At 37.1% G+C, this 72089-nt stretch overlaps 2 pseudogenes; both read left to right on the forward strand.

The window, feature by feature from the left end:
- Positions 1–7633: 7633 nt before the first annotated feature.
- Positions 7634–7687, forward strand: LOC123633734 (annotated as a pseudogene).
- A 38659-nt stretch (positions 7688–46346) lies between these two features.
- Positions 46347–47275, forward strand: LOC123633207 (annotated as a pseudogene).
- Positions 47276–72089: the final 24814 nt, after the last annotated feature.

The raw sequence follows: 72089 nt of genomic DNA on the forward strand, positions 1-72089 counted from the left end.
ATGTTACTTCAATAATTTCAAAATTCACAAAAGAAATAGGACATTCTGTTGTGCAAAATAGTGCAGCTCAAGGCAACTCATCAATTGCTCCTTGTTTGCATTTTTATCGCAATTTGCATTTTACAGTGATTGCGTGTACACCAGCTCATTTATTCTTGGAATTACCCTGCGAGCAAGTGCCTACTGTGTACTGAGTCCTGTGCTGGGTATTAGAGGGCATGTAAAAGAAGTTGAAGAAGGCCTTTGTCTTTTTAAAAACTGTTCTTGCTTTTTATGAAGTGTTAGAGGTCTGAGGTTTGAATAGATGAGAGGCTGTATGGAGAGGTGAGAGAAGGCCCAGACCAAGCTGGGGTAGCTGGTGTCTCTGTATAAGCTGCAATCGGATGTCAGCCCCATCCACCAGTCTGTCTCTGGTTTTGCTGTCTTCATAAATGGCCAGGACTTGATGAGATTTGATCAACTTGTGGGGAATGATGATATTGTCCCCCAACTATCAAATATCAAATATATGAGTGTGAATTTATAAAGTAAGTGGTGGTTCTTAAGTGTTTTCTGATAAGAAAACTAAGTGGACATTCTGATTGCAGAAAATATTGAAAATGCAGGAAAATATAAAGAAGCAGCTAAGAATCGTTTGTAACCAGGACTAGATCATGACACTCAAAGGCATTATGCAATGAATAGAACATAGCACCCTCAAACCACATTTGTATTTCAAAATGAAAACAACGCTAAAGCTGTACAGCAAATGTAAAGAAGTACAACTATATTCGGATTTTGCACATGGTGAGTAATTCACTGCTCTTTGTGTTTTTAATCATGAAGTTCTTTCAGAAAAAAAAAAAAAAAACTTTTGCGTTTGCTCTGCTGGTGCCCTGGCCACCTGCTGAGTAATCTAGTACTACCTTCCCTCCCACAACCCGAAGACAATTGCTGTTCCTATTTTGGTGTATATGCTTGTAGAGTTTTCTTATATAGATAAAAATAAATTTTATAACCAAATTTGGATACTGCACATGAAATTTTTTTCATCTTAATTTTTCACTTACCATATCATAAAAATATTCTCTTACCATTAAGAAATCTTTGAAGACATTATCAGTAGCTCAGCCATGGTTATAGTTAACCAGTCTCTGAGTGTTTCTAGTTTCGTATGCTTAAATAAGGTTCTGTGAACAGCCTGCTGCATACGTCTTTTAATCCATTTCTGATTTTTATTTGTGTTCATTACTTGGATCTGGTTTGTATGCCTGCCAGCAAGTCTGTCTTGTGGTGCCTTTGACAATCCATAGTGGTGTTATTTTAAAAAGGAATAAAAAACAACTTTTCTCATTTGATAGAAAAATAGTATTTTGGTTTATTTTATACTTGTTTAGTAGTAGGATAAGTTTTTTTATATATTCACTGATCATTTTAAAATTTCTCTGTTTATGTCCACTGAACCTTTTTCTGTCATATCAGGATTTTTGCAAGCTCTAAATCCTTAATCTATATTAAGGATATCAAATAATTTCTTTTACATTGTTTGAAATATTTCCTCTCCATTTTTCTTTGCTTTTTAATTTTTTGGCATATTTGATATAGAAAGATTTAAGTTAATATTACCAAACTCATCAATATATTCTTTTGAATTTGTTCATTACTTAAAAAGCCTTTTGTGATCCTGAGATCTGATATTCAAGTAAATTTTCTTCTAGGTTTTTTTTTAAAACAATTTTTTCTTTTCTTTCTTTCTTTTTTTAACTTCTTGTATACCCTGTGACTAATGTCTTGTTTTACACGAGGTATTGTTTATTTTCATTTGTGAATGCTTGGCATCATTGTATTTGTTCAGTTCTTGAGTTTGGCAAATAAGAAAGGATGGTCTAAGGAGTCTACCAAAAGGAGCATCATCCTATGGCTTCTCTTAATATTCTGAAATCTTCTCCTATACATTGGAGTAGGTGTGAACTTTCCAACCACTCTTTTAATACTTCCTCTTCTTAATTCTTTCCTTTGCTTCCATGTCTGTCTTCACCTGTCATCTTCCCCAAATTATCATTTGACAAATCTGAAACATACCCATTGCCTCCCCAGCTAGGCAGGTTTGAAGATCTTGGTCACAAGCAAATTAAATTAGGAAATTTGATTACTCTGTACATGATATGCCTTTCTGGCTGACAGAAATCACTGACTTTTGTAGACATTAGAAATACTTTCTAGTTAGCTTCATATATTTTTCCATGAGAGAGGTTTTTAATGGAATGGCTAATGGTTGTTTTTTAAATGCCATGAAGAGCCATACAACGTAAGAGATTTCTAAAGCTAGCATGATACAGAGAGAAATTCGATTTCTTATTTTAAAATAATTGATAGTCTTTCCAGGAGTCATCAGTATCTCTGAAGAGTATTTTAGTTTCATTAGCTTCACCCCTCTACAATCTGTATCTGAAAGATAGGAATTTTGCAGATGGCATTGGGCCATGCTTCATTTCTGGTCAAATCACACCATAATGATGCCACTTATTCATCCATAAAAGCTTATGGAAGTGCATTGAACATCTGCACATAAAGCAGCCATTCATGCAAAGAAAGCCGAGGACCTTGTTTATCACAAGGGATCTGCGAGCTCTCTTTTCCCGCTCAGTTGGCCTCAGAAGTTTCAACTGCCCTGGGAGAGAAGTGCCAACAGCTAGCCTGATGAGCCAGTCCACAGAAACATGCTCTCTCTGCCCTCGTGGATGTGTGGCCAGAGCTGGGGCAGAGCCAGCATGCATTTAGTTCTTCTGGAGGCTGAGAAGAAGCATCTTTCTTTAGCTCCACACTCCCAAACCACTGCTTGGACATATGGCTTCTTACAGTAATGTTTACCCTTAACTTCATGGTCTTTGTCATCTTTAGGCAAAGCATATTTGAATTTTTTGAAATTCTAGCGATTCCTTAAACAGTTGTTTTTACAGAAGTACCAGTTCAATGAAAAGCATAGTAATAGTTCCCTATTTCCAGTCATTGTAAATATTCTTTCATTTGCCTAGTTAATAGGTGTTTATTGAGCAGCTACTGTGTGCCAGGTACTATGGATATAGCACTGAGCAAGGACGAAGTCATTTTATATCCTCCAGTATAATTCAAGTATGACAAATGAATTTGGACTAATCCTTTGAGAACTTTATTATTTTTTCAAAAAGCACCTCAGCTTTCACTTCTTCATAATTATAGCATAATTTAGGTCCTAGCCTGAAGAAAAGTCTAGAAATCTGAGCAGTTTCACTTTTGATAGTTGTGCACACCTTCTTCACCTTTAATTGCTTTCTTGTTTCCTTAACAGAAATGTATTTTGCACTTACCCATCACACATGCCTCAATCCATGTTTGCTGTGAATAATAGTGATGCAAAGGGTAGCTAGTTCCAGTACAAATGCAAGGATATTAGCTTTTTATGTTGATGCCATAACAAGTTGTCACACACTTAGTGGCTTAAAACAACACAAATTTGTTATCTCACAGTTGTGTAGGTTAAAGTCTGAGTCGACTTGCATGGTCTTTCTGCACTGGGTTTCATGAGGCAGAACTCAACATGTCGGTTGGCCTGAGCTCTTACCTGGAGGCTCTGGGGGAGAATCCACTTCTAAACCTATTTAGGGTTTTGGCAAGATTCCATTCCTTGTGGTTGTAGAACTCAGGTCCCTGTTTCCTTGCTGCCTCTTGGGAACTTCTTTCAGCTCCCGAAGTTCACTTGCATTCCTGTATCTTCAAACCAGCAATACCACACTGCTGGGAACCCAACGCTTTGAATCTCCCTGACTTTCTCTTCTGCTGCATCTCTCTCTGACTCCAGCCAGAGAAAGTTCTCTTAAGAGCTCATGTGCTTAGCCTGGGTCCACCTGGATAATCCAGGATAAACTCCCAGTTTTAAGATCCATAACCTTCATTCCATCTGCAAAGTCCCTTTGCCATGTAATGTAGCATACTGGCAGGTTCCAGGGATTAGGATATGGACCTATTTGAGGAGCCATTTGGCCTTTTTCAAGGACCTCACAAGAACACTTTCTGACTAAATTCTTACCACATGAGATGGGTACTATCAGTAGCCCAATTTTGCAGGTGGAGAAATTGAAGCTCAGAGAGAGCAAGGTATATGCTCAAAGCCTTGCAGCTGATAAGGTCAGCATTGAAATTTGAACCCAATCTGTCTCAAAAGCTACTGTGTCATCTGCAAAAAAAAAAAAAAAGTATGAAATGTTGTTAACTGATGGAATGCCTGTCTGTTGAGATAATTAAATAATCTGCTAAAGTTAAATTTCATCAGAATGCTTTGGGATCCCCTAAAAGCTAAGAAAGATGAAAACACATAGGCATCTTCTTGAATCATTTCTGCATCAGAAATTTACATTCCTTACTTTCTTTCAATATTCAGGCGAGCCAATTACTAGAACTTCAAATGTTATTATGAAATAAATGCTAATGCCTTAGCATTTGTGTATTTGGCATCTGAATAAATATTCTACTCTGTAAGTAAAATTTTATAACAGTAGCATTTCTTGAAGTAGAATACCTCTGAGGGACCAACTCTCCTGATTTCTCGATGCAGGAATCTTCTATGTAATATTTCTGACTTTCCAATATTATTCAGCTTGAGTTTTCTCTCACTACTAGAACACTAACAGAGTCAGAGAGTTTTTACTATTTTGCAAGGTAGCTATTTTTAATCAGCAAATAGCTTTAATACTTATGTCTTCTTTTGTTAAATAAACATTTTGCTTCTGCCATTTTCCACCACTGATATTTATTATAAATCTGAGGAAAAATTCAAAATGTATTTTCCTATTAGAAAGGTAAATTGGACAAATATATCCAAATGTTTTGCTAAATACCAATTAGAGCTGTTAAGAGTTCCACTTCAACATAGTTAAGTTTAATGAAGGTAGGGATGTCGTCTTGTATACCCAGTGCCTAGGACCTAACACATGGCAAGTGCTAAATAAATGTTTATTGAGTGAATGAAGCAATGAATGAATTTCCATTTTCCATGTACACAAAGGGGAAAACATAATTCAAAGTTCTGCTTAAGAAATGGCTAAATACATTTGATTTGGACATTTTGATAGATTGGATGGATTGTACTGTATCATAAATCATCAGAGCATTCTTTATCTGAAGGTGTGCATGCTAGAAAAGCAAGTACATATTTCTGCTTTTCACAAAAGCAAATTTCTTTTGAATAATTCTCAATGAAAGAAAGTATCAAGGGATGGGAGGATTCATTCATGCCATTGCCTGTCTTTGTATAACAGAAACAAGTGCTCTCCATAGATGAGGGAACATTACAAAGACTATCGTGTGCATTTAATTTCTTCATATTTTCAGCATATAAATAATTGTCTACCAAATGTGACTATTTTGTCCTGAAGTACCCACATTTAAGAGAACATGAAAACTCCACATTTATAGTTTTTAATATAAAAATCTCAAAAAATTTTAGTGTTAAGAATTCCGCAATGATTTTAGCACAATCTTTTGAAATTAAAGGGTACTAGATTAGTGCAAAAGCAAAAAATCATACAGTTGCGCTAAATAGGAAGCATTTCTTTCTAGTTTAAATAATGGTTTTCCAAGGCCATATTAGACCCTTCTCAGGTGACCTTTTGCTATCAGAGACAATGTCCAGTGAACTGACACTGAGGCTGTCTTAAATTACATCCAAAGAGGTATATTGTTATTATTAGCAGTTTTTGTTGGTCCTGGATTTTGCAGATATAGCAAGCAATCCGGATAAATGTGCACCAGGTCACCTTCAGTTTGTTATATTTTCACTAAGCATTTATTTCTTTTTGAAAGTTGATGATTTAGGATAATTTAGGTAACTGGAGGGCACTATTTTGAAGTTTTTATTTTTGTTCATTTCAAATCCTGAAATTTAGTAATCTCTCTAAATGTTCTTGTGGAGATAATATCAGCAAAAACTTTTGGGGTGCCACTTAGCACCCAGTGTTTCTATTTTGTCACAGAGAGTTTTAGCAGTGTTTGAAAGTGCTAAGTTAAATTGTGGCTATTTTGCTTATTGTCTGAAACTGAAGTCCTCACATGGTATGCTAGCCATTGGTTTGGAAAACAAAGTCCTAATCATACCAGATTCTGTTCTACCATCACCTAAAATTCAGGTAAACTCAATTCAAAATTCATTCAACAAATATTTATTGAGTGCCTGTTATGTACCAGGGTAAATTCTAGTTGCTGGGCATACAAGATCGAATAAGGGAGTTTACAGGCTCAGGTGGAGAAACAAACAAGCACATAAAAATTAAGCAACCTGATGGATGTTGTGACAGGTATTTATTCACAGGTGCCAGGATATGACAAGAAGAAGGTATTTCAGTCAGACTGGTGGGTCTGAGAAGGGTCTCCCGAGGAGGTGACACGGAGAGACCACTTGACATATGACTAGAAGACAGAGAAGAGCAGGAAAGGCTTGGGGGAGTGGAACTGTCTGAGTGTTCAGAGGACTGCTGATAGCATGATCCTGATGTGTGTGTCTGCTCATGTACACACGGGTTGTGGAGAAGAGACAAACAGGAACAGGAGCCAGGTCACAAGGAAGCCTTCAGTGTACTATTTAGAAGCTTAACTGTTATTCTAGAAATTGGTGTGTGTGTTGGGGGCGGGGGGACAATGAACAGTGTCTTCCCTGTTTCTGTCAATGAAACCATTTTTCTCCCAGTCGCATAGATTTGAAATAACATAGTGTCTTCTCTATTTTTTTTTGTCTCCCCGATGTTACTGTTCAATAACTATCCTTTTAATTCACCCTACTCTTTCTGGTTCTACTATTTGCCCAATTTTAGGCTCATCTTCCTCATGCTGGGACCATGGCTGGGTCCCCTGAATGGTCTTCCTCCCCTACTCCCTCCCTCCATCCCTCTTTCCTCTTCTCCAGACAGTTCTATCTATCCCTGACAAGTTAACCTACTTAAACCGCTTTGGCTTTAGGAATCTTTAGCAGTTGAGAGGCTGCATCTGATGAAGGTTTTCTTGCTGGTAGGGACTCTGCGGAGTCCTGAGGCAGTGCAGGACGTCACATGGTGAGGGGGCTGAGTGTGCTACCTCGGGTCTCTCTCTTCTTATAAAGCCACCTATTCCATGCCTGTGATAACCCATTAATCCAGTGACCCAGGAATGGATTAACCTATTCATGAGTAGAGCCCTTATGACCCAATCACCTCTTAAAGACCCCACATTTCAAACTGCCACATTGGAAATTAAATTTCAACATGAGCTTTGAAGGGGACAAATATTTAAACCATAGCAACCACCTACTATGTGCCAGACTTTGTGTTAGGCAATGGAAAGTGTGTGCTCTGCCACATAACTGTAATCCTCATGGTTGCAGTGACTTTAAAGGAGCACCATTTATTACGTGATGGCTTGTGAAGTTCTCGTATCAATGATAACTCTGAGTATTAAAGGACAGTTCAATCATGGAAGGCTGGAGTCCATCCTTTCTCATAAGTTATACTAAATTTCACTTTCCTTATCACTCCACTCATCCAGAAAATTTCATAATGTGCTCATAATGTGCTCATGATTCATTATTGTGTTAGATTTCTATTGCTGTATAACACATGGCCGCAAACTTAATGACTTAAAATAAGTACCCTAGTGTTATAGCGCTTTTAGAATTTGTCTAGCAGGTTTTCACCACAAAACCTCCATGCCCCTCTCACCCCCCAAAAAAGAAAGAAAAAAAAACCCCAAGCACTCATTTGTTATCTCACATTTCTGTGGGTCAGCACTCCAGGTATGGGCTAGCTGGGTCCTCTGCTCCGGGTCTCACTAGGTTGGGCTGCAGTTCTTATGTGGAGCCCAAATTAAATTTCATGTTAACTCATGTTGGAGAATTCAGCTCCTTGTGGTTAAAGGACTAACATCCCATTTTCCTGCCGGCTGTTGGCTGCAGGCCACTTCCAGGATCCGGAGGCCGAGTCTAGTTCCTGTGGTCTCCATAGGCCCTTTCAGCACTTGGATATTTGCTTCTCTCAGGACAGCACTAGTGCATCTCTCTCACCACTAATCCTCTTCTGGTCAGCTGCGACAGAGGTTTCTATAATCATAACCTATATAAATGTTTGAAGTGATGGATATCCCAGTTACCCTGATTTGATCATTACACATTATATACATGTATCAAAATATTGCATGTGTCAAAATATTACATGTACCCCCCCAATATGTACAATTGTTATATAGCATTAAAAAGATTTTTAAAAAATAGGACCTAGTAAAAAAAATAAAAAGATAGTAGGTAGTGAGTATCCCATCATATTTACAGGCTCTGCCTACACTCTAGAGGATTATGCAAGGTGTGCACAGCAGGGGGCTAAAATTTGGGGGGGCATCTGAGAATTCTGCCTACTATGCCTTTGCATGACATTGGTATGTTGGGGTGGATATTTAAATTAATTACATGTTTGACATTTAAAAACAAAGCGGAGGCTGGGCCAGGAGGAGGTTCAGTACAAGAGGTGAAGCGTGTGGCTGCCGTCACTCTCACAGGGTGTTGGGCTGCTGGATGGCTCGTGGGCCTGACCTTATGGAGCCATTTAATGTGTTTGCTGAAATAGTCCAAGGATGAAAATTTAGCTCACAGTTCAGAAAAAGATGAGAAGCTTTTCTAGAATTTACTTAGAGGAACAAAATTTAAACTTATATTCAGTGCTAGTGACAGACCAGATTAGACCTAAGCAGATGGTCAGTGACAACTACAGATGGCAACAGCTTCAGTTTAAAAGTTTATCTATTGCTGCGGGGAATAACAACCTTTAATGTTTTGCTTCCACTGTCTAAACTCCCTCTGGAGTTGGTTTCTTTGTACTTTTCCTCAGAGTCTGGCTCTTCTGCTCATGTTTTCGTTTCTGTGTGTAGAAACTAAAGACCTATGTGAAGAATTTTAGATGGTACTAGTGTAATAATTGAACATACCACATTGGAGAACTTGAACTACTGATAGTCTTTAGAAATATTTGTTGTGTTGACAACTATATGCTGCCTGAAGTGCCATTTATCATTTTCTGTATGTGTGACCAGTTAACAACTAACAAATCAAGTGAAAGAGAGATGTGTTGGTTTTGGTGTGTAGGATTATTCATTTTTTCTACAGATATTTGCTGAGTGCCTGTCACATGCCAGGCACTGTGCTTGGGATACAACAGAGAATGCAACAGACCTGACTCCTGCCTTCAAGGATAGGGAACAGAGAGATTAGACAGATTCAGGAGATTCTAAAGATGGTCATATTCTTATGTTCTCTAAAATTAGACATTAGGTTTATTTTACAGATGGTTAAATGCTAGTGCATCAAGGAATCAAGGATACCTAAGACCAGGGTATAGACAGTGTCACGTTAGGAATGAAATACCAGAGTGCCAACTGGTCCAGCCTGTCATACCATCTCCCAGTTTTTAAGTCTAAGGACAGCTAAGTAGAGCCGTTTTGAGAGAATAAAATAAGTATAAAGAAAATAATCACTGATCTGCTTTTCTTCTTTGAGTTTCTGTGATTGGGCAATTTTGCTCATGGTTACAGAGCTAATTAGAGGCAAGACAGTGATTTCAATCCTACAAGTCCAATCATCTTTTGACTATAGCTCCATAAAATACTTTAACATCCTCTATTCTTTTGTCCTTCGTTGTCATTTTCTAGTGTGCTTATAATTACCCACTCAGTAAAACTGCTTTCAAAATGACAACCTTAGTTCCTTAGTGTGAATTTTATTCTCATTTTCTTAAAAGCATTTTAGTTCAAATTGGTCTAATCGTATTTTCAGATATTTTCTCTTAGATTTATGTTTAAAACTAACATATACTTGCATAGGTGGGAGTTGAGTAAAAAAATATATTTTTAACTAAATTTTATTTTGATAGCACATAGAGGAAGTTAGGGTTTAGAGTGCTAATTCCAGAATCTAATAGGGTGAATTTTCTTTGGGGTCCAAGAAGGTCTCTATATCCTGAACCTAAGTATGAATCCAGAATTTACTGAGGTTTCTATACAAATGTTCTATTTAAGGGCCTCTTATTAGTTTGTATTATTTTGGAACAGAAATGCCACTTGTTTTTATATCTGTTTCTTCAATGGGAGATGATAACTCCTTCAATATTAATGTACTGCAAGGATTAATTAATTGTTTGTGAAAGCTCTTGAACATATTTCCAGAGCTGACTAACACATCCTTGTGGTAAAGACAAACATGAGGGAAAATAAAAGTGGTTTATGATATTTCAGTAATGAACTCCTATTCTTAATAATTTCTTTTACCATCTTATTAGGCCATATCAATAAGCAGATGCCAAAAAATTGTTGGCTTGTTAACACATACAAAAGGTAGAAAATGCAAACTGGTTCTGTTAGGCACAGTCCACTTATGTTATATACGATGTATGTTGCTCTTTCATGCTTTTATTATTGTTTTGGGGTTTTATTTTTCCTCTAAGAAACTCAAAATGCTTTAACCAGTCTTCTGGTGTTCACAGCAATTCTCTCAAGACCAATGTCAGGTGAGTAGAAATTATTAAAGACAATAATCTGTCACCTCACTGATCCTCAGCTTCATCCCCACCTTGAGAATGACACACAAAACTCGAAATAATCTCCTCCCTTTTCCAGCTCACACAAACACACAGAAGACCAGGCAGTATGATCTAGACAAGTGTTTTTCAACTGAGAGTGATTTTGCCCTCCAGGGTACATTTGGCAATGTCTCTAGACATATTTTAGTTGTTAGAACCTGCGGGGAGGGGAGTGCTATTGGCATCTAGAGGGTAGAGGCCAGGGATGCACAGTCTGGCCCCGCACAGCTCAGAATTGTCCAGCCCAAAATGTCAGTGTTGCTGTCCTTGAAAACCCTGACACAGAGGCAGAAGCATTGGGTTGAGGGACAAGAAATATGAGATATCTTTATTTGTGTTTGCTATTTAGAAAAAAGAAAGAAGAAGTGTTTTGTATTCTCAGAATGAACACCTTGTTGGTATAAGGTTTTTTAAAAATGATGTTAATATTTTTAATGTTGTTAACAACAGGGTTAATAGCTTGCGTGGGCCCTTAAGAAAAAGAAACAACATGTAGGGACAATAAATGGGAGAAAGAAAACAAGAAAAACTAAACAGAAGGGGAAGACCCTCTGGACACATGACTGTGAGACTCTTCGCGGTGGCAGTAGCAGAAAGGAACAGCAAGCTGTTGCCCCCACCCCCTGTCTCCGGAGTGGAGTTCCATCCTGATAGGAAACCTGGCTGAGATGCCATGCTTGGTGTGTGGACCCAGTGTATTGATAGATCCTGCTGCTTCCGTCCTTATTTATACTTGCTAACTTGCTAAGTGGCTCCTGGCAAATCACTTAACCTCCCTGAAGTGAGAATACACTTCACTTTATTTGCTTTCTGTAATTCAATGAGAATGGTGAGATGCAGTGAGAACTCTGAATTCAGAGCTCTGTGCCATTTTACAGGTGTCATTACTTAACATCATCATTCATTAATAACATGTTCAACCACCAAAATGGAAATGAGGGCTACTATTTTGTATGATCCGTTAAGCACTCTGCTTAGATATAAAACCTTTTATATTATCCACAGCAGTAGCTGCAAATTTTGCAAGTAACATATTTTGCCAACATGAACCTTCTCTGGTGGTTACTTGGAATATGGATAGATGTGATTTTTTTTTCTTATTGAGCAATTTGTTCATTATGGCAGCAGTAATCATGAAAATAGGTCAGAGCCCTCTTAGAGTTGGATTCTTACCCTCCGCCCCAAGAACAGCACTTAAATATTAATAGCATCACTGGGAAAACACGACAGCTATTTCCCTGTTTTCTGTAGCTCAATGAAGAGTTGTTCAGTGTGGGCCCCAGTGCTCTTGCCTCATGAATGGACGTGATTGTGAGGAAATGATCTCCTACTAAGGCGAAACGTGACACTGAGAACAAAGGCTGGTTTCTAGCCTGATGTGATGAGCTCACCCCAATGCCCATGTGGGGACTTTGAAGCTCGTCCAGGTGCCAACTTTCTGTGTAGATGACATTCTTGGGGGAGCTTCGGAGACTGAGCAGCAGGTCTTTGAACATCGATCTGCAGCGTATGAATTACAAGGTCACATGGGGTGAAGTGTCATAATTTCTACTTAGCCTGAGTTTCCTCCAGAGAAGACATATTTCCCTTATCCTGAGCAAAGGGGAACCACAGTATTTTCAATTTAGCCAAACTAATAGGGGCTTTTAAAAAGTAAATTTATATAATTATTCTTTGGGTGAGTATGTCTATAAATAAGAAAGTACATTTCTCCTTTTCATTATCTACCACACCTTTTCTGAAGCTATGCTAATGCTTAGGAGGATTACAACCAGGAAACTAGCCTTAGACAGCCAGTTGAAAGGGGAATACCTCAAGGAATCATTTTTTGATTCAGGTGATGTCTTAAACCACTTTGAGTGTTGTTTTTTTCTCATTGAATTGACTGATCTGATTTTTTTATCATACTCTAATCATAGCTTATCACATTGGCTCTGTGGCAAATTCATCCAACTGTTTGTGGATCAAAGTGAAATAAATGGCATCAGCTTTTTTCTCCACTCATAGAGAATTTACAGTCACATGATATATTGTGTGCACAAATAGTTAATTAGAAATCTATTAATGCAATACACCTAACACTGTGTTGGTTGTTATGCAAATTCAGAACAAGAGTAATTTACAGTATGAACTTGTCGGAAAAAAATTATAAAATAACCTAAGTCTGCTTGCTACATAGTGGGGAAAAAGGACAGGCTTTGAGTCAGAATTGGGTTTGAATCAAGATTTATTAGCTAGATTATCGTAGGCAAGTTATCTTAGTTGACCTCTGAGTTTTATTTTTCTCACTTGCGAAATGAGTATAATAATACTTACCTTGTAGACAGGTACTTTATAATCAGGATAAAATAAGATATTTTATACAAAACACCCAGCATAAAGTGAACACTCAGTACATCTTACCTACTGTTATGAAGATCCGTACAGTTGGAGGGCTGTCAGGATACAGAGAAGTTTGTCCTCTTCATGGGTTGGAGGCATTTGAGAGGAATTGTTAATAAGAATTAGCAGGATGGACACCAGCCTAGAAAGTCCTGCTCTGAATCCAAAGGCCTTCTGCATCCTGGTAGATCTCCAGGCTTTTTTTGTTCTGTTTTGTTTTGTTTTTACCTCTTCCTTCTTCTTTCCATCCATTCTGAAAACAGCTGTTCTCTAAACATGATTTCTTAAATGCAAGTCTTTTCTTTATATCTGACCTCAACCTTCAAGGATCAGCCTAAATGAAAAGTCCTTGTTTCTCTAGCAGGAAATAATCACACCACATCTCTAAATTCTTTTAAGACACATTCCCCACTCCCACCACACCCCATAGTTCTCTGTTAGACTAAAACCTCCTTATAGACAAGGACTAGTACATCCTTATATTTGGCACAGTTTCTCAGAAATCACCGATGCCTCTCATAGTACCACAAATAGTTAAGAAACCCAGTTATTGGCTAAATATATCTATATGTACCCTCTTGGAAGATGATTTACAAAATTAATCTAATTCTCTGGGGATGATTGTATTTTAAAAACTCTATTAAGTATGAATGATCATGCCTGCTTTTTGAGAAATAACCGACTTCCCAAACATCCACCCATTCTGCAATTTTCCTACTCAGTGATTTCTACTTCTTGAGAATTCAACTCATTCCTTGCTGTTTCCCACACCTTATAGTCTTGGAATCAGTTTGCTGTATTTTATAGAAGTCCTTCTCTAACCCAAGCATTAATATGTTCTCCAGTGGAATGTTTCTAACTCAGCCTCAGGGAATCAGGTGGTCCCCAAAGTGGGTGTCAGTCCCCTGTGTCTTGAGTGAGTGTTTTTATAGCTACAGCCTGATATTACCACTCATGCCTCTTTTGTGTCATTTTGATCCTTGGGTTAAACGGCATGCTGAATATTTACTGTTTCATGCTGAATACAGAAAAAAAATCATTCTTTATGTAATATTGTTTCCTGCAGAAATACTAACTTAAGGAAATGCTAAGAAATCTGAATTCTTTAAGCACTTTATATATTTAAAAACATTTTGTCAAACCCAGTTTATTAACAAAGGTGGGAAGGAAAGTAGCATGATGTATGTCCTATTCCTTTTAAATTGCATAGAATTCATTTCTTAAATCAATATTTTAGGGTTGAACTGCAAATATTCTTTCTTTAAGAACTTCTATTTTTATAGATGACTTTGGTTCCAAGCTACTGTGTGAAAATGATTTTGTAGAATCAGTGCCTGTACCATGTCTGGTAGTTAATATTTGCTTAATGCTTGAATTAATCAGCATTGGATTCTTTGCTGGTGTCCTAGGTTCTTCTTATCAAAGATATTTTTTTAAGACTCATGGAAACAGTTTTGAGGTTAAAAGGCATGACTTCTAACGAATATTTTCAAAAGGAAGAGGCTCCAAGCTATCTTGTCTCCTTCCTGCAATATCCCTACCCTCCAAAAAAATTTCTACCACTTCCCACATAAACAACAAAAATATTCCCCAAACCCCAAACTCCTTTTGTGGTGAAATTGCAGGATTGCTTTCCTTTAATGCATGCCTGGCTCAAGATATCAGGATCATTGGTACCAACACGAGCCTGCCAGGTGAATAGGATCTGCAGAATCCTCTTTCTGTCTCTGGAATACTTCTGGAAAATTTATAGTTGCTTCAACGACCAGTCTAGGAGAGGAAAAATAGGGCCAATGTCTTGAACCAATTCTGGAAATGATGTACACTGGTGGTATTCTGAATGTTGCCTCATGTAGACCTGGACTACATCCAATAGCCACATTAGGAGTAATCCCTGGGGTCTTTTTGAACCTTTTTGATAGTGAAACTGCCAACGGGGTATGATCTAGAGTGTGGAAATAATGGGCAAGCACATCTATACCAGACTGGGTACCTTTGCACTGGGGTTAAATTTCCCAAGAAAGGAACAACTGTACTCCTTTGTCTTTTTTTTTTTTTTTCCCCCGCATTGCAGAGTCCTAGGCAAGCCTAGCTAGGACTGTGTCTTCTCATTAGGGACTTCTCAGCAATGTTTAGTATTGGCTCTGTTACCAGCTAGTGAAATTCCCTGGAATTCACAGCAGGAGCATCTGCTCTTGGGCCACTATTCTTCATTTTCTACTGACTGTGATATTCAGTGGGTAGCAAAAGCTCAACTTCAAGTAGAGAGTGCTCTTCTAAATAATAGCAACTTGGCAACTGCATGAGCTTGTACTAATTATGTTTCTGTCAGTCATCTGTGGTAGATCTTTTGTGGCTCTTGTATAAAATAGCTCCAGGGTATTATTTCTGCACACTTATATAAGCTCTGCTCATTAAATAAAGTGCTCTACGTTAAGTTCCCTTTTAATTTTGTTTTCTAAGATCATCGTAATAAGAGAGAGACTGGACTGTAGTGAGCCCTTTTTGTAGAATAGTTAATGGCAAGTTAATGTAAGAGCAAATTTTAAAAAATGCAAGAAGAAGTCAATGGGTCTTATCATTACTTTACACTTTGCTTTTAAAGTCCTCCAACATTAGCCCGAAGTGGCATAGTAACAGTTCATATGGTGCCTCATAAGTAGTCATTATCAGAATCTGGGTTCTTTAAGTGGAAGGAGTATTAGACTTGTAATCAGAGGATGAACTTTATCTCTAGCACTTAGAGATGCATGAGTCCCTCAGTTTCTCTGAACACATCTTTTATCATTTGAAAATGGGTATAATAATGGGTTATTATGGGATTAAATGATTGATTCCTTTATATATGTCCAAAGCCTTTTGTAGACTGGCCTATTATATATCTTTGTTATTGTTATTTTTGTTGTTGTTATTAATGTGAACTGCTTCAGATAGAGATATTTTAAACATGCTTTTCTACACAGGCTAAGCATTTTATGCTTGGAAGTCTAGAATAAGACTTTACTAGGTTCTTTGAATATTTCTTTTAATAAGAATAATGATAAGGAGCAACATTATGTAGGAAAATCTCGCCCCCAAACTCCATGCTCTGCTCCTGACGCCATGGAGCTAGCTGGTGACGTGCAGCTAATGGAACCAGTTGCCTCTCCACAGTGTCCAAATTTGTATTGTTAGGTCACACTGTGCCCATCCTGGATTGATTGACCTTTACTGACTCTTTCTCAACTTGAGAGCTTTGCCGCATTTTACCAGATCCAGAAAGAAGAGCTGGCACCTATCCTGTTGAAACTATTCCAAATGATTGGGAAGGGGGAATCCTTCCTAAATCATTCTATAATTCAAAGCAAGTATTATTCTGTACCAAAGCCAGGAAAGGACACAACAGAAAAAGAAAACTACAGACCAATATCTCTCATGAACATAGATGCAAAAATCCTCCACAAAATACTAGCAAACTGAATTTAAAAGTACTTCAAGAAAATAATTCACCATGATCATGTGGGTTTCGTCGTAGGGATGCAAGGATGAGTCCCCATACACAAATCAATAAATGTGATTCACCACATAAACGAATTAAAAACAAAAGTCATATGATCATTTCAATAGTTGCAGATGAAATCCAGCCCTGCTTTATGATAAAAACTCTTAACAAACAAGGCATAGAACAGACATACCTCAAAATAATAAAAGTCATAAATGACACACCCACAGCCAACATCATACTGAATGGGGTAAAGTTGAAGGTGGTGAAGAGGGTGTACACAAAGGAATACTGGGAAATAATTTTGGACAGGTTTGGAGGGAGGAATTATGGGAGTCCTTGAAAATAGAATGCAATGACTTGATGAAATGGGCAATAAGGAATTATTGCACACTTCTGTGTGGGGAAGAAAGTAAAGGAAGTTTGTTAAGATTAGTCTGAATGCTATACTTAAAATGTTTGGAGGGCACAAGCTAGAGCCTGGAGACTAGCCAAGAGATTGCTGCTGTAACTCAGTTGGGGGTCTGGACTCAGGGGAGGGGTGGCACTGGGGATTGAGATGAGAGGACAAATCAGAGACATCTTGAAATAAGCAGTAGTGGGATTTTTAGAGAAATTAGATATGGAGGACAGAGTAGAAAGGGTGAAAGATAACTCATAGTGTCCTAGTCCAGGGTGCTGTAGATGGAACATTAAAACAGGAGAACTATTTTGGGATTGGTGAGCAAGTAAAATCCTTCATCTAGTGCTTTGGTTATGCATGGAGGAATTTTTCCCATAACCAATACAGAGCATCTTGAGTGATGTTAGTAACCTGCATGTCCCTGTGGCCTTCTGTATTGGGAAAGGGTAATTGTAAGCACCACAGGCCTGTCTTTGGTGGACCTGGAAAAATGTTGTCATGGTACAAAACCACATGGCAGCAGAACTCAGGGCTTGTGTTGTTCTGATAGACTTGTAGTCTATTCAATATGCATAATTATACTGTACTTTCTAGGGATGGTTAGTGTATGGGGTAGCTTAATACAGAGATCATGCCTCCTTTTATGCCCGTGGAACTCTACACACACAGTTACCTATTGTTGCATAACAAACTACCCTAAGACATAATAGCTTAAAACAACAACAGTATTATTTGTGCATGATTTTGTGGGTCATCAATTTGGCTGGGATCAGCTGAGCAATTCTTCTGCTGGTCTTATGTGGGGACACTCACCTGGCTGAAGTCCTCTGGTCGCTCAGTTATGGCCGGATAATCTAATATAGTCTCTTTTCTGTGTCTGGAGTCTGGGCCTGGCTGGGGGAATTTGTCAAATCCCTGAAGGCTTGAGTTTAGAACTCCCACAGTGTCACACTTCTGCCACATTTTGTTAGTCAGAGCAAGTCAAAAGGCAACCCACAATCCAGGGGGAAAAGAAATGGTCTCCACCTCTTGAGGAGAGGATTGCCAAACTGCATTGCAAAAGAGCATACATACAGGAGTGGAAATAATTTGTGGCGATTTCTAAAAAAAAAAAAATTTGCAATGTATCACAGAGCATGATCAGATTTTTACTGTAAAATCTTCATAACTAGAGCATGAAAATGGATTAGGTGGTCGGGAACAAAATTTAGCCTGGAAACCTGGGGACTAATCAGGAAGTTATTGTAGAAAACCGAGAAGATAATTATGGATGTATTAATGACAGCAGTGACAAAGGAGATGGGCACATGTGAACAAACTCAAAATCAATATTAAGGTGGCAAAACTTGGAAATGAATTTGATATAGGAAAGGGTCAATGATGACTACCAAATGTCTGGGTTGGACAGGTGGGAGGAAAGTGATGACATTCACCAACACAGGGAAGACTGGATGAGCTGCAGGCTTGGATGTGAAGGTGAGCATGGCTGAGTAATGTCTGAGAAGCCTTAACTACATCCATGAAGAAAAAGGTAGGGCTCTCACCTAAGGAAGAAAAGGAAATTGATAGGATTTAAGCAAACTGGTGAAATAGCTGTCATTGGGAATGGAGACTACAGAAGACTGGGAAATATGGGATTATGGACAGTGTCCAAGCACTTGTCAGAGAATGGAAATCATCCATGTGAGTGACTCAAGGCTACAGGGCTGGCATTTTTACTTAGTAATTCTCAGCCACCCTTACACAGGCACAGAGAATGCAATGAATAGATGCTGACATTTAGTAAGTGCTCAGTAAAATTTCTATCCTCAATGTAAGGATAAATTTAGTCAGGGATTTCTGAAGGTCAGAATAAGATATCCTAAAAGGCAATGGATGGCACTGTCTGCCTAATTTGCTGGATACAATGCAAAATGAAAATGCTGATCCCCTTGTTAAAAAATTATGAAGAGCTTGAGATGGTGACAACACAGTGTTAAGCCAAGATTTGGGCCCCTCTGAGTGTGTGGTTGCATGGGTCACACCCCCGTGAAGCAGGTCCAGAAATGGGGACTCCATCTAGGGCCTGGCAGAACACAATCACTGAGTGAAAATTTGGATATTTCTCTTTGCACATCTTTTTCCTTCCTCCTCTTCGTTTGTCAAACCTATAAATAACTATGGTAATAAAAATGATGTATGCTAGGCAAGTGGTGGGCATGGAAAGGATTTAGTGGCATGATATATTTAAGGGTTGACCCTCCCCATTGATCTGTGCTTATTTAAATGGAAAAACTGATGTCTCTTACCTCAATTCCTATATTACAGTTTCTGCTCCATGACAGCTCGGTGAGATCCCAAGCAATGTTAATATTAAGGTTATCATCTTAAGCATGGTATTCCTAAAGCCCTCTGTTTTCTTACAAATACATGAAGCCTCCCTTTCCATCCTTTCCCTACTCTTTGAATCTGTCAGAATGCTGACTTATTTGTGCTGTGAAAAAGGAAGCTGTTCTCTAGCTCATTGAAGACCATTCCCACAGTCAAGGGAATAAGAAACAAATGAAATCAAAGTCAAGCTGGGTCTGCTGGCCCCAATGAGTCATGTCTTCTGTAGCACAATTTCTATTGCAGGGCCGTGAATGCTCATTCCTGTTTCCATTAATTTCGATGAGTCTACCTGAGAGGCTGTGGGGTTGCTGGGGAATCAGTCTCACTGTACTTATTATACTTGGACTTCAGATTTTGTAGCTAGAATAAATTTAGAGATAAGCGATTATGCATTATAATGTTTTCATTTTGTAAATGAGAAATCTGAGACCCAGTGTTGTGATTTGTTCCAGCTCAGTTGACTAGACAGGGATGAGTTGTGAGACTCTAGGGGACCACCCCCACAGCATCCCAACATCCTAAAAAACAACTAACTAAACAAACAGTCCTCTCCCAGTTCTTTCTACTACACTATCCTTAACATAGCTATAATGTATGCAAAGAAGCTCATTAAGATCAAAAGAAAAGCTTATTATTTTAGCAATGAAAAATGGCTAAGATCTTAGCAGTGTTGAATTTCTTTCCAATTTATTTTGGAAGGATAGTTGTGAAAATTAAAAATATAAAAGCCTTTTTTTCTTTAATAGTAAAATATAGTGTCTTTTTATTTGGAAGGAGGAAGAATGGAAGAGAAATTAGTCATTGTTTCAGGTCTGCAGTTGTATTTCATTTTCGATAAAGCTGACCACACAGTGAATTTCTATAAATAAAGTCATACATTTTTCAATAGCTTTCAGTATAAAATTGCGTTACCTCTTTGTGAACGTAATGTAAAGGAAATCACATGCAATAATAAAGCAATTATTTAAAGTTATACATTTAAAAGCAACAATCTTAGAAGAATTATTAAGAATACTAAGTTTAGGTCGGACGCAGTGGCTCATGCCTGTAATTCTAGCATTCTGGGAGGTAAAGGTGGGTGGATCGTTTGAGCTCAGGAGTTCGAGACCAGCCGAGACCCCATCTCTACTAAAAATAGAAAGAAATTATATGGACAACTAAAAAGATATATATAAAAAATTAGCCAGGCATGGTGGCACATGCCTGTAGTCCCAGCTACTCCAGAGGCTGAGGCAGGCGGATTGCTTGAGCCCAGGAGCTTGAGGTTGCTGTGAGCTAGGCTGACGCCACGACACTCTAGCCTGGACAACAGAGTGAGACTCTGTCTAAAAAAAAAAAAAGAAAGAAATACTAAGTTTACTTGTTCAGAACCTTAATCTGCAACTCTTATCGTGGACTAAAATATGTTCAGGGATGTCTTTCTCTCTAGAGTGAATCTCATAACTTAAATCTTGTATCACCTAGAAAAGTTTTGTGTTTTATGATAACTTTTTAACATATGAAATTTGTATATTTTTTAAATAAAATGTTTATATTAGATAGTTTGGGCCTTACAGAAAAATTGCAGAGATAGTACAGAGCTCCTATGTACTCCCTACCCAAGTTCTCCTATTGTTAACACACTACATGCATATGTTATAATTAATGAACCAATAATGATACATTATTATTAACTAAATTCCCTACTCTATTCTGATTTTCTTTATTTTCCCTAATGTCCTTTTTCTGTTCCAGAATCCTATCTAGGACAGCACATTACATGTGGTTGTCATATCTCCTTAGGCTCCTCTTGGCTGTGACAGTTTCTCAGACTTTACTTGTTGACAATCTTGACAGTTTTGAGGAGTACTGGTAAGGTGTTTTGTAGGTCTCTGAATGAAATTTTTCTGATTTTTTTTTCAGGATTAGATTGGGTTTATGTGTTTTGGGGGAGGAAAAGTGCCTTTCTGTCAATATGACTCATCATCGTTGATGTTAACCTTGATCACCTGGCTGACACGTAGTGTTTTCAAGTTTTTCACCGTAAAGTTAATCCTTCCATGATTTCCATACTGTACTCTTTGGAAGGAAGTCACTAGGCCTAGCCCACAATTGAGTGGGAAGTGATGTTCCACCTCCTTGAGGGTGGAATGTCTATGTGAATTATTTGGAATTCCTCTGCGTGAGAGATTTGTCTATTCTCCCCTGTTTATTTATTTATTTAATCATAGATCTGTGTCAGTGTGGACTCATGAAGATATTAATATATAGTGTGTATATGGACAGACATACACATTTATTTTTGGTTATAATTCCATACTACTTTATTTATTTTGGTGTTTAAAGTGTTTTTGTTTTGGCCTTTGGGAACTCTTTCAGTTGAATTTGTGTATTTTTACCTGATAGTTCTAAAACCAATATGATGCACTTCTAAAAGAAACCAGGATTTATCTTAAATTTAGAGTAAGTCTATTACATTGAAACAAAATAGAGGTCAGTAAGATTTTCGAATGGGCCAATTCTCTGTGATTGCACCAGGTTTTCTGTGGTTGCATTAAATAAAGTCTAAGTTTAACATTCAGACATTCAACAAATGTTTATTGAGTGCCTGTTACTTCTAGGCACTCAGCTAGGTGCTGTGGAAGGTTTGAGGATGACTCACGCTGTCTCCAGCCTCCCTCAGCCCACAGGTTAATTAAGATGTTACCCATACAACTGTAGTACAGAAATTTAGGAATCATAAGGGAGATGCAGGCAAAGGGCTATGAGAGTTCAGAAAAGGCAGAGACCACTTTCTTTCAGTCCTGAGGATGTGGGAAAGGATCCTGAACTTTTTGGTGTATGGGCCAGACTTTGAAGGACAGAAAAGATTCGGATGTGATGAGATGGGGAGGAGGGGTTGGCGAGACCTGCACTGAACACACTGAGCTGAACTTGGAGATGTGAGAAGAAAGGCCACTATGGGGACAGGCGCATAGATCGTTTTGATTGGAATTACTAGTTTCTTTTGGTGTGGATTTATAGATAGTATGTTTAGTTTATATGGGTGGCTAAACTTTTACAGCTGAAGTTCAATTTTAGCTTGTAACTGTTGGTTTGTTTTTAAATGGGAAAAATGTCATTCTGACTTTAGGATGTGTTAAGAATATTGACATCACTCTTTGTGCTCTGCTTGATTTCTTATTTTGTTAATACCCTCTTTGTGAATCCCAGAGTTGTTAAAATTTTGCCATGATAATTTTTACTCCCATTTTGTTTGCAGCAGGAAACTTTTAGATCCAATCTTAACTTTGTTTTTATTATTTAAAAGATTTGATATGTGTTGTTAAGCGGGTGCTGAGAAGTTATTTCCAGTATGAAGATGGTTGGGGACAGAAATTAACAAGGAGGTTGGGAAGAGAAAAATAAAAGATTTGCCTTCTTTTTTTCTGGGTTTTAAAGACAAGTCTTGATTTTTTTTAAAGTCAGGTTTATTTAGGAATAGTTTATATACAGTAAAATTCATCCCTTTAAAGTATGAAGTTCAATAAGTCTTGGCAAATGCACTCATTTGTGTGATCACCACCACAGCCACGGCAGATAGTACATTTCCTTATCTCCAAAAGGATTTTGATCCCTTTTGTAGTCAATGCCTTTTCCCACCACCAGTCCTTGTAATCACCGATCAGACTGATCGCCTTTTCTCTGCTGTATAAATAGATCAGACAGTATGTAGCCTTTTGTGACTGGCTTCTTTTACTTAGCCTAATACTTTGAGATTCATCCTTGTTGATGTATGTATTAGGAACCCATTCCTTTTTATCACTGAAATATTTCATTTTATTTGTTTATCCGTTCACTAGTTGATGGACATTTGGATTGTTTCCAGCTTTTGAAAGTTGTGTAAAAGCTGCTATAAACATTCATGTGCCTTTGCTTGGACATATGTTTTCTCTCTGGTAAATACCTAGGAGTGGGACTGCTGTCATATGGTGAATAAGAAACTGCCATACCCTTTTGTATTCCCACCAGCCATATAGGAGAGTTCCGCCACATTCTCACCTATACTTGGTAAGGTTAGTGTTTTTTATTTTAGCCCTTCTAATAGATGTGAAGTGCTATCTTATTGTAGTTTTACCTGCATTTCTCTAATGAGTTAATGATAATAAACATCTTTTTATGTCTTTATTGACCATCTTTATCTCTCCTTTGGAAAAGTTTCTGTCAAATCTTTTGTCCTCCCCCTTTTAAAAAAAGTGGGTTGTTGATCTTCTTATAATTGGATTGTAAGAATTCTTTATGTATTCTAGATATAAGCTCTTTCTCAGATACATGTTTTATAATTTTTTCTTCCCAGTCTGTGGCTTGTCTTTTTTATAGTCTCTTTATAGTGTCTTCCAAAGAGCAAAAGTTTTTGATTTAATAAAGTTCAATTTATATTATTTTTTCTTTTATGGTTCAGACTTTTTGTATTGTATCTAAGAATTCTTTGCCCAACCTGAGGAGGTCACTAATACTTTCTCCTTTTTTTTCCCCTCTAAAAGTTTTTTTTAGGTTTAGAAATTACATTTTATGTCTATGATCCATTTTGGATTAATTTTATTTAATATGGGAGGAAGTTATTGTTTATTTTTTAATTTTTTTGGATTCCCAGACTTTATATTCAAATGCAAAATCCAAAACATATATCTGAATTTTTTATTATCTTATGTACCTTGGCCTGCTCCATTCTGTTAATGTGTATAATAGACAGTTGACCATAGTATATTGACTGGGAGACAAATTCTTTATAAAATTTCTCTGTTTACTTGTCTCGTGTATTCTCTTCCCCTACTCTAATCAACATTAGTGAGACTTTCTTTGTAATTATGTTTCCAGTTTTTATCTTCATCATTTTACAAAAGACTTTGAGGCTCTGGAGAGGGTCAGAAGATCAGGGAAAATAAGAATGGAGGGATAACAGGGTATGTGGAAAACTAAAGGAAATAGAAATGATTAACAGAGAGGAGTAAGCAAGTAAGTGAGGGACTGAAGCTTATACTTGGAGAATTCTGGCTTAGATATACAGGACAAATTGGGAGGATGAATGACTGCTTCAGAGCCATCTTACTGAGGCAACAGTGCGTGGTGTTGCTTGGTATAGTTCACAGGTAGAAGAAACGAAGGTTAAGGGATGGAGAGGGACCCAAAGAATGAAGTATCATCTGAAAGAATGTGCAACTGATGAAATAACACTTAATCGGGGAGCATGTAGAGAAAGCAAATCAGATGTTGAAGATAATTCCAACATTTCAGGCCTTGTGGACAGGGAAAATGGTATGTCCAGGGAAATGGGGGAGTTTGGAATGAAAATCCATTTGAAGATGATGAAGGTGGTCGTTTTTAAAACTAAGTTTTTTGCAAAAAGTAGCAGTTGACCCTATCTAAGTTGCTCTTTTGAAATGTAATCCTGGGTTTGGGTTAGAGTCAGAAGAATCATTATGAAAGTTGAAAATACAAGGAGTCTGGGAGCAGTAAATGAAGAATGTAAAGATTTTTGGGGCTGGGGAGAACAGGGGAGAGGAGATGGAAAACACAATCACCCTCTATATTTATGGTTTCACACCAAATGATCAAACATGGATCTTTGGAGATCTTTCTGCCTCTCTTTTATTTATTAGAGATTCCCGGTGATTTATAACTATTGTCTATTTGAAGCTTTCTTCATATCTGTTTTTAAGAAATAGTCTATTGTCTTTAATAGCAGATTCATTCCACATTCTTGTCTCCTCATTCCTAGAAAGTGAATGTCCTTCAAATAGATCTTAATTTTTTCACAATAATATGTAAAGCATTCAAGTCCTTGGAATTTATTTATTTTTTGAATTAATACTTTATTTTTTAGAGCAATTTTTAGGTTCACAGCAACACTTAGAGGCAAGTACAGGTGTCTATACGCCTGCCCCACACAGGCACAGCTTCTCTCACTATCAACATCCCACACCAGAGTGGTACAGATTTTTACAATCAATGTGGAATTTATTTTTAGGTAAGATGGAATGAGAAGTGAAAAATCAGTATTTTTTTGAGGCAGGCATAATGTGGTTGTACCCGTTCACTCTTAGTATTTTTTTTAAAGCCTGGTTTCTTTATTCCTTACATCTGAAACTGAGTGGTAATTTTTAAGTAAATATGTCTTTAACTTATTTCTGCATAAAATATTACTTTCAAGGCCAAGTATGTGGTTTACTGTAATTTTAGTGAGTTTACAGATGATTGATTTTAGCAAAGGATTGATACAGCTCTGAGGTGAAGGGGATTTCAGATTCCCACTTGTAGACGTGGACCTGCTGGAGGTTCTGCTGGAACAAAGGATTATTGTATCAACCGGTGAGTCTCAGGCTGGTTCACATGGGCACATGAAATCCTAACATCATAAAGTATGGTTGAAGTTCTTATCCAGACAGCTATTTAGGAGGAAGTATTTGTGTGTGTGTGTATGTGTGTGTGTCTGTGTGTGTGTAAAATATTTCACAATGTATTAAAAATGATGCTTAATTTAGCCCAATAAACCCACACCTTGTCTCTCTTTGGTTAGTTATCTTTGTAATTCACCTGACATCAAGTTTTTTATTCGTATTCTAAGGTCTGATTTCTGTAATCTATTTTTTTTTACAGAAAAAATGAAAGAGGTAAGAAGGAGTGAGAACAGGGTCAGTTTACAGCTGTAAGAACACAAAGCAAAGTGGAGACTTGTCAATTTTTTATTAATTTGATCAATGTATTCATTCCGAAGACTTTGATTAATCTTCTATGTCAGACACTGTGTTTGGGGCTAGGCACATGAAGGGGAATGAGTCACAGTCTTTACCTTCAGGCAAGTGGAATGCACACAGATGCCTCAGCCTAAAACATCTGCCCCCCTTTCCTCCCCTCCGTCTTTCTTTCCTCCCCTCCATCTTTCTTTCCTCCCCTCCATCTTTCTTTCCTCTTCCCCTCTTTAGGGGTAGAGGTAATAATAGTTATCAAACCTTAAACAGTTTATGTACAATAGAGATTGTTTCTCTTCCAGTCTGATTTAGCTGTTACAAATGATTCCAGTGTTATAAAAATGATGTTAGAAAGGTTTTTGGAGTATTTTTTAAAAGCTATTTGATATTATTCAGTCTATTTCTTTTCCTTAGGCTGTAATTTGTCATCATGCTGTCCTATAACCGAGAAAGCTATTGGCTTTTAAGGTCTTTACTTATTAAATACCTTTCATGAGCCAACTCAGTTTCTTGACCTGAATTTCTTCTATGTATATTTTAGATAGTTTAAAATCCTTTCCCTTCAATTAAGTTCTTGAGTTTTATAATCACTCTTGTTTGTCTTTTCTCACCTTTTTCCAATTTGTCCACTTCTCTTGGGAACTGAGGCATGCAGGTGATGTGCCATTAGTCTTGTATCTTTTTTCTCTTTGCTGACATCTTTTCTTCAAGTCCAAGTCATTCTGATTATTTTGACCACTATGTTGCCTTGTAAGCATGGCTATCTTTTTTTTTTCTTTTTACGTTTTATTTATTTATTTATTTTTATTTCAGCATATTATGGGGGTACAAAAGTTTAGGTTATGTATGTTGCCCTTGCCCCCCCCACCCCAAGTCAGAGCTTCAAGTGTGTCCATCCCCTAGACGGTGCGCATCGCACTCATTAAAGCATGGTGATCTTATTCAGTATTCTCACGGATATGTTTCCTCTGACAGGTCTCCCCTCTGCCAAAATTTTCTATTTCATGAAATCAATAATTGATTCCAAGGACTTCATCCAGAAAAATATCCTCATTTGCATTTTGCTAAATGACATTTTATTGTCTACCAATATTAATATCGCCCTTGACTCCTTTTCATAATCTTTCTTATACCCTCTGGATTTAAAACCCAAATAATTGTCAGTGGCTAAGTAAATGTTAGCTAATAATTTTTAACACATTAAGATGCATATCCCTTGGATTTGGAGATTTTCACATTAACTTTAAAATGGGAAGTTATTTTTGGATGCATTAATAAACCTCCCAGGCATTATCTTTCCTAAATATTCAACCACATTGGTTTTGATTTTAAATATGAGATTTAAGAATAAACTTCACTTTGAGAGATGATTGACATTTTAAAACATCCAATTGAGGAAGCAACAAGGACGTAATTATATCTTATATTTGCATGTGTATACATTCACAACAGTTTTTCCTCTTTTATCTTGAAGTGTGTTATCACCTCTATATTATAATGAGGAGAAACCACAGGTCCAGGGAAGCCTGGCCTCTAGTAGAGAGGTCAGAGTCAGCCACAGCAGCTAGAAGGTGGGGCAGGTGTGCTAGGCCTACCTAATCAGTGTTACCCACTTGGCCCTGGTAAAACTGTGCTGGAGCGATTGATTTATTCTTTGAATAAACATTTAGATCTCTTCTGTGAACCTGTAGGCTCATTGAGGTCATCTTGCTCGTCATTATGTTTCAGACTTTATGGTGCAGTGACTGAAATATAATAGGGCCCTCCTACATACTTATTCAATCAATCAATAGGGGGTAGAAGCTAAGTGGAGGGAAGGAGACAGAAGGGCTGGCATGTGTCCTGGTCTCTGAGTATTTTGTGTACCCCCCCACCGCGATAATAGAACAATAAAATGGCTTATACTGTTATAAACTTGTTACTCTAACAAGGATATCAAACTTTTTGGTTCAAGACTTTGTTTAAGGAGTAAATAGTAATGAGGCTCTCTCCCTCTTTTTTTTTTTTTTTTACAGCTTTATTAAGATAATTTATAATGTTCTTACTCAGATTTTGGTGTTGGGTTATACTGGCCTTGTAAAATTAGAGCAGTGCTTCCTACTCTTCTGCTTTCTAATACGGTTGGTGTAAGACTGGTTTTCTTCCTTGAATGTTTGTTAGAATTTATTGGTAAAACCACCTGGGCCTGGAGTTCTCTTTTGGGGACTTTTGATAAGGAATTCGATTTCTTTAATTGATACAGGTCTCTTCAGTTTGTTTATTCTTGTATCAATTTGGCTGAGTTTTATTTTTCAAGAAATTTGTCCATTTTACCTAAGTTATCAAATTGTTTTGCATAAAATTATTTTTAGTATTTTTTTGTAACCTTTTAATGTCTGTAAGTTCTGCATTGATAAATCTTTCCTGTTATTGGCACATTCTGTTAGTTCTCCTTTTTCTTAATGTAGTTGGGGGTTTGTCCATTTTGTTCATCTTTTTAAAGAACCAAGTTTTGGCTTTGTTAATTTTGTCTATTTCTCTGTTTTCTGTGACATTTATTTCATCTATTATTTTTTATTTCCTTATATTTACTTTGAGTTTACTTTGCTGTTATGTTTATAGCTTCTTGAGGTGGAACCTCAAGTTTTTGATTTTATATATTTTTCTTATCTAATACAAGCACACAAATTTCCCTAAAAGTACCAGTCTAGCTGCATTCCACAAACTTTGATATGTCATAGTTTTGTTCTTTTTAAAAAAAGTCATAATTTTTCTTGTGATTTTGTTCTATTCATTATTTAGAGATGTGGTTTAATTTCCAGATATTTGAGGATTTCCTAGCTATCTTACTACTATCGATTTCTAATTAAATTCAATTGTAGTCAGAGAACAAATTTTGTTTGATTATAATACTTTTAAATTTCTTAAGATTTGTTTTAAATCTTAGCATATTGTTTTTCTTGGTAAATGCCTTGAACAAAGAGAATATTCTGCAGTTGTAAGATATAGTATTCTGTAAATTTCAGTTAGATCAAATTGCTTGATAGTGTTCAGAACTTTTATGTCTTTGCTTATTTTTATTTTTAAATCTGGTTGTTCTATCAGCTGCTGAGAGAGGAATGTTAAGATTTCTAACGATGATTTTGGAATGGTTTGGTTCTTAGGTTAATTCTGCTAATTTTTGTTTCATGTATTTTGAGGGTTTATATCAAGCACATATACATTTCTAACCATTATGATTCCTGATGAATTGTCCTTTTATCACTATAAAACATCTCTCTTTATGTCCGGTAATATATTTTGTCTTAAAGTCTATTTTATCTGATATTAATATAGCAACTCCAGCCTTCACATAATTAATTTTTGTATATTATACCTTTCTCCATCAATTTCATTTCAGCCTCTCTGTGTCCTTATATTTAAAGTATGTCTCTTTTTGGCAGTGTATAAACTGGGTTTAGCTTTTTATCCACTGTCTTATTCTCTGCCTTTTAATTAGAAAGCTTAGATACGGGTTTCGATCATTAGTATTCAACATAATCATTGGTATATTTTGGATATGGATTTACCTTTTTATAATTTTTTTCCTGTTTGTTTCCTCTGCTTTTTTGTTTCTTTGTTCCTCCTTTTCTGCCTTCTTTTGGATTGTTTGAATATTTTTTGATGTTGGATTTTAAACTATTTATTGGCTTTTGGCTATATCAATTTCAATTTTTTTCAGTCTACTTTGTGTTAATATTGTACTATTTCTGGTAAAATATTGATGTCTTGCAGCCATATAGATCTTGTTACCATGCCCTCCTACTATCTTTTTATATTATGGTTATTATATGTGTTACATGTACAGACATTGAAGGCCTACTGGAAAATGTTTATGATTTTTACTTAAAGCAGTTAGACCATTTTAAAAATTTTAAGTGGGGAAACCCATAGTCTTTTATATATTTTTATTTACTTATTGTAGTTTTTTTATTTTTAATTATTATGGGTACATATAGTTGTATATATTTATAAGGTACATGTAATGTTTGATTATAATGCATCTAAGCATAGTTTCCTTTTAATTATTCTGTTTACGGTTCATTGAGATTCATGAATCTTTAAGTCTATGTCTTTCACCTAATTTTAGATGTACTCAGCCATTATCCCTTCAAATATTTTTTTCTGCTTCAATATCTTTCCTTTCTCTTTCTCTAGTTAAAAATATTTTAGATCTTTTATATTGTCTCAAAGATCTCTGAGGCTTGTTCATTCCTTTTTCATTTTGTTTTCCTTCTGTTCTTTAGACTGGATAATTTCTATTGCTCTTTTTTCAATTCCTCTGCCTTTTTTCTCTGCTATTAAGTTCATCCAGTAGTCTTTTCTAAAAATTTCATATATTTTTTCAGCTAAAAATATCCAGTTCAGTGTTTTTTTACAGTTTATATTTCTCTTCTGAGATTCCCCTTTTTTTTTCATTCATTTCAAGTTTATTTTCCTTTTCTTCTTGTAGCAGAATTATAGTAGTTGCTTTAATGTCTGGTAATTTTAACATCTGAGTCGTCTCAGGGTTGGCTGCTGTTGATTCTTTTTGCTTCCAACTGCTTACATAGTCCTATTTACTTGTATGTCAAGTAATTATTGGTTGTACACTGGGCACTTGTCAGTGTTATGTTGTATAGACTTCGGGTTCTGTTATAATCTTCTGAAGAGTGTTTGGTTTCAGTAGACAATCGACTTGATTACTTCTGTCTTGCTTTCTGTTGGCAGTGTTTCAAATCTCAGTTCACTTCTCTACACCTTTGCTATGCTGCTTGGAGTCTGTCTCACACACATGTTTTTTTAAGTTATGCTGAGGCCTGTGAGGTCTTACATAGAATTAGGGCTTTCCTTCTCTGTCTCTTTACCCTCTCGGTTTTCCTCCCACCTTCTGGCTGCAGGGACTCCTTTACCTCTATCTAGAAAGATAGCAAAATTTATATCAGAGTTTTAGCTGCCTGCACTGTGGAGCTGAGGACTACCTTCAGGGCAAAGGTGAAAGAGAAAAATATAGCTGGGAAACTTATCCGCATGCTGAGTGTTTCTTCAAGTTTTGGCTGCCCTGCCTAGTCTTCCTGCTCATGTTCCTATTCAGAGTCCTCAGGTAGTGTTGTTATCGTTGTTTGTTTCCAGAGTTATAGGCATAATCAGTGGGGAGGGATGGATAGTAGAGTAATTACATTGCTAGGGCTGAACTGGAAATTATTCAGTATTTTTTAATTAATAAAGAAGAAAGTTACTTCTGTAAAGAACAAAACAGTGATGGAGTAGCATGAGTACCAAGCATAGTTCTAGAAGTATTTAAATATTTTTATCATCATAGGAGACAATATTTACATAGTAATTACATATTTAATTAGTCTTGGCATCTGCACAGGATAGAATCTTAGAAATTCAGGGTTGGAAGGACATTAAAGGTTATTAGTTTAACTTATCATTTTACATATCATGTCTCAAGTGAAATTTATGGCTTAAATTAACTCAGTTCATTGTTCAGAGTCACCATATAGTTGCCACACATGCCATATATATTCACATAAGTATATGTCCTGAAGTCACAGTCTCTTTGTCCATGAATGTTGTTACATTTCCCCAACCCCAAAACCTAAAACTTGGGAAAAATTTTATAAAAGAGGGAACCCAAACTAGTCTGTGTATAAATATTTGTTGCACTGAATTTAAATAGCTAGGTCTATTTTTAAATTCCATTTATTTTTGTCCAGGGGCATAAATACAAGTTAAGATTTAATGGTTGCTATTCTGACTTTTTCTACTGTGTGAAATGAACTAAAATGAGTATGCCTTGTGCTTTAATAAGAATATATGAAAACTAAGTAAATTAAAAAAAATTATACCAAGTGGTACAATTAACCTAGAATATGCAAGACTTGATGCAAGTTATAGTGGTGGAAGTACCCAAATTGCCTATTTAAAATATGTTTTTAGCAAACTGATTAAAATATAGAAGATTTATAAAACAGGTCAAATATTTGGGTGTTTCTCAGAACCCTTTTCTAACTCACTGTCTTGAAAGTACTTTGTAATTTACTTAAAGATATCTTTTAAACATCCATCTTTGATGATGCTACTTCCATGTAAAATATGTGCAGTACATATATTCCCCCTCCCTATTAAATTTAGCTGAGAGCCCTGCACCCCTGCCTGCTGACCCTACCTGCATGGAACACTTCAGTTATTCAGCTAATACTTACTAAATGCCTACTGTTATGCTGGGCAGTGTTCTAGATACAGGAGATAGAGTGGTGAAGTGGGGTTAGGGAAGGATTTAGACAAAAATTTGGTGAATAAATAAATAAAAATTTCAAAATGTGGTGTTTGGTGTAAAGGAATAAAGCAGGTTTCTGATAGAGAGGGTGGGTCAAAGGTGCATCAGAGAGGGGGACAGAGAAAGGCCCTTTTGAACAGATCATATTTTAACTTAACATTAACCACCCTTCAGGGATCTTGCAAGAAAAGGGATCAGCAATGAGAAAAGGCCCCAAGGCAGAAACAAGGCTGGTGTATCAGAAAGACAGGAGGAAGACGGAGGGGTGGAGTCTAGTTAGGGACTGGGAAGCAGTGGGTTAGAGAAGTCCTCACACTGAAGTAACTGGGACTGTATCAGCTGTGATGAGGACTTCAGATTTTATTCATAGTCATTTGCTACAACCAAACAGACCTGCTTGCTTGATTGCTTTAAAATCACCTCCACTTAAACCTTTATGCTCTTGCTCACTTAGTTGTCCCCGTATGGATATTTCTGCCTCATTTCTTCCTGTCCAACACCTATCGCATTTTTAAAAGTAAAGCTCAAATCTAATATCCTTTGTGAAGTCTTTCCTGACAGCTCTGATACAGTGTATTTTTTCTCTTTTCTATCCATCCTTCCATTCATTCTTTGAAACTCAATAATTCATTGAAAACTCTCTATGTACCGGGCACTGTGGTAGGCGCTAGGAATATGAAGATAAATAAGACATGTTCCTGCCCTCACAAAGCCCATTATTTGGTGAAAAAGATAGTCATATGAGCAGATCATTATGATTAAGCATGATAACTGCTGTAACCAATGACAAATGAAGCATGTTGGTTGTTGGCATAGAGGAAGAAACAGCTACCTCTACTCATGTAGAGTTGCAAAGGGTAAGTAGGAGTTTTCTGTGTGGGGAGGGTGAGGAAGGCTATCTCAGACATTGGGTCTGAATATGCAAAGACATCAGGACGTGAGTGGGTATTGCAAGTTTGAGTAATGGTGTGAGGTCCAGGATGAGCACCAGAAACTTGTGCATTAAGTTGCAGGAGATTGTACGGGGCCTTCCATACCTTACCCAGGAGTTTGGACCTTATGGGTAATAAGGAAAAGAAATGTGGAACGTTACCTGGTGGCAGATTGGAGGATGATTTTAGACAAGGAAAGAAAGAAAATGGGAAGTCACATTGGTCTATTGGAATAGTCCAAATGAATGATGTTAAGGATCTGAATTTAGGCAATGGCAGAATGAATGAACAGGAAGGGCTGGATTTAAGGGACAATTCTGCCTTAGAAGTAACCAATATTGGTGACTAACTGCATGTGGAACATATGGGAAAAGGAGAGCTTTTGGAGGGCTGGCTTGAGTGGATGCTGCTCCCATAAACTGAAATAGAAAACAGGAGGAGGAGCATGGTTAAAGGAAAGATAATTAGTTCTATTTTGAATAGGTTATGTTGGAAGTTCCTGCAGCACACCCCAGACACCTATTTTGCTTATCGAGTGTACAACTCAATTGGTCCTTAGCAGCTGCTGCTGTATGTCCTGTATGGTTCGTATTCTGTGACATTTATAAGGATGACTCATCTTACCAGGTAGAATGTTGGCTATACGAGAACAGAATCGTGCATTTCACTTTTCCATGTGTTTCTTAGCAGTGTACACACGATCTGGTGCTCAATAAATATATATTCAAGAATAAATAGAATTTTAACATTGATGATTCTGTTTTACAGGTTAACTGTTCTTTTGGGTGCCCATGTACTAATAGAACATTAACTAAACTTGTTGGTTAAGTGTGAGCCTGACTTTCTACTTGTGTCTAATTTTACTCTTGAGTTAGGCAGGTGTCTTAGCAGCAACTCTTTCCCAGAGGGGAGTTTTGAATAGGCCTTTATAGTTTCTTTAAACTGACTTTTTTTTTTTTTTTTGCAGTTTATGTAGTAGAAGGAGAAGGCAATTTGTGGCATGTAAAGCTACCTTTTTAAGGTTTCAGGTAGAAAAGGAAGGGAAGGTAAATGCCTAATCTTACTTTCAACTGTTGACCTGGTTTATAGAGGTATAAATGGTACATAGTTAAAGTTCAATAAATATTTAACAGATGAGTGAATGAATGTAGTTTTCCCCATGTTTTTATATTTTATTGGGCATTTCCATAAAATCTGGGATCAGGAGTGTTAGACATATTCCCTGGCACTCAGTGTTCTTTAAATTCTGAAAGTGTTTCAAATGTATCAGACACTTATACACTTCTAGAAAATTTAACTTTGTGACCTTTGTCACCTTCACCAGGTAGGCAGTGTGAAGAAATAGTCTCAAGTCGTCTGCTCAGATCAACAAGAGAAAAAAAAATTGTTTTTCCCTCTGCCTCTCCTTTCAGAATTGCTTTCAAATCAGGCCTTTTAGGAGAATCTGATTTTCCCTATTGTCTGTAGAGGATGTGACCCGTTCCCCTTGATTCTGACAAGTTTGTGGTGATTACTGACAGAGGAGGGCAAAGGGACTGCCAATGGATCTCTTGATTGAGCAGAATGCGGTGAACCGTCAGCACTTTGCAGACGCCGGGATGGGACCCGCGAGGGCAGGCCAGCGCCCATGGGAGGCAGAAAGGACGAGCCGTGTTGGCTTCTTCCCCTTCAGTTTAGTCTTCATATTTCTGGCACAAACAGCTTATTTGGATTCTCATGTTGCCCATCATCTGCAGGAACTGTGGGCTGCTTGGGGGAGCCTCTTCCACCCCACTGGACTTTCAGTCAGGGGCATCCTTTCTGCAGCCCTATCTCTGCCTCCTATCACCTCTCCTCCCACCTGGGCTTCCATCTTTCTTCCTGTGGTTAAGCAATTCTTCTTTCCTCTCTCTCTATTTTCCCCCATTTCTCTCAACTCTTTATATCTGTTATATCTGCTTGAAATCATTCACCAGGGCTTTTCCCTTTGGATTGGGTAGGGGTTGGGGACCTCATGAGGTGGCCTTGACAGGGGCCACCAGCTCAGAGGCTCTGCTGGGAGGCTCTGGCAGCATTTCCATTTCTCCCTGAGGCCCCACTTGTGTCCAGGCGCATGGGGCTGAGCCTCAGTGGCGATGTGGTCAGATGCACAGCTGACTAGCCAAAATAATTACCAATTAATGCCCGAAAACATTAAGAATTACTCTGGCCTTTTGAAGGGTTTTGAAGAGGGAAAAACACAGTTCACAGCTACACTTATAAATCCCTTCTCCTGGACACGTTCCTCGCACCTCACACCACTCTCCGCCCTGATCCCACTGAACTCTGTTTACTCCTCAACCTTCCACTTATTTTCTTAGCACTTTGACATGACTCAGAATTAAAGTCTCTCTCCAAAAGATGTGATCCTTCTAGTTCATAAAGGGGAGAGGGAATTAGAAACTATGGGAGAAAGGACGTTTGTGAACACTCTGCAGGTGATAATTTTTGTGCTACAGGTTGGGTGTGGTGGCTCAAGCCTATAATCCCAGCAATTTGGGAGACTGAGATGGGAGGATCACTTGAGGCCAGGAGTTTCAGACCAGCCTGGACAACATGGCAAGACCCCATCTCTACTAAAAATAAAAAAATTACTGGGCATGGTGATACATGCCTGTACTCCCAGCTACTCAGGAGGCTGAAGCAGGAGGATCACTTGAGCCCATGCATTTGAGGTTGCAGTGAGTCATGGTCATGCCACTGCAATCCAGCCTGAGTGACAGAGTGTGACTCTGTCTCAAAAAAAAAAAAAAAAAATTTTTAAAAAGGTGTGCACCATCTGGGATAAACGGACAGATTTGAAGCTCTACTTAGGTGGGCCAAGGGCAATAACATAACCTAAACATTTGTACCCCCATAATATGCTGAAATAAAAAAAATTAATTAAAAAACTTTTCTGCTATCATGTTACGTAGTACAAAAATATATTTTAAATAAATACTTAAAGGCTAAGTCTTGCACATAGTAGGAGACAGAGAGAGAATGTTTCAAGAAAAAAATTCTAAATTATTTGTTATGCCATTTCTTTCAAAAGCAAAATATGAACTTTCTGGGAACTCTTTGATGAATTTGTTCTTAAATGATTGAATTTGTATTATCAGAATGGGTGAAATTTCACATTCTGGGGTTGTATCTTCCATCAAAGGCTGTGTCACTCTGGAAGGAGGAGCTTCCAGAAGGAGGATACAAACCAAAATGTATGTATGTGTCACTACCCAGGTATTGAAGAGATTTTGAAATTAGACATGCTTTGCAACCAGAAAGGAAAAACATTTAAGCAAGCGTTCCTAGGCTGCTAGCTATGAACATAACTAGTCAGTTGTCTGAGTTAAGAAGGTCTAAGATCAAGTCCACTAGATATATGCTGTTTATGGGCAGAGAGGTCTCAAGGGCACAGCACATAGCCCAACTTATAGGAAGCTCTTAATGGGTGTTCAGTGAATGGAACTGATATAGGAGCTCTGAAATTCAGAAATTTACTTTTGTTTTATTTTATTTCAGAGCTTTACTTTTGGACATTGATCTCCCACAGCTATTTGTCCTAATTTCTGAATTTGCCTCCTACTCCTTATCTTCCCAGTCACATGCACACAGAAGCCCTCACAACTGATTCCCATGTCTTTGGGATTTACCGGGGATTTTCTGCCTGTGAGTCTGTATGATTAAGAGTGTCTGGAAGGAGAATGGAAGGGATGGTATCAAAATGCATGGGCCTCCCAAGAAGTTTAGATAAATCGCCTCTTATGCTTGCATTTAGCTGATACTGATGATTTTATTATACTGAGACTTTTACTGGGGGGATGGGAGACGGATACTATAGTATTCTTTCTTACATGACTTGGTTAGTTTTTCTCCTTTCTTTGACATTGTCATGATTTGTTTGTTTTTCCAGATATTGGTTATCTCTGGTTTGACTCTGAGACCATTTTACTGATGAGGAAAGTAGGTATATAGGCATCTTTTTTGTGGAGTTGTGACTCAATCAGATGGATATAAACCTGCCATCTTAGAAAGTAGTCCAATTACTTAATGGCCAAATACTTAAAATGCCCAAGTATTTAAAGGAATAATTTAAAGAAATTATTGTAGATCCCTAAAATAATGCAGGGATCTATGAACACTGATCCTTTTGGAAAGTGAATTGGCTTCGTAAACAAAGTCTGGCATCTTTAAAACTAGACTGAACTAATACCTTTTTATATACTGTTCATTACTAAGTAAAATTTGGCTTAAGTCTCAGATCTGTTGCTACTCAAAATTCAGTAACAACAGTGGCATGTCACCAATAAAGCTGAAATAGTAGCCAAAAATTCATGGTGCTGTGAATCCAACATCAGTTCTGTTATTGAGATTCCTTTATATACCTGTCTATTCTGTCTTCCTGAAAATAAGAAATGAATTAGATGATGCTTCAAATGTGAGATTCATAATGTACTTATGTAATTTACTTATTACACAGTACTCTTGCAAAGAGTTGCATGGAGATTTGGGCATGGGCTTGGCAGTTGAGCAGCGTGGGTGTGGATTTCAGATCTAACACTTGAAGTGATAGTGGGTGAGTGCCTAAGCCCCTCTAGCTTCAGTTTCTTTATCTGAAAAACCCGATTGATAGCAACCAATCTCAAAATTTTGAGAACTAAATGAGAAAATGTATGTGAAGCTCCTAGCATAGTGTCTGGCATATTGTAAGTACTCCATATATGGTAACCATTATAAACATGATTTTATTTGATCTTAACAACAACCCAATGAGACAGGGAAGGCTGGGATTATTGTTACACCCATTTGTCAGATAAGGAAACAAAGTCCCAGGGAGCATAAATTACCTGCAAAGGTTACACAGCAATTTAAGTAGTAAAACTGGGACTCCAGCCTGCATTTTCTGACTTGAAATTCCCAATTTTAAGATATGTCAAGATTGGTTTAATCTACATTTTTCAATTACAGGTAGATTTTTGAGATTAAAAAAATCAAATTTGGTCTTCTAAACTCATTACAAGGAATTTCTATCCATTTGCCTTCCTCTCTTCTCCCGCAGGTTCCCAGAACTTCTGTCACCCCCCTGTCTCTGGGGTGGCCAGCTCGCCCTTCCCTTTTCTTCTGATCCCAATCGGCAGCATCCTTTTCGGGAGTGTGAGGCCTGGGAGGTGTCTGTGTGTGCTAAACGAAGGTCTTCTTCCTGCTTGTGCTAGTCCTCTCTCCCAGGGAATCTCAAGCCTCATCCACTTGAAATGCAAAAGGAGAGGAGGACAAGGGAATGGGTAAAGGCAGGAAAACAGGTGGAAGCATCAGCCTCTGCAAAAACCGGGCATTTTAGAACCTTGAATTAGGAGTCATAAATTTTGAGTTCTAGCTTGGGTTGAACTTGTATTTAACTGGGAAAGTCTTTGCTCCTGTTTACACTCAGTGGCTTTCTTTGTAAACTTAAAGAGAGTAGGTCTGGCTATTGGATCATAAACTTGGAAGGAACTAAGTCAATTTTTAAAACATATGAAAAGCTCAAATAAAAGATGTTTGTAGGTCCTATTTGGCCCCCTGATCACCTGAGTCAGATATGCTGCTAAGTGCTTTATGGGCATTATATTATTTTGTTCCCCAAGGAACAAAGAAGGATATGAATGCTGTTATCACCCACATTTTATATATGAGGAAACAGGCACAGTAGCTTGTCCACTAAGGTTTTAGATTACCCGAATCTCAGGTTCTGTAATGTAATGGTTTCCAAAGTAAAAGTGTAGACACCGAGAAACACTTTTACTTTGATAAAATTTTTAGTTTTAGGGGATTTCATTCATATGAGAGCAACTGGGATCTAGGGGAAAAGTCATTTACTGAGCTAAATGTGATGACTTGGAAATGTTTTCCTAAGTAAGCTTTGTATAAATCCTGGAAGAGACATAGTCTCAAAGATTCCAATAATTATTACACACATATTTTTTTCAGCTGAGCATAGTAAGACAAGAAACTTTGAGGAAAAAAATGTTCTATTTTAGTTACTAAAACTTTCTGCTGCTTTGCTGCCCCATCAATTCAGACCGATTGGTAGTTCTATTGTAGACATGCCAAGGTGGGATATGCCAATTTTTATTCTATTATTCTTATCTTTACACATTTTAAGTATAAAGAATTTATAATGTTCTCTCCAAATTCAAAAGGGAATTACATTTGCAGACATAAAATCTAGTGCATTCATCTTACAAATTTGCCCTCCGTATGGGATTTGAGCCTTTGAGGGATGGCTGCAATTACTAAGTGTTTCCAGGGTATTAGGTTTTATTTGAAGCATTTGAGCAATTTTAGTAGGTACGAACTTTTTGTAGTCGGCTTTAGATATCTTAGATAAAAAATAATGTTGGTTGAGCAAACTTCATAAAGCATTTCTTCATAGACTGAACAGTGCCTCTTGGAAATGAAATGTTGCTTTTTTCCTGGACTTTATTAGGAAATACACATGGTGATATCCACTATAACATCCATCTTTGCAATAAGGGGAGTTTACTTACTTTAGTACTCTTATCTTTGAGCAATTCTAATAATCAAAATTTACAACCTGCACTGGAAATATTAGCGATAAACAAGATGGTAACTGTCCTCAAGGAAGTCACTCTTCAGTGGGGGTGGAGAAAGACAAAGAAATTTTAAAAATAAAACAAAAACAAAAACCTGAGATTTGTATCACAGTGCAATCAGGGCAGTGATGGAAGTCCAGAGACAATGAAAGCCTGAGAGAGGAGTGGCTAACCTCGACTGGGAGAGAGAGACCCAGGACCAGAAAAGCATTCTTGAAGTGATAGCTAAGGAAGAACAGAAATTATCCAGGTAAAGCAAAAACAGAAGACAAAAAGGAGGAAGAGTATTTTAGGCAGAGGGAACAACACACTTAAAGCCTGCAGAACACTGAGCACAAGGTTTGAGGAACTGAAAGAAATTGCCTGTTACATCTTAGGTGGGAGCGGAGATGGGGATGAGCAGAAGCTGAAAAGGAAGGTGGGGCCAGATCAGGCCAGGTTTTGTTGTGGATTGTGTTTGAGGAACTTGGCCTTCATCCGAGGAGAGTGGCTAGCCATGGACATAAGGGCCCTGTGGGCAGAGTGTTGATTTCATCATTCCTCGGCTGTTGACCTGGACTTGGAGAGACGTAGGGAGAGAACATAATGAGTGGGGGGCTTCTCGTAGCTGTAGGGTAGAGACCGGGTGTCCTCTAGCATATGACAAATTTTAAAGATGAGTACATTGACATCTGGAAATGTATTCCCCTTATCAAATAAAGTTATATAATAATTGTACAGGTTTCATCAAAGGACTTATGTTAAGAACTTGTGCATTCTAGATTAAAAATTTACTTCAAAGTTAGTTTCCTAATGATCCGGATTGTGAACTTCTTCCCATTTATAAAGCCTTGCCTTTAAGAACTGTACCTATTTAATTATCTCTTAGAAACATGTTATTTAATTTTCTACAAAAGCAGCTTGAAGTATATTTCCTTTTGTTCCTTTATTCAATATGCATCGATTCTTACCAAGCACCCATTGTGGAGCCAGCACTCCTGACAGCTTTGCGCTTCCCTGTTGCTTAGTACCTCACTGAATAATTGAGTAATTTTCTAATTATATATTGTACTGAGTGTGATGCGTGTGTGTTACTTTTTATAAAAGATAGATAAAAGAATTTTCCAAATGTTGTAATTAGAAGGAAAATAAATTAATAGCAATTACAAATTTGTCATTCACCCACCATATATCCATCACTGTGCAAGTCTTGGGGTGATAATGGGGTTACAAAAAATGTAAAATACATAATATTCCCTAGCAATTCACACTATTGGTGAGGAACCAGATCCTGTATGAAAATAATGGAGAACAATCCAAGACATTATTAAAAGCTCAGAGTTATGGTTGAAATTAAATATCCTGAAATAAAAAAATAAAATAAAATAAAAATAGAGATGCTGCTAATTAACTATTAAATAAATGCTTGGATGAAGTTATCTTCATAACAGATAAGCTACTTGGAAATTGCTTTCAATAAAATGGAATGAGTTAAAAAAATAAAAATTGTAAGAAGGATACAAAGAAAGAAGATCTCAGTATGAGCCAGAATAATCTAGTACGTTTTCTTGCAGGAGGGATGCTGGAGCCCAGTTTACAGGCTGACTTTGGATGTTAATAGCTTGTCTTGCTGGGGACAGTTTTACGTGTGAAAATAATCTTGATGTTTAATGCAGTGCCAAGGAGAACCCGAATGGTGATCAGGAACTGCACAGCCTCAGCACCTTCCCTTACAGGACCAAGCCCAAAGGTCACACTGCTTTGCATAGCTTATGTTCCAAACTGCCTTCCTAGTCTTATCAAGACCCCATCCATCACTCCCAGGCTTGCCTCCAGCGATTGTACCACGACTGCAGGTGATGAATCCTTTCTCTTCTCATCTTCCACTTCTCCCTAGGCCATTAGCCTAGCACAGAATGCCCAGTGCTACCCTAGATATGATGGCCAAAAATAACAACCTGGACTCACCCCGCCAAACTGCCTCTTTGTCTAAAACCATTTGGAAAGAAACACTACCTATAAACAACCCATTACACACAAAGAAACTTTCTTCCCCAGGTGTTCTTCACACACAATCTCAAACCACTAAAAGAGTAAAAACCCCAGATTTCCCTAAATGCTGATAGGAGACTGAGAAAGTGAAAGTGAAGCAAAGTCTCTAACTCTGAACTTGTACTGTCCTTGACACTGCCTCATTGTCTGATGTATAAATAAACACAGTGCCTAGTTACTATTGCTCAGGGATGCACCAAGACAAAGTAAGTTATAGAGGGGAAAGTCCTTGAAAAGGTAAATTTAAAAGAAGCCTTAAAAATATAAGTGGAAACCAGTATAGAATTTTAGTGGGTAATTAGTTAGTATTATCATATATTATCACCTTCTTTACAAATCACTTTCTTTCTTTTTCTTTTTTCTTTTTTTTTTTTTTGAGACAGAGTCTCACTCTCTTGCCTGGGCTAGAGTGCTGTGGCGTCAGCCTAGCTCACAGCAACCTCAAACTCCTGGGCTGAAGCCATCTTCCTGCCCCAGCCTCTCGACTAGCTGGGACTACAGGCATGTGCCACCATGCCTGGCTAATTTTTTCTCTATATATTTTTAGTTGTCCATATAATTTCTTTCTATTTTTAGTAGAGACGGGGTCTTGCTCTTGCTCAGGCTGGTCTCGAACTCCTGACCTCGAGCTATCCACTCGCCTCGGCCTCTCAGAGTGCTAGGATTACAGGCGTGAGCCACTGCGGCTGGCCTACAAATCACTTTCATGTCTGACCAGTGAGAAAAGTGAAAATAAAGTTTAAGTAAAAAGTTTGTCATTATCAATTAGGTTATCAATTTCTATATATTATTTCTATGCATTTTTTTCTAAATTAAGACAACAGCTATTTGTGAAAAAAAAAAATAACTGAGCACCTAAATGTTATTTTCATCATGCAACAAGAACTAGAATTTTATGAGAAAATAGTTAATCCTGGGTTAACACAGAATATTATTGAGCATCTTTTCTAGAAAATGTAGAGATTCTTTCCTTATTGTGTAAATGCAATGAGATTCTCAGGACCTAAACATTTAAATGAGGGAGTCCTTTCCATAAACTCTCTGTTATGTTCAAAGAGTGTTTGTCCTTCTCTGAAAGCATCTTGTCTAAAACAGCAGTACACAAGAATGATTACCATAGACTTTGATACAGAGTTCCAGACTGATCAGGCAATGTAAAATATTTGCACTAATATCATGAAGCGATTTTACCAAAAATAAATTATCTGGTAAGGAAATTTTTCCAAAGAAGATATTATTTAAGGACTCCTAACAAATTTAGATGTTAATAATTTTAGATTTTTGGGGGGAACTAGCAATCCAGTTTATGAAATTCCACTGCTCTCTGGCACTCCAAAGAGAGATTGCATTACTTTGCTGTTTCTTAGGCATGATAAGATTTAAAATGAGTAATAATCTGAATTATTGTCTAAAAATGCTGGTTATAGGATGATGATTCTATAGGAAGCTGAACAAGTGCTTAGACTGTCACAGAGGTGAATAGAACAAAGCTTTGACCTTTAAGACCATAACTCAAATATCTGGGGAGGAAAGAAATCCTATCTCCAAAATCCTTCTTGTTCTAAAGTTGTAAAAATAGTACTATGACAATATTAATCCTTACAGTCTTTAAATAAACTCTCCCCAATCCTATTATCCTAACACATGTGATTTCATTTTTGATTACATTTAAAAGTATTTCTCCTTCCAATCTATGTCCTATCCATGTTTATTTCACCAGTTATAACCCTAGTGATCATATTATTCAATATTTATTTTTCAGTTAATAGTGTATGGTTAATATTTCCCATGTCGTTTTTATGGTGTTCATATTTATAATTTTTAATGGTTGCATGATATCCTATTGAAGAGAATCACTGGCATTTACTTAAACATTCCCCTGTTTAGTGTTTTTATTTTTTGTATTATAGATTTTTTTTACTCAGAGCCAAGCAGCTTACAAAATATTATAGATGTTTATGTAATAAACATCATGCATATATTATTTTTATGCTTCAGAGTTTTTTAGGATAAATTTTAAAATTACTGAGTCAAAGAACAAGAACCGTTTTATGATTCGGGATACATATTGCTGTATTATGTTTCAAAAGAGTAAAATCTAGTTTTTACATCATTTTTAGCAATATATTTCTGTTATGACACATTGATAGCACTGAAATTTTTCATTATTTTTTCTAATTTTCTAAATTTCCAATTTTTTTCCAAACGGTACTTTATTGTTGTTTGAACATACATTTCTCTTTGATAATTAGTAAGGCTAAAGATGGGTTTGTTGAACATTTGTCCTTCCTTTCATGATAATTGTAATGAATCTTTTGGTATCTTGATTTCCAGTCGCTCATTTATCTTTTGGAGTCTTGATTTCTTTCTTGTGGTTGTCATAATTTTTTACAATTGGCTGGCAATAAGCAAGGCTTTTTGGGCAGAAGAAGTGCCTTCTAGACAATGAAGCATTCAGAGAGAGGGAGCCCTGAGAACAGAATTGATCTGGCTTGGGTGAGAAGGCATAGTAATAAAATTGTCTTCTATAAATGTCTGTCCATTGTGTGAATGGAAATAAAAAGGATACTGTTTTAGTCATATATGATATTGCAATTTCAGAATCCTTAAGGAGTGTTTTTTGACTGAGTGATTGAAATGTTTACTTTGGGATAATATATAAAGGTTATTTGCTATCTGGGAATATAATTCCCTGCTCTTGGCACAATTACAACTGGGATTAGAACGAGGAGATCATTTTTCAGAGGGCTGCATTCTCTATATGCTATTTTTGCACCAAAGGTGATGTGGGTTTGCAGGAGTTATTTCCCCCTGCTCCTTTGGTATTTCACATTACCTGTCACCTCATTCCTCTCCAAAATGAACTCACTCTCTTCCGTCAGAACTGATGGGTAGTGAATTTGACATGTTGGCAAGCTCTGTTTTCCCAACTGTGTGAGAGAGGCCCACTGCTGGGTTTATTGTGTGAGTCCATCTCCCTTTCTTTTCAATCAGTTGATGAATATGTTTGAGTATTGAAAGAGCATTTGGATATTAATATCATCTAGTTTTGAATAGTAGTAGATGTTACTTTATCAGTGTTTGGAGATTTATTTGTCATTAGATTCTACTTCATTTTGAAGGGGTAGAAGTGTTCTTGAGGATGTTGTGTTTAAACAATAAATCATGAAGCATCTTAAATGTAGTTCAAGTTGATTTACCAATGGCTTCAATGATTAAATAGTTACAGTAAAGGCATTATTTTTGACTCCTGGCAAATTGTTTTATTTTGTTAGATTTTTGTTTAAGGAACTTGGCTTTGGTAGCATAATGCACATTTAGAAGAAAAGCCTCTGTGTTGGCCTCTTGTTGCCAAAGAAGAACTTTTCATTTTAGGAAGGGGCCTATTTTTAAAGTGACAAATTATTTCCATTTTTTCAAATTAATTCAACAATCACAGCATAAATCACAGAACTGAGCTGAAGCCCATGACTCTCTTTTCTCCTAAACCTGTCCCAAAATCTCCATCATTGGATTAATCAGATGAGAGCCCCATGGGGTTTACAAGCAGAGCAGTTGAGATAAAAGCAGAAGCCAGACCTGTCCCAGGAGAGGCTCAGAATGAGTTTTAATCTGGCTGCAAGAAGAATGAGTGGAAGAAAGCGCTGTGCTTGTATGTGTGGACTCTTGCTACATTTACTCACGAGCCTGGCTTAGTCCGTGTCCTCAACTAGACCAGTGAGATCAGCAACTCCTGTTCCCTGACAGGAGGGCAACGAGGCTTTGAGAAAAGAGACAGAGACCATGTCCTCTGACTGCAGTTAGCATTTCAGAAGGACAGTTGGACAATTGTTGGTTATCTGTGTCTTATCCATTCACCATTTAACAATTACTGACTTACTCTAGTTTTGGATAATCAGCCTATCAACAAGACAGTTAATTTTAAACTGGAAATTAGTCAATGGCTTATTTGAACCATTTATGAAACTTTCCTAAAGTGTTTATGTTGCCTCAGATACGATATAATCAGAAGTCATGTTTTTCTTAAACCTTTTATCTCTAGCATTATCTTTAGGTTTATTTTATTGTTAAAGTGCCCTTTGCTTAAGATACAGTTTAAATGTATAATTTTAGTCTGGTGCTCTTGCCACCACCTGCATTGCACCGCCCACCGCGGGAGCAGCTGTGTGATGAGGCCGCAGTCTTCAATGGGTAAACGTCTTCCTCAGTTCTGTGGTGCTCCTGGTCACACATTTGTGGAGTTTTGAAGGGCAGTGGAGATTACAGCCAGGCACAGCGCAACCTCTTTGCAGACAAGTGAACTGTAGAAATTCATTACTACTCCACCAAGAAGCCCCCATGAGAGTGGTTAACCTGGACACCAAAGTGTTTAGTTGAAATCTGCAGAGCGTTTGATGAGTTCCGACCTGGACAGGGTAAAGGAAGTGCACATCCTTTCTGTTGCCTCCGTGTTACTGGATTGAAGAATTGCTGCTTCTTGTTGGGAGGTTCATTTACCATTGCTTCCAACTTCATATTCAAAGCACTGAGAATTTCAAGTGGAGTATACTGAAGTAGACTGTAGTTTCTTTGCATCATTTCTGTACTCAATTTTTTAAATTCTTTCATAACTCTACTGAGGATATTTTTGAACTAAATTAATATGGCTCAAATGAACTGCCTAGCTCCTGTAGAAGTCACGTATAAAAACATAACATTTCTTAATACACATGATCCAACCAAAGCAACCTTAAAAAGATTTATAGAGGAACTTAAGAAGTATGGAGTTACCATAATAGTAAAAGTGTGTGAAACAACTTATGACGCTACTCTTGTGAAGAAAGAAGCCTCCATGTTCTTGACTGGCCTTTTGATGATGGTGCACCTCCATCAACCAGATTCTTGATGACTGGTTAAGTCTTATAAAAATCAAATTTGTGGCCGTGTACGGTGGCTCACACCTGTAATCCTAGCACTCTAGAAGGCCGAGGTGGGAGGATCGTTTGAGCTCAGGAGTTTGAGACCAGCCTGAGCAAGAGTGAGACCCCGTCTCTACTAAAAATAGAAAGAAATTAGCTAGACAACTAAAACATATACAAAAAAATTAGCCAGGCATGGTGGCGCATGCCTGTAGTCCCAGCTACTTGGAAGGCTGAGGCAAGAGGATCATTTGAGCCCAGGAGTTTGAGGTTGCTGTGAGCTAGGCTGACGCCATGGTACTCTATCCTGGGCAACAGAGTGAGATTCTATCTCAAAAACAAAAAAAAATCAAGTTTGGTGAAGAACCTGGTTATTGTGTTGCTGTTCATTGTGTTGCAGGCCTTGGGAGAGCTCTGGTGCTTGTTGCTCTTGCATTAATTGAAGGTGGAATGAAATATGAAGATGCAGTTCAACTCATAAGACAAAAGTGGCATGGAGCTTTTAACAGCAAGGAACTTTTGTGTTTGGAGTATTGTCTTAAGGTGCGGTTGCACTTCAAAGACTCCAGTGGTCATAGAAACAACTGTTGCATTCAGTAAAACTGGGGTGCCTGATGCTATTGCCGTGGAGGTAAAACTTGAGACAGGAGCTAATTTGTTGTACATATTAGTCACCATGTTGGCTTGGTGAATAAGTCTAATGAAGCTTCCATAGGAGTATTATAAAGCAGTTTTATCAGGCTGCAAGCTTGACAGAATTGCAACCTCTGTGTTTGGGTTACAATCGACCTTTTTGGACACTTAGCAAAAGATTCTTGCTGTCCGGCATTTAAAATATGCTTATCATTTGCACCAATTGACCTTTCCTGAAATGGTGTGATATTTTTTTTTATTTCAAAATATTAAGGGGGTACAAATGTTTTAGGTTACATGGATCACTTTTGTAATGCTTGAGTCCTGGCTAAAGGTGTTCCTGTGCTATTGAGTTATGTCTTGTTTAAATCTATTCCTATTTCAGAATCTTATCAATATATAAGAAATTTAGAAAGATTAAGTGCCAAAATACTTAGCACAATACTTGTGTAGTTTTAGTATCATATGGAACCAAAATCCCAGGAACTAAGAAGATGCTAGACCTTAATGTGGTTTGTTCCTCCAGTCATTTCAGACATTAAAAATAGGGCCTAGGGCCGGGCGCGGTGGCTCACGCCTGTAATCCCAGCACTCTGGGAGGCTGAGGCGGGTGGATCGCTCAAGGTCATGAGTTCGAGACCAGCCTGAGCAAGAGCGAGACCCCATCTCTACTAAAAAAATAGAAAGAAATTATCTGGCCAACTAAAAATATATATGGCAAAAATTAGCCGGGCATGGTGGCGCGTGTCTGTAGTCCCAGCTGAGGGAGGCTGAGGCAGTAGGATCGCTGAAACCCAGGAGTTTGAGGTTGCTGTGAGCTAGGCGATGCCACGGCACTCACTCTAGCCCGGGCAACAAAGAGAGACTCTGTCTCAAAAAAAAAAAAAAGAAAATAGGGCCTATACAGTTATTTGCCTGCTCACGTTATGTTGACATCTTCTGCATTTATACCAGTGTACATCAGGTTTGCTTAATCATTGATTTTTTTTTTTTGGATTTTTACCAAGTCTTACAGTGATTTTTTAATGTCTTTCTATAAATCTCATTTTGTGCTGTTACAAAAAAACCTCCATTTTGAAAATCTACCTTGTACAGAAGCACATGTCTTTAATGTCTTCAGACAAAAAAGCCTCTCACTTTCTAATGTTTGCGTTCTGAGGTACAACTTAACAGGGAGGGCCTGAAAAAAGAATGGGAGGGGGATATTAAATATTTTTAACGAAATGTTGCCTTTGTCTTGTGCAGAATATGTAGAAATATGCTCTTTAATTTAGTCAGTTTTTTAAAAGGTAGAGACGCTGTGTTAATTGTAGCTACAACAATTCTTAATCTTAAAATTTCTTAAGTTATTGTAATTTTTTTCCCCATACTTATCAAAGTTTTTTAGCAACTTATTTTTGTTTGCAGTGTGACTTTTTTCCTTCTCTTTGCAACCTCTCTTGCAAAAATAAAAGTGGGTTTGTGCTAATGAACTGAGGAGACATCTAATATTTTATGTGCCTTTTGAGCTGTGGAACTTAATATTTGGATACTTGATAATTTGTTTTATTATGTAATTGATAAAATGGTGATGGGTATTAATGTTAGTTCAACCATATATTTAATATTTATACCATCTGGGAATGTGTGGTTATAATTCTGTGGGAGAAATAATTTGTCAGTGTTCACCAACTTGTAAAAACTTAGAGCAAGAGCTTAAACATCTAAATAAATGATGAAATGCAAAAAAAGTATAATTTTAATATTTATATCATTCTTAAGAATAATTTTGTTAATTTTATGTCTTTTTAACAATAATATCCTTTCACTTTCATTAAAAATTAATACAGTTTTATCTAGGAAATAAATCCTGACTCAGTATGAGCAAATTGATATGCATCTCTAAAGAAATGCTTGTCTCAAAACATTTGCTTGATATTTTAGATTAACATAAAAGAAGACATTTTGATATTTTAGTCCAATTGAACACGAGTTCCCAGAGGAAGGCAGTCTGCTTCTATATTCTGGATGGCGCTTTGAAACTATAAATATTCAGCCAACACTAAATCAATCTATAAAGGCTTGATAGAGGCCAAATAGTTTTTCAGCTCAAATCTGGTTGCACTCTCAGTCAGACAAAATAACAACAGCCAACTCTATCATAATAAATGATGAAGTTGATACCTTGTATTCTAGTTCGGTGAACCTGAGAATAGTGTGTGTATTCAAGTGTGGAAGAGAAAAATGGGTTGTCTTTATACAAAGACTTTTTATGGGAATTTCCTTGAGGTTAATAATCACTATCTGGGTAATTAATACCCTAGGGTAGTAGGGCATTGGTCTTTACTACCTGCTTTGCATTTGGGAAAACGAAGGAAACAAAAAGGTTAAGAATGATTTGTACTTGTTTTGATTTGTACTTGTTTGGCAGCACTGACAAGTGGGAAAACTTTCTTTTCTTTTTACCTTGTCAGTAATAGCTGCTTAAAAAGAACAAGCAAACAAGGATAGTAAGAAATTAAAGGTGAACAGTGTGTGGCTCCTAATTTAGTCTTCCACCTATAGATTTGGTGATAATGAGATAATTGCATTTGGGAGTGATTACCTCTGCCCCGTGTAAATTCAAACTCCAGAGTCTATGAGAAGGCTGTCTTTAAGGTTGCCATATCTCATGAGCCATTTAGCAGGAGCAAATGAAATTAAGCACTGAATTAGTTTGATTAGTGTTTACTGTAGTGTTTTACGAATGTCACACTAGAGATGTTTACAGCTTGCCATTCAAATGCTTTGATATGGGCTTTAATAGTGAAATTAGATGGGAGTGCTGCATGGACGTGAGATCCTATTTGGACAGACACACACTTGTGCCAATCCCAGAGGATCCTTCTGATGTGTGCAAGGACGGCCCCAAGCAGGAGGAGGGGATGCTGTGGAATTCTAAGGATAACACTGAAGACTATGAGCTTCTTGCAGTTGAGCTATATGGTGAACTCTGAAGAATTAGTGTAAATTAACCATCTAAGAGAATGTAATACAAAGAAAACAATCCTTGTCCTAATTTGATTAAGAGATTAATCTGGTCAAAAGCTATTGTCTTAGTCTTTGACCTTCATATTTTGTTTAATGAGGTTTTGAAATGCAGTGAGAAGTTGCCTTGGTGGAAGTGAAATACTGGCAAAAGTCTGATTTATCAAAAGGTTCTGGGGAAAGTCAAGAGTAGAAGAGGACTGGTTGTTGTGTCTCTGGTATGTTGTGTGGGTAGAACACGTTTATGATTCTTCATGGGAAAATCTTTGAGAAATGAGGACAACTGGTTACTAGAGAAGAAAAGACATTTGAGGTGTGGATTTCTGTTGTTTAGAGGTAGGGAGCCTTGTGGAAGACAATCTCCTTTGCCAAATGTGTGGAGGTTTTCAAAAAGCAGGCAAGCGTGTTTGGGGAGGATGAGGGAAGACATTGTTCATAAGCAGGAGACGTTCCTTCCTTTGAGGGGCTAGAAAAGCATCTGTGCACTTTTCTGTCAATCCTTGGTGGGGGCGGCACGGGGAAAATGATCCCTTGGGGTGTAGGAAGAAAATAACACAACTTTGATTATTCTATATAATTTATCTTTTTCATGTATTTTTAATGTATATGATGTATCGGCACAGATTTACACACAGTGTATGAATAGATAAACAGATGTGCTGGAGGGGTGCTTGTTCAACCTTTTTTTTACTAATGTGGTAAAAAAAATCTAAAAAATTTGGAGGTCCAAGATTGGGTCCTCTTTCCTCCAATAACTCAGCCCAGCTTCTCTAAAGATACTCCATAAATCAGAGACCAAAGGAACTGGTTTGTGTTCATTATCTTGGACCTGTGCATCTTGTAAATTATTGTCTTCACTTAGGAATTCATCTTATCCCTGTCTTATTTCCAGATATTTGTTTTTGAGAGACGCTATTTCCTCATTTCTTTAAAAAATCTCATTGCTCTATATTCATTCCTGTATACTACGTTGAGATTTTTATGGAACAAGGTGGGGAATATAAATAAAGTTGAAAGTGCTTAGAGAATAAATTATTCATCAAGCTATTAGGACTTTCCAAAGCAACTTCACAGTGGGTAAGTGGATATTTCTATTGTGGGATCTCTAAGTAGCTTGAAATACTCAACTTATTAAAAGTGCTATTTGTCTTGATAATCATGTTTTTCTTTTTAATAAATCTTTACTTTGCCATTTTTCTATTGGCCTCTGATATTACAATAAGTTGGAATTATGAGAATAGTTCTTAAAATAGAATGCAATTCTTTTTCTATAATAAGATCAGCTTTAATTTAGTTTCAGTGCAATGAAAATATAATGAAAGTCAATTTCAGCACATAGAATCTGGAGAAACTTGCTTTCAATAGCAATAAGCAATTTATAACCTTTTCAAGATATAACAAAATATTTTGTTTCTTACTGAAATTATTTGTGGGGATTTAAAAATATTCTCTGATAATAAAAGGTGTCACAAAGTTAAGCTCAGTGGGATGATTTTATTGCAATTCATTGTTATAAGAATAATTTAATTAATTATTCAGGATATGGGATGGTATATATCACACTATTTAATTACTGAGCCCAGTAAAAATGTATGCCACACATTTGAGTTCCCTCTCATAGTCACTGCAAGACAACAGAGAATGCACATTAGCTAGTACTTTTGTCAACCTGGGATTCACTTACATAAGAACTAAATATCATATCATGTTATTTAGCACAGGGAGTTCACTTAGAAGAATGGCATCTGTATTGTGTCCACTACAACTTCTCTGTCTCACCCATTTTGTACCTGGGTAGCACAAAGGGGAAAATGGTGGAAGAATACAACTTAAGAAAGGTTGATTTGGTGGGCTGTCACCCTGCAAATTGTCTTAAAATGCAATGCTAAAGTTTTTTTATTCTCTTCAAGAAGTTGCCATTTTTAATTTTAAACTGGGATCTTAAGGTAAAGTCCTTATTGATAAGTTTCTCACATGCTATGTCAGTCAGTACAAACTAGGTTATTGTGGTAACAAACAACACCAAAATCTCAATGGCTTACAATAACCATGTTTGTGTCTTGCTCACTCTACATATCCATTGCAAGGTGACATTATAGTTAGTCAGAAACCCAGGTGTGGAGGTACCATTGCCATCTGTGGTTTCACAATTGTTGAGGCAGAAGAAAAAGGGAATGGAGAGTCATGTGCTGGTTCTAAAAGCTTCTGGTGGATGGGCGACTCACCATTTCCACATATTGCCACACTGCGTTCAAGTAAGCAGAGAATCCCAAAATTCTACCACATACCCATAGCAAGAGACCCAGCATTTGCAAACAGCCCTTATGACAGTCATACTGATTGAAAGATGTATTACTGATCTAATGACATCATTTTTAGAGAGGTGGGAGAAGAAACACTATATTGTATACCCATAGTGTTTAGAAAATATGCTTTGGAGATGCATATTAAAAATAAACATTGTTTATGCTCGTAAATAGCTTACATTACATTATAATACAAGTATGTTATGCTCTTAAATAGCTTACATTATATTATAATACAAGTATTATATATAATTATAAGAGGACAGATAATTATATCTGGCTAATGGGAAAAATATCTTAAAATATAAGGATCAAAGCCACATGACAAATAAGGAAAAACATGTACTTTAGCACTAGACTTGAGCTGCACATGTTCCTTCCTCCTTAGTTGCTGTATAATTTAACCTCCCTGGGTCCATAAATAGGGAATAATATCTGCACCACTGGGTTATTGTGAGGACTAATAAATGGCGAATATAAAGTGCCTGCCACATAGTTGGCACTTGGTCAATGATAGTAAGTATCAGAACACTTTAATCTACAAAGTATTAAGCTTTGACATAGTACACATGTACCTAGGTATTTGCTGAAGGAGTTTGACCACATATGATAAGTTTTTATTCCTAGTGAATACAAATCTGAGTCTACCTCTGATGTCATCATCTAAAAAATATATAAATTCAAGGACACATTTTTGTAAATGATTTAAAAATTGTTCATCTACTGCTACATGAAGGATACCCACATTTCTGTTGTGCTTATTATTTTGCAGTGGCTGGTGTTAGTTATCATCTAGATTTACCCTGAAACATTTACAACCTTAAGTATCAGGCTTACTTGATGAGAGGTGGTCACTTTCTTAAGCAAAAGAGGCTTAAAAGTATAAAATCAAAAAATATGAAATGGATGAATGAATGAATCATAAAAGACTAAATTTTTGTGAAATAGGACACAATTCTATCTCATTTTGCCAGCTTGAATGTTGGATATTTAGTAAAACATAAGACAGGATAATAGCTAACACTCCTTAACTCATTTAATCCTCACAAGAAGATGGGGCTGCTCTGCTCCATGTTCTGCAGATGTGGATGCTGAGGCTCAGAGAAACTAAGTGGCTTGTCCATGTTTGCACAGAGATTAAGAGGTAGAGCCAGGACTGAAACCACACAATGTGGTCCTAAAGCCCAAGCGCAGGCAGCACCACCCAGCCACTCATGCACTCAACCATTCATTCATTCCTTTTCTTTTTCATTTTCTCTTTCTCTAGTAAAATCTTTTTGTCTCACAATTCCAAATATACTGAGAATCCTCTTGATAAACTTATTGACAAGTTCAGGCCAAGTGACACTCGCAGCATGGACAGTCATTACCAGTCTCAGCTGCTCTTCTGTACTAAGGAGAACATCAAAAAGAGCAGAATGGACTTTCCATTCCCCAGAGAGGCTGGCAGCCACCACCATGGACTTGAAATTGCTTTTTACATGCATCAATTGAAATGGCCTCCGTATAGCAATTAGATTTAATGAAGGGAAGCTGCTGATAACTAAAACAGTCTGCCAGACCTTCTGTTAGTTATTTTTAGAGGAAGTAGATTGTACAACCTATTTGGCCCCAATTCTTGTCCCTCTAAAATTGCTTTTTCTTGATGGATTTTGCTTCTTTTTCTGAATTAGAAAACAAGAATGAACTCCTAAAGATTATTTAATTGATAGCTTCAAACAAACGCTATTATTGAAAAACTATTTAATAGACATATGATTCTTAGAAGACCTATTACATAGATATAGACACAGACCTAGACATATTTTACACATATATACATATACAGATATGTGTATATTTATGTGTATATACATTTGGTATCCTTTTATATGTTGTTATTTAACTGTGTGTATGACTTGGGATTTCTTTCTGCCAGAGACAAAGGTTGCTTAGAATTTCAGACCTAATTTTCCATGAATAATAAATAACAAAGCCAATTTTTTAACTTGTATTCTGAACTTGTAACAGCCCTGAGGAATTTATCATATTTTATAACATATCATATGCATATTGATTATCTGTGGTCATACCTTTTCTATCTTTCTGTTAAGAGCTGCTATCCTGGGTATATTTTTTTCCTCCTCAATATCTTGTACTTATTGGCTACTCCATATAGATGTGATGAATTAAACTACCCAAAGCACAGGAAATCAATGCAATTTTACACCCCCAATTCATGTATTAGGGAACAGTTGTACAGCTAATGTAAATAATTTGTGATGGAGGTGGTGAGGAAGCTCACTGTGGATAGCTGAATTCACTGGCTTTACTATGGGGAAGAATCCAAATTATTGCATGGTCTTCCACTAGAGGTTGATAATGGTGTTCCAAGATATAGGAGTAAAACCCTGTGCCTCCAGCTTCTAGATTACTGCTATGTATCCATTAATGTGACCCATTAATGTGATTCCTTCCTCCCAGAAAGAATAGGAAAAAAGTCTTACTTTTGAATATTTTAGTACTGGATAGTGAACTAAGAACATGAACTCATATTTCAATAACCTGTAACCAGCTTTCTGCAAAAGCTGACAGATACTGAAAAGGTAGACAGGGCTGAATTAATTTTTAACATGATTTTATAGACTTTCTTGCTCCACTGAATTTTGGTAATTGATAGATTTATACTGTGCTGCATTGTGTTGCTTAAGTCAGGCAGTTTTCACAACAAAAAAGTCATTCTCAATATGAAGTTGAAAACTGCAAAAATTTGAGATGATAGATATTCCAATTACCCTCACTTGATCGTTATACATTGTATACATGTACCAAAATATCACATGTACTCCCAAAATATGTACAGCTATGACTTATCAATAAAAAAGTTTGCATAAAAAAGGAAACTGTTAAAATAAAACTATTGCTATTGAACAAAGAAAAGATTGAACTAGTACCTTATTGGAAGATTTACATGAAACTGGCTGAAATTTTTTTCAGCCAATTAAATTTAATGGAATTTTATTGTTACAATGCAGATTAATCTCATAAAAATTAGATAATGGTCTATCATCATAGAATGTCTTAGATTTATAAAATTATGCTCTTGATTTGAACTATTTATTTTTGCATAATTTTGAAGGTAGATAAATCATCACTAGTGTAATTGATGGGTTTTTTTCCCCTTGCATATAATTTTATAATTATGTTCAAAGAATTTCTTTGCAAGCTAAAATAAAACATTTAAACTTCCTTGTGTTTATTTTTCATTATATCTTATAGAGTAGTGGTAACCAAAGAGTGATCCTTAAGACATCTGAATTAGATTCAGCTGGGATGCTTGTTAAAAATGAAGATCTACTGAATCTGAAATTTGGGGACTGGAGTTCCAGAATGTGCACCACAAGCACCCCTTGTGATTTTTATACAGAGTGTCACAGACATTGGAAATAATATATTTTATTTAACTTTAGGAAAATACTTTTTGTAGCATTGGAATTTGGCTTTCTTTGAATATTTAAATCATTTAGCTACTGTGCAGCTCAGTTGAAATATCAGATTCATAGAATCTTCAAAAAGCAAATCTCTATTATTTAATGTCAATAAAACATCTAAGGAAAAAGATAAAATTTCCTCTTTTATCATTTCTTAAAAAGCAAGTGGCAAGGAACCTCAGGTGGCCTCTAGAACCTGAGGGCAATCTCCAGGCTATAGTTAATAGGCAACCTGCATCCTCAATCATATGCCACAAGAAAGGAATTCTGGCAACAAACTGAATGAGCTCAGGTGTAAATTCTTCCCTAGTTGAGCCTCCAGATAAGAACACAGCCCAGCCAACACCTTAAATGCAGCCTTGAGAGACCCTGAGTAAAGAACTCAACTAAGCCATGCCTGGGCTCTTGACCCAAGGGAACTGTGAGAGAATAAATATATGTTGTTTTAAGCCACTATATTGATGATAATTTATTTTGCAGGAAGAGAAAGATTAATACAAAGTCCAAGGAATAGAGTTTAGGTCAACAGTGAAAGCTGCCCTAAGACAGTCATTCTTAAAATCTGGTAGCATAAAACCCAATTAAGCTATTTACTTAAAATGCAGACTCCCAGACTACCCTGCCACACACCTCACCTCGCTGAAAGTCAGGCAAGTTTAGTTGGATCCCAGGAATTTTGGCAAGCACCATAGGTGATTCTGGTGCACTGTTTGAAATTGCTTGTTGAGAAATGCTGAACTAGAGCTGTAGCCAGTGACACAGAGGAGAAGTAATGAAGCTCAAAGATATTTTAAAAAAGAATTGAAATGATTTGTACACAATTGTGAAAGATAAGAGTGAAAAAGAATCATGAATCATTGGGCAATGGAATGACTGATAAGGTCAGATAAGGTCATAAAATGAGAAGAAATGCAAGAGAAAGAGCATGTTTGTTGAGGTAAAATTGAAGGGCGGGGAGGATATGTTGAATTTGAGGCCCGTATAGGAATACAAGTAGAGATGGAGAAGACAATCTGAAATTCAGGACTAGAGCACAGGAGTGGCTGGAGCTAGAGATGCAGATTAAGAGTCATTAGGGTTCAGTTGAAACATGAATTGAGATTGCCCAGCGAGAGAGAATCAGAGGGAAAAGAAACAAGGGTGCAGAATACAACACAAGAAAATCCCATATGTAAGGGTTGGATAAAGGAAGAGCCACAAAAAAGAAGTGAAGGTGTGTTTAGTGTGATGCAAGGAGACAGGTAGAAGCAACGCCTTGGAAGCCGGGAGGCAGAATTTCAAGAGGAGGAATGGCTGATAGTCTGAGATGATGATAGAAGTTCACATGAAACAAAGGCTAAAGACAGGTGATTCAAACAGGCAGTTAGGTGATTTCAAGAGCAGGTGCAATGAGTGGTGGGGGTTTAAATCAGACTGAAGTAGGATGACAAATGGGAGGTGAGAACATAGAGGCAGGAAAGTGTGACACAAACTTTAGCAAGTGTCAGAATCTCAGGGAGAGCTTGTTAAAACAGACTGCTGTGCCCTACTCCTAGAGGTTCTGATGATTCGTCTGGGGTGGGGACTAACAAATTCACAGGTGTATTAGCTTTCTGTAGCTGCTGTAACAAATTATCACAAATTTAGTAGCTTGAAACAACACAAATTTATCATCTAACACTTCTTGAGTGTTAGAAACAGGTCTCCATGAGCTAAAATCAAGGTGTTTTCAGGGCTGCTTTCATTTCTGGAGCCTCTAGGGGAGAATCTGTTTTCTTGTCTTTTCCTGCTTTTGGAGGCCTCCCACATTCCTTGCCTTGTGGTCCCCCCTTCTCTATCTTTAAAGCGAGCAATATAGCATCTCTTTGACCATTCTCCCACTCTCTTCACTCAGGTGAGAAAGGTTCTCTGATTTAAAGGAGTCATATAATTAGGTTGGGCTCACCTGGATAATCCAGGATCATCTCCCCATCTCAAGGTCCTTAACCTTAATCATATTTGCAAAGTCTCTTTTGCCACGTAACATAGGATAGTTACACGTTCAAGGGATTAGGGAATGGACATCTTTGAAGACTGTTATTCTGTGCATCATGCCAAGTGATGCTGATGGTGCTGGTCCAGGACCACACTTCAAACACCACTGGAATAGGCATTTCTTTCCAGAAGTTTCAGCAGTGAAGGGGTATTTGGAGTGTAGTAATTTGAGAGAGAGAGAAAGATAAGGAGAACTTTTTCAGCTGGCTGCTTGGTTCAGTTCAAGTCTGAAGTCTCAGAGCCAGGGAAGCCAGTGATGTAATTCTCAATCCAAGGCAGAAGGTCTGAGGACCAGGGCGCCCCTGGTGCAAGCCCCGGAGTTCAATGGCCAGAGAACTGGAGTTCTGATTTCTGAGGACAGGAGAAGAAGGGTGTCCCAGCTCCAGGAGAGAGAGAATTCACCTTTCTCCTGCCTTTTTGTCCTATCAGGGCCCTCTGGGCTGGTGGCTGCACACATTGAGGGTGGGTCTTCCCCACTCAGTCCACTGACTCGCACACTAGTCTCCTCTGGAAATATGCTCACAGACACATCCAGAAATAATGCTTTGCCAGCTATGTAGGTATCCCTTAATCCAATCAAGTTGACATCTAAAATTAACTATCACAGGGAATAAATTTATAGCAGCAGCTACAGTGCAGTTTCTATGAAGACACGTGTAAGAAGCATGCAGTTCTTTCTCATTCTTTCTCAGGGAAAGTAGAGGAGAAACCTTTGAGAAAGTAGGGGTTTCTCAGAAACCTCAGAGGAAGAGGTGTTGATGGAGGTCTCAACCAGCTGTCCTCTCCCTGCCTAATCCCAGTTGGAGGAAAGCAAATGGTTCTTCATTTTCATCTTTTTCCAACTTGGCAAAGAGTCTAATCTTTGCCTCTGGAAGCTTCTGCTGGTAGTACATTTGCACTTCTTAGCAGAAGAAAAGGTAAGAGAGATGAGATTTACTCAGGGGAAACCTTTTTTCATAATTCTCCTCAAGGTGATTAGAGAAAACCATATCGAAAGGGAAAATACACCATTGAAAATGGTCTGTAGTTTGTTAAGCATTCTTTAAATATTGTCTTACCAAAACCTCATATCCATCTTGTGAGGCTGGCCTTGATTGCAGACATCACCTTAGGTTTACAAAGGAGTGATACAAATAGCACTAAATAGAAAACCAGTTCCATTATCTTCTCTTAGAACAAGGTCACCAGTCAGTATTTAAGTTTAAAAGTAAATCAATTAAAATAAAAATAGACTGGTAACAATAGACATATAAAACATAGCAAAAGTCATATATGTCTTAGAATGACTGAAGTTTGGTAAGTATTCAGGAGACAGTTTGGCTACCTGTGTTAGATTGAGATAATTAAGAGAATAAAAAGATCATATGAAGTGGTTTTCCTTTAACAAGGTTGTTAGTTAGAATTTCAAATACCAGCAGCATGAAGCACTTATTTACTTATTGTCATTTATCATATTTACTTGAGGTCACTTAATACTTGTGGATATTAATTAACCACATCATTTGCATAATGCACAACTCTTCCTTTAATCCAACTCATTTTGTTTGTGACAATTTCCCCATCATGTCAAGGTACCATTAAATTCCGTTTTAGAACCAATCAAATCTAAAATCTTCATATCATTTTCAAAGTACCATCTTAGGGATGACCCAGGACATCACAGAAGTTTTTTAAATCTCCTTTCATCTAAAGACCAGTATTTTATCGAATATGGGAGAGATACAGACAGAGAGGAATCAGATATCTTATTTAATATGTTTTTTTGCCAGACTCCTTCCCCCTGGAATATGCCTAAGATTGGGCCCAAAGAGATAGGATGTTCCACTAAAATGCCCCAGGCTAGTAAGGGTTATTTTCTCCAAGCTCCAGCTTGCCACTCAAGGTTATCAGTTTTAGGGGACACATATAAAAATAAAGCAGAAGATTGTCATAGCAATGATTAACAATCCTCATTGTTGGCTTCTCTAGCTGATATCTAGCTATTAAACTATTCTTTGCAGTAGAAATAATTATATTTGTTTACCAGTTCTGAATGTTGAGAAAGTACAGTTTACTCAACATTAAGCACTTAAAAATGAATTCAGTCCCTTTTGTGTCTAGAAGAACAGAGACTCCCAGTACACAACTGCTTATTCAGAATGAGATCATTTGTGCAAGAATGTTCATTTAATTAAAGATAATTTAATTGATGCATAATGTATTATGCAATAAAGACTAAGAGAATCTAAGGTAGGATAAAAAAGCAAATTGTTTCTCTGTTGTACTTTCAGATAGAGGTAAAATTTAAGTTTCAGAGAAACAGCAACCTGCCCTAAATCTTATCAAGTGAGTTTTATTTCCAACTGGCATTTATGTTTCTTCTGTGGCACAGTAGGTATGAGAACATAACTCTGGTATCAAGAAGCTAAAGTCAACTTTAAACAATGACAGTAAATTCTACACTCTTGAATAGGGCTTAAACACAGGAAATATATAAGTTCTATAAAAAGAACTATGCACATATATGTATATACTTTAACACACACATACACATATCTTAATAATTGAATACTATCAAATTTTTATAATTCATTCCTATTGCACTATATAACACACCCCCAGCCTAGTCCTACTTCCCAAGCAATTTATTTTAAACTGTTGTAGCTATTTCTTTTTGTAGTTACCATAATATCTCTAAATAAGATACCTTTCCTGCTGTTTCCTTTTGGACATCATCTACAGTGCTGAGTTCTTGTTATGGTAGATGAAGACTTAGTTTTTTTTTTTTTTTTACACACTAGCCTATCTTCCATCTCCCAACCTTCCAATATAGTGATATTACTATATATTTTTTGAATTGATCATTACAATACACTATTGCTATAAATATTATTCACACAGTAGTGTACTATGACAACGTTTCCCTTCCTTTCGCTTTTCCTGATGTTTCCAATTGCTCTTCTTTACCTATTACTCCATTTTCCCTTTATCATATCCACCTTATTTGCAAAGTCTTCATCACCAAGAGTCCCTTTTCCTTTTCTAGATCCCTCCATATTTCAGCTCCAATCACAGTTGTTCCTCTCTGGTCTCTGTGCACAGCTGCCGTCTCTAGAACTTCCCTTCGCCATCTCGTGGGCTGTATCCAGGAATCGTGGGCCTTATGTCCTTCTCTTCTCCTTCTATGGTTTACTCCTTTTTTTTCCTGGAGCATATCCTCAGAAAGAAGGTAAATTTCCAGGACTCCTTCCATGGCTGAAATTTCTTTATGTGATCCTGACAACTGATGAGTTTGAGTTTGGCTCTACATAATATTATATATGGTAAGAATAATTTTTTGTACTAATATTTAAGGGCTTTTCTGTTGTCTTTTAAGCATCTTTTATTGTTGAGGAGTCTGATGTCATCTAATTCCCTTTCTATGTTGGTAACTTGCCTCTCCTGAGCCCACTCCCGTCCCTGGCTCCCTTCCAGAGTGTCTTTTGACCAAAGGTTCTGGGATTTCACAGAAATGACATTTGCTGTGAACCCTGTCTTCATCCATTGTTCTGCACACCTGGTGGGACCTTCAACTTGGAGGCTCATATCCTTTAACTTTGGGATATTTTTCTATATTATTTCTTTGCTAATTTCTTCTCTGTTTCCTCTGGAAATTCATATTATTCAGATGTTGGATCTCCTGGACTAATTCTTTATGCTTACTATATTATCTTTTGCATTTTATATGTCTTTTATTTTTATTCTGAGGGAATTCCTTAACTTTGTCTCCAAACTTTCTATTTTTTAAAAATTGAGAATACACAGATGTTCAAGAGATTTTTCTTATTCTTTGTTCCTTTTATGAATATAATATCTTCTCAAATCTCTCTGAGTGTACAAATTAGAGGATTTCTTTTTCTTAATTATATCTTTATTCTCTTTCCTCCAGGATAATATTTTACCTACTTTGTTTTAATATTAGAAACTTTTGTGGTTGTCCATATATGTTTAGGAATAAGGCTTTAAAAGCTAGTTGGGAGTTCTGTGTATGTAGATGGAGTGTGCGATTGGAGGATTTTTGTTTGAGGCATTTGAGCTCAGAGTTGACTGTTTCATTGAAAACCCAGAATTCCAGATTATGATTTCTTTTTTCCTTCTGTGACTGTTCACCTTTTTCTTCAGATGAAATGCCGCCTGGCTTGGGTAGATGCATAGCTAACAAGGCATCCTTTATTGGAAGATGGGGCTCCACATCTTCTGCATTCTAAAGAATCCCTGACCTGTTATCATAGTGTAACTACTCCTCCGTACAATTTCTCTCTTCTGGAAATTGGTTCACATTCCTGGTCCACTGATGGCCCCTCTCCTGTGTGCTCAGTTATGGCTTTGTAAATTTTATTAATAATTCCTTTACTAGCATTTAAGTGATATCTCTGGAGGGAGGAAAGATAGATGCATTTTGTCAAGCTTTTGTATTTAATCCAAAGTCTTGGACTGTGTATTTAATAAAGTTCTCAGGAGGCTTTTTGTACATTAACATGTGAACTGCTGACCTAAGGTGAGGAGGGCACATTGGTAGACAGTGACTCAGGGAAGAGGGAAATGCAAAATAGAAGGCAGCTTCAGCTGTGAAAGAGTTGAAACCTTAAAACATCTCCGTGGAATTTGATCCTCCATGGAAAAGACTAAAATATACCCTGGTGTTTAAGAGCTTTGGCTTTGGAGTTGGGACAGCCTGTATTTGAGTCCTAGTTCTGCTGCTATGAATGGAATGACCTTTGGAAGTTGCTGCAACTCACCAAAGTTCAGTTGCTCATCTGTAAATTGGGCATATTTATCATAACTACCTCATAGGGTTGTGTTGATGATTAAACAAGGTAATGCTTGCAAAAACCTTAATATTGTGCTTGGCACATAGTAAGTACTTAATAAGTATTGATTGTAATTAGATATTATCGAAGTAGCCATACCTTTCCCTTGGAATTGCAAGAAACAAGGAACAAAGAAAATGCTGTCTATACATTTAGATATAACATGAATAAATTGGTAAATGTAGTATATTTTGTTATATAATCTAAAATCAAAATCAGGTTTGTAAGTGAAACTTTATGTAACATAATCAAACAGATACATGTTACTATTATCTTCATTGTTAATATTTGAAAAGAATTTCCTGCCACTATTTAAATAATGAGTAATAAACATTTTTATGTGTGGCCTTATGTTGTATTTTAAGAATACCATTTACTACCCAATGATTTATCTAACTTATATAAAATAAATTAGTCTTTTGTTTGTTACAGGGGTACACACATTTTAAATTGTTTATAATATAAATGACATAAAAATAATTTATCATCTTAAGTATTAAGGAAAGAAATATGGCCCATTTTTTATTGTTCTGGCATCAGCAAATCCAGGGGAAAGCTGCTTGTCAAAATTGAAAAATGTTTTGTGCTGATTATATAAATTCAATTACTTTAGCTTTTCCCCATAGACTTTTTTTTTTCCCACTTATTGCAGCATGTTTTTATAATTATGCCCTATGGTGGGGAAGGAGCATTGCACCAAAAGTTAGGCATCGGGAGTGGTAGTCCGACCTTTATTGTGAATTACTAGTGCGTCCTTTCTGTTTCCTGAAATGTGTAAGGCCATATATAAACGTGAGGCAGTGCAGCTCCTTTCAAATTCGCTATAATCATCTCGAGCTGTTGCACAGAAAACTATACCATTTCTACCTGCATGAAGAAAGTGGGGTGATTCAGGTTGTGCAGTGCAATGCTTTTGTCTTCCCAGCATGGAGTGTTGGCTGAATTTCTCTTGCTCAGCCTGACTGTCGGGTCTTCTCTGTAAAGGCCACTGTGCCTATATGCATGCATGCCCTCCTCAAAAGCGTGTCATGAGCTAGACTTACCTGATATTATTTGTCTTCATCGATGGTAAGGATATCCAACATTCTCCTGTTCTCAGTTCAGGATCTTCTTTGGGACTGAAATATTTTATTTGAGTATCTGGTGATTCACCATAGTACCAAGTAAAGTGACCTGGTAATAATCCCATTATTTTGAGACATGTAGATTTAAAAAGTAGATATTTGGGGGGCTGTGTGTTTCACCTTTGCTATGTGCCAAAGCTTTACTTTCCCATGTATTGCTCATGCAACCCTGCTGTGTGTGTGTGTGCAGTCTGAATGGAGGGCAATGAAACCATGTTCTGTTTTAGAACATGGTGCTTGGTTGGTGAGAATTTTGGATCTTCAAAAGAGTTTGGTTAAATTAGCCAATTGAATTTTTCTTGAACCTGCAATAGGATCTTATTTATGCTGGTCAGAATATAAATGGGGCTCAGAATATTCTCACTTTTAATTATACTTTGGGATTTTTAGTGTCTTTAGTGATTTTTGCATTAATTACCTCAGTACATTAATGGTGATGCTGTACAAGTTTAAATCTACATGATAAGTGGAAACTAGTGTTTTTTCCAAAAGAAAACCTGTTAATAATTTTATATTGTCATCTTTTTAGCATTACTAAATAGTCCATCACACTTCCTGGTCACATATCCAGATTTTTTTCCTTCAGAAACATTTCATAACTGCAAACCAAGATGCACTGGGAGCCTAATGCAGAAATTAAGGTGACAAATATTGTAATTATATGCACAAACAGCAGTAAAAACTTGACTAATACAGTATTTAAAGCCACATTTGTATTTTTGTTTGTGCATTAGTCTTCGAGTTACAGGACATCCTGTTCTACAAATGCAATATTTTTGATCTATTATTGCTTTATTTTTGGAAACATCCTGATTTCTCTTCAGAGCTGATTGTGGTGCTTAATGGATATAGATTTTAAAATATAGTTCTATACATACATGCTTATGACTTTTTGATGTGCAGGAGAATAATGCTTATATTGTCAAATCTATCAATATTTTCCTTCCTGGCAAAATGAGTTAAATCAGATATTTTTCTGTGTCCTACACAGTGTTGTTCTTTTAAAATTTAAGCAAATAGTTAAAATTGGCTTTTTTCTAAAAAATGTGAAAGACCTGGTGATGCCCAGCCTCTGTCTCCACTTACAGCTTCCCCTGTAGATGGAACAGTCACTCATGAGATCTTCAGAGTGCCCACCCCTTCCTGTTATCTCAACACTGAGGCTGAGGGTCACTACCCAAAGCTTACTGTGATCCTGCTGAAAAAACTATAATAGAATTATTTTATCTAGCATGATAATTGCTCATGTATGGTACCTGTTTGGCCCCTGTACTTACTTGAATTTATAATTTCTGCTTTACAGTGTTGGCTTTTTGTGTTATGCTTAGAAAACTATTCCCACCCCCAAATTATATAAATAGTTTTCTCTATTTTCTTATGGTATTTTTATGCTGAATGTTTGCATTTAAATATTTAATGTATTAAGAATTTTCCTTTAACCTAAGGTACAATGTGGGAAGCTTTATTTAGCTAGTCATTTCCAATATTGTTTGTTAAATAATTCATATTCTCACCATGAATTTAAAATACTGTCTTTATTATATACTAAATTATTACGTACAATTATATATACCCTTTTTATAGGTAGCATTCATTCTTTCACCACTGTTATACTGTTTTAATTATTGTAGGCTTATAAGCTTTATCCTATTTATTATATGTAGGGCCAGTTCTTTTCTTTTTCTTGCATATTTTTATGCAATTATATTTTTGGCTTACTTTAGAGTGAATTTTTAAGGCTTGTTTGCCTTCTCCACCTATGTCACCATTCCCAAATGCTTTGTTTTTTAAATTAAAAATTGAAATTTTAATGAGTTGATGAATTAAACTTTGGAGAACTTACATCTTCCAATTTTGAGTATTTGTAAATAAAGCATTGACATGTTCTTCATTGTAAACAGACAACGATACCAACAAGATGAACACTCAGAAGCATCCAGGTACGAAGTGCAGTGTGTGCATGGGCAGGAGGGAGCCCAGCTCAGTCGGGGCTGCTGAGGAAAGGCTCTGCAAAGAGATTGCATGTGGGCAGAGGCTTACAGGTGAACAGAAACTTACACACACAGTGGAAGATCCATGTAGAACTCTTGAACTCTGTTGTTGTATCATAGTTTTGCAATATATCACCTTGGCAAGTACAAAAATGGATGTAACTGTTCGACTAGTCTATACGAGGGACAGGGAAATGCCCTTGGAGAACCTAAGTTGAAAGTGCATAGGTTCATTGCTGGAAATGGAATGGATAAAACTCTATCAAATATCGTTTTTAAAGACACATAATTGACCTTAGGATAAGACTTTTGGGGATGTTAGTTTATTCATAATAAACATGGAAACTGGTAACTAGTGTTCAATCTCAACAAAGCAATATATGATCTAAAAGTGCTGGACAGCAGATCGAGAATTTAAGAGCATTTTATTCCGAAGCTTTGTCAGCATATTGGTGGCAACGCAGAGCATACAGCTGCCCCTGGAGGCTCCTGTGACAGGCACCATCAGCAGACTTGAGAAATAAATTAACTGCATGTAGTAGTAGAGGAAAAGAATTCCCAAAAAACTCTGAAACAGCAAGAAATCACAGTCTAGAGACCTTGCCATCCAACCATAAATGTATTACTTAAACCATTTTTCGCCTAGTTCTGGCTGTGTTTTAATTTTCTAGCTCACTAAGTTTTCCTCAGTAGAGGGTTAAGCTTGCCATTGGTTATCAGTTTAAGTTGTACCTTTTGGGATTTTAAAAAAAAATGTCAGAAGGCAAGTGTCTCTCTTTAATTGATGTCCCCAAAAGACTAAAGCAATGGAACCTGTTTTTTAAATGGCTCCTCCTTTCACTGATGTCACCTCAAAGGCATGACACAGTTGCTGGAGTACGCTTTTTGAATTATTTTTTAAATCCATGGGTGAGAGAAATACACAAAGCTCATTCTTTCTATATTTCTATTCAAAGTTTATGGAATGTAAGGCAAAAAGCATGTCCCTACATAGAGACAGCTCAAGTTGAATGCAGTGAAAGTTAAACACATGGAAAACTTTGTAGGCCACTAACAAAAAGAATAATGGGTGGAATTTGGGGGCAGCAATTTGGAAAGAGCAACAAACTCACCTATTTTTTTTTTTTTTGGTTGTTTAATATTGTGAAAAAATCTTTAAATGAACACGGGCACTGGAAATGAAAGAAAAAAATTGCAATATATACCCTATCACCATGTCAGACTGAGTGTCAAAAGGCTTTATAGTTACACACAGGTTGGGTAGGAAACAGATAAAATGAAAAATTTATACAACCGATCATATCCTGCCCCCTGAACCTTTATTCTCATGGTGGTGGATTACATGTAGATTTTTAGCTCACTAAGCTATTATTATTACAATCCCTGTCAAAACTTTGTCACTTGAAGGTAGTCAATTCAGAGATTACACTCTCTGTCAAGACTCTTGTTCCTTCTCATAGGGTCTTCCCTACTACTTCTGCACTCCAAGTTAGCATCCTGGTACAGAAGGAAGCTTATGTATCCTTCCAGCATTGGTACAGCTTGGTGGGGAGACATCTGATGTCCCTCTTGGTCCTGGTGCTCTCTTTTGAGTCCTCACTGGCCCCATGGAAATGTCCCCCAGCCTGCCTGAACACTGGGTGTCCTGAATTATAGCTGTTTGTAGTTGGTTTTTTGGAGTGTCTCATGAGACACTCCACTGCTAAAGCCCATCTTTGTATACTGTGGAGCTTCCTGGTCCTATTGCCAGGCCACCAGAAGTCCACTTTTTATTTTAAATTTTTTATGGAAGTAAAATATGCATAACATAAAATTTACCATTTTAACCATTTTTAAGTGTACAATTCAATGGCATTAAGTACAGTCAAATGTTATGCAACCATCACCACTATTCATTTCTAGAATTTTATCATCATCCAAAACAGAAACTCTGTACCTATTAAACAATAACTCACCATTCCCTCTTCCTTCTAGACCTTGGTAATCTCTATTCTACTTTCTGTCACTGTGAATTTGACTACTTCAGGTGTCTCATAAAAGTGGAATCATACAATATTTGTCTGTGTCTGTTTCTTTTACTTAGCATAATGTCTCTAAGATTCATTCATATAGCATATGTCAGAATTTCATTCCTTTTTATGATGAAATATTATTCCATTGTATGTATATATACCACACATGTTTATTTGTTCATCTGCTAGTGGGCACTTGGGTTGTTTCCACCCTTCAGCTATTGTGAATATTGCTACATTGATGACAAGTATCTGTGTGAGTTTCTATTTTCAGTTGTTTGGGTATATATGTAGGAGTGGAATTGCTGGATAGGGGTTCACTTTATATCTTAGCAATTTTTTTATATCCTTTGGAGACCTAAGAACTTGTGACTCAGTACTTCCCTGAGGTGGGCAGGCCATTGTGAGGCTGTCCTCAAATCTGTTTGTGTAGACATTTTCCTCGGTCTTTTTCATGTGCCCTGGCGCTAGCTAAATGTTGGTACTTAAGTGTTGCTGAGCTGTTCCCTGGACAAAAAAATAACTTCCCCTGTTCTGTGACTCCCTCTAACCTCTCTGGTTTGAGGTTTCTGCCTGAGACGGATGAGCCAAGACACATCTGATCACTCAATCCTCATATCCTCTCTTGTTTTTCTAGTCCACCAGTAACAGAAGGACTTTCTCCATCTCTTTCTTGTTGTCAGGAATTCTCCTTGCATCACATTCTCTTGCCTTCTGTGTTAAGGCTTATAAAAAAGCATACTCATATCTCCAAACTTTGCTTTTAATATATAAGGGGACTCTTAAAATTTAGAAAGCCTCTTATTTTCAATAAAGTCAGGCTTTTAAAACTGTTATGTCACTCTGAACATTAAAAAAATTTAGCTTGAGACTCAAAGCTGAGCTCTAACTTCTTTCTTCCTAGATGGTATCCACTAGCTCCTGAAGTAATAGTGTCATCAGCTCAATAAGTGGGAAATGCAAGGGTAGGAAAAAATATATTGAAGTAATGTGTCAAAACTACTGTCCCCATTGCATTAGCATTTATTTGGCCAATTTCTGGTCAGCTTCCCTTTGTTCTCATTCTGTGTCCCACTACTTCAGCTCTGATTTTGGTGATGGGTTAGTGGAATCACATTTGGCTTGATGGGTTCTGGAGAGAGACTTTCTGTGTCCTCTATTAGCATAAGCACGTAAGGTCTGTTTTCAGATATAGTGAGTATTGTCACATGAGCACATCATGGCTAAAGCTTTGATATACATTTTAAAATAGTATCATAAAGGTAAAGAATGATAAAGTGACTGCATGGTAAAAAGAACTGCAGAAGTTCAGACTACTATTTTGTACTAATATTGATTTCTAATGGCTTTGCTATGACCTTAATTGAGCTATTAGAAGCTAAGCTAGGTTTGGAATAAAATGAAAGTGCTGTAGCATATGCAGGAGCTCTTCTAGGTTGATTGAAATTGTGATTGGGACGACAGTGGGAGCCCTTACTGTGCTTGGGCTCCTAGTGGCTATGGAGCTAAAATGCATCATCACCATGCAGGGAAACAGTGAGCTAGCCTGTGCAGCATTTCCACTGTCTTCTGCTTAGAACGAGAGTAAGGCAGAAAAAGCTGTTAATAGTGTCAAGAGAAAAAGCTAATGAGACCAAGCAGTGTTCCTAACAGCACATTAGTGCCCTTCTGCTTATTTCAGCAGCGTTGGCCTGATAATATGAACTGCCAGCCCCTCTTACCCCTTTGTTGTACATATTGGTTTTCTTTCAGAACAAAACACTCATCTAAAGCTGAGAAGTTGGCGAGTCAAGGTCCTCTGCTCCACCTCCTCACCACGGCTTATTTCAGAAGCTCAGAGCTTCACATGAAATCTTTTCTTTACTCTTGTCTTTTCTTTTTCTCTCATTTACCCCCGTTTGGTCCAGGGGCTACTCACTGAAGTTTTCAGTGATAGAAAGACAAATTCCTCACATCAATAGCATTTGATATTTAGTACAAACCTTGTAGAGATGTTAAGCATCACTTGTGCACATGCAAGAATGCTCACAGATGAAAGACCAGAATGAAGAAATTGAGTGTTCGTGAACTCTTACTGCCTTTCACTTTATGTTTCCTTTAAAACAACCTCATCTATTCTTGTTTTATGGATGGTATGACCTGGTCCATTCTTCCAGAGTGGTTTGACCATGCTCAGTGCATGTCGTTGTGCAAATAAATGCTGGTCAGTACTGAGCCTTCTAAATTTCATGTATTCCCAGCCCATGTTTATCTCTTCAGAGGCTCTTTGCTCTGAGTCTGCAAAATGGCTGTGAGCATAGATTCACTGAGGGTGGCTCAGCCTATCATTTAATCCAGTAGTTCCAACACCTGAATGATCATCAGGATCATCTGGGGGGCCATAAAAACTTTTAAAGACCCAATAAATCAAAATCCACATGAATCTGTCTCAAGAATCTATGTAAAGAGTTTCTCCATGATTCTGACTCTCAGCCAGATTGGGGTCCTTAATCCATGTCCCTACTTTAAAGAAGGTACTGTCTAAAGCAGATAATTCCTAAACCACAGGTACATATATGAAATGCTTGCAAAGCATTTAAAAATACATGTCAGAGCCTTAACCTTTGAGATTTAGAGACAGCTCATTGAGATTGAGTTCCAGGCAATTGTAATTTTCTTAAAAAATGAATAGGTGATTTTATTTCATACTCCAATCCCAGATGAGACACACTGATCTAACTCATTCTTTACAGATAAGAATAAAGCCTAATTTTAAAGATGACCAAAGAAGATGCTTTGACTTAAACTATGTATATATCCTTACTATAAGATGCTGGTAATTAGTGATGGAAGTGACTGAAATTTGACTAAAATTACTCACAGAGCAATTGTTTGTTCCTGTTAAAGGAACAAACAGGGTCTGAAGTTGATCTCTGATAGGAGAGGAGAACTTAAGAAATTAAAGAAACACTGAATATTAAATAAACTACAATATCTGTCTTTTTCTTAAGGAATTGTGATCAGGCTTATTTTAGTTACAAGTAATAGAAACTTTAATGAATGAAAACAGGAATTTTCTTTTTTTAATGTAAAGGAGAGGACCACCAAAGGTTGAGACTTCAGATGCACCTGGATCCAGAAACTCAAAAAATGGTAGCGCTCTTTGTCTTTCAGCACTATTTTTCTCTTTGTGTTGGCTTCATTCTCAAGCAAGCTTTCTCCGAATGTCAAGAAAAAAGGTAGCCACTGGCAGTGCCCAGCCTATTCCCTTAAGCAATCTAAAAGCTCCAGAAGGTCTCTCTCTTTGGCAGTATCCGTAGTCCGGATCTCAAAGAAAGCTCTGATTGGCCTTGCCTGAATCACCTGCCCATCCCTGAACTTGTCCCAATGTCCTGGGGAAGGAGGCCTCTGAACAGTCTGAGTGACAACCCCCCTTTGGTGTTGGGGATGCCAGCGTATCCACTAGGACTGCCGAGGGTAGAGCACAGTGGCTCCCCGTAGGGGAAAGGGGGAAAAAACTACTAAGCAGGGAAAAAACAATAGCTTTTCTCCAAAGAACAAATTGAATGATTCCATTTTGTCCGCCCCAAATTCTAGTATTCATTAAACTTTGTAATCTGTGGGGAGTAACACGCCAGCCACTTCTGGAGTAAGGAGAGTAAGTTTTTTATCTGGCTGTGTGCTTTTATGGGCCATTGGGAAGGATGTGTGCCTGAAATGGAAACTAAATTCTGCTATAATACATTTAGTATTATCAAACTGAATTAATGAGGTAAACAAATGCATGGACGGATACTAAAATAGGCATTTTATAAACCTTTACAACATAAGTGGGCTGACCTAAGTAGTAAAGTACTAAGGATTAGGCTAACCCAATATATTTGTATGCGGATGTGTTCCTGTAGTGAGAATATGACCTTGAATTCAAGCTGCCCACAGCTTCCCAAAACCTGTTTTAGCGATGCTTATAAGATATAATGAGGAAATGTTAAAGTAAAAAATATGTAATTCAAAATTCATTACAATCATCTATGTCATTCTTCCCTCACAG

The sequence above is a fragment of the Lemur catta genome, chromosome 2 (assembly GCF_020740605.2).
Source record: "Lemur catta isolate mLemCat1 chromosome 2, mLemCat1.pri, whole genome shotgun sequence".
NCBI lineage: Eukaryota > Metazoa > Chordata > Mammalia > Primates > Lemuridae > Lemur > Lemur catta.